At 46.8% G+C, this 66904-nt stretch overlaps 3 protein-coding genes across 3 annotated transcripts; 2 read left to right on the forward strand and 1 right to left on the reverse strand.

Annotated features, from left to right (window-relative positions):
• Nucleotides 1–3724: 3724 nt before the first annotated feature.
• On the forward strand, nt 3725–35095 carry Snrnp200 (small nuclear ribonucleoprotein U5 subunit 200). Its single transcript, XM_051144570.1, has 45 exons — nt 3725–3909; nt 4348–4511; nt 5464–5635; nt 7446–7638; nt 8132–8187; nt 10564–10662; nt 11604–11756; nt 11907–12006; nt 12211–12347; nt 12813–12896; nt 13057–13230; nt 13923–14060; nt 14404–14559; nt 15102–15272; nt 17451–17644; nt 17843–17966; nt 20311–20460; nt 20875–20985; nt 21712–21843; nt 22008–22196; nt 22494–22691; nt 23246–23398; nt 23508–23588; nt 23844–23927; nt 24378–24484; nt 24796–24914; nt 25173–25327; nt 25417–25606; nt 25798–25971; nt 27674–27834; nt 28401–28628; nt 28956–29147; nt 29235–29413; nt 29570–29721; nt 30432–30540; nt 31195–31303; nt 31840–32029; nt 32120–32284; nt 32432–32553; nt 32777–32920; nt 33014–33190; nt 33479–33639; nt 33722–33803; nt 34667–34759; nt 34863–35095. The coding sequence occupies exons 1-45, from the start codon at nt 3865–3867 to the stop codon at nt 35004–35006; spliced, it is 6411 nt and encodes a 2136-aa protein (XP_051000527.1). The 5' UTR covers nt 3725–3864; the 3' UTR covers nt 35007–35095.
• A 3538-nt stretch (nt 35096–38633) lies between these two features.
• Nucleotides 38634–44005, reverse strand: Ciao1 (cytosolic iron-sulfur assembly component 1). The gene is made up of 7 exons (XM_051144571.1): nt 43706–44005; nt 43243–43391; nt 42095–42206; nt 41902–41990; nt 41345–41546; nt 40067–40154; nt 38634–38885 (listed from the first exon to the last, which is right to left on the reverse strand). Exons 1-7 carry the CDS (start codon nt 43842–43844, stop codon nt 38642–38644), a joined length of 1023 nt encoding a protein of 340 aa, XP_051000528.1. The 5' UTR covers nt 43845–44005; the 3' UTR covers nt 38634–38641.
• Nucleotides 44006–44144: 139 nt separating this feature from the next.
• On the forward strand, nt 44145–56120 carry Tmem127 (transmembrane protein 127). Its single transcript, XM_051144572.1, has 4 exons — nt 44145–44308; nt 44701–45018; nt 52633–52797; nt 53418–56120. Exons 2-4 carry the CDS (start codon nt 44775–44777, stop codon nt 53723–53725), a joined length of 717 nt encoding a protein of 238 aa, XP_051000529.1. The 5' UTR covers nt 44145–44308; nt 44701–44774; the 3' UTR covers nt 53726–56120.
• The last annotated feature ends 10784 nt before the right edge of the window (nt 56121–66904 follow it).

Here is a 66904-nt window from a genome sequence, read left to right on the forward strand (position 1 = left end):
GATACCAATACATCATGGCAGGGTGCCACCTACACATGAGAGAGACCTGAGACACACAGGTTACTATCTGCTCTGGGGAATGCTAGGGGACATTGGTGATGGCCGGGGCACTGTCATAGTCTGCATATATGAACGAGTACCTTTGTATTTCTTATTGTAGAAAAGAATTGCATTTACACATTGAAGTAGCTCAGGATGGACACACTAGTAGCTCAGGATGGACACACTACTAGCCATGTTCTGAGTTAACCAGGAACCCAGGTGGCGTACCAGGAGGAATGCAAGTCACTGTGACCTTCGGAGCATGCGGTCCATGTCCATGCTGTGTGGAAAAATACAGTAACAGGGGAAGGGACAGGAGATAATAAGGAGAGAAATGGCAATATGATGAATCTCGGAGCCAGGGTGGACCACCTGGCTGGAGGGACAAGAATAAACACTGGGATGCCTTTGTTTTCACATGGTAAGGTTTGCTGGCTGGATTTAGGCAGATTTTGGGGGATGTTAATTCATTGCCTTCTCAGATGTCTGGGACACTGAATAAAGCCCTATTTCTCCTCCTTCTCCTCCTCCTCCTCTTCTTCCTTCTTTTTCCAAGACAGGGTTTCTCTTGTAGTCCTAGATGCCCTGGACTCACTTTGTAGACCAGGCTGGTCTCAAACTCACGGTGATCCACCTGTCTCTGTCAACCGAGTGCTGGGATTAAAGGTGTGTGCTATCACGCCCAGCCAAAAATGTAACTTTTAAAGACAAAAAAAATTTATAAGTGAAGAATTCAAACTTAGTTCTAGATTTCCCACAGTGACCTCCTAAGAGGCAGGCAGCTAGTGAGCAAGAGCGACCCCTGATTATTTCATCTGTTTACAGATGACACGACATCACAGAGTGTCTTCGGGCTGCATGGAGAGGACCCCTTCCAACCACCTGTGCTGCCAAGCTCAAGAGCTACCTCTCGGATTTATTCAAGCTCGTGTACACTACTAAGGCCACATAGAGATGGACTCCAATGGAGCTGGGTGACACTCTTCTTCAACCACAGCGATGACTGAGCACTATACTAATGGACCTCAAACCACTCCCCCAATATTCATATGTCTCTCTTCCTATAGCTCACAGGCCCTTTTGTATTTATATATTTTAAAAATTGTCTAAGTTAGCTGGGATTTTCCTTGATGTGTTTTCTAAAATGATAAAATAATGTAGGGCTGGTAGGCCGGCTCAGTGGCTGAAGGGGCTTGCTGCACAACCTGATGACCTGTGTTCAATTTACCAGAGGCCACATAAAAGTGAAGACAGCTGACTTCACAGAGTTGTCCTCTCATCATCGCACATACACGGTGCCATCACACATGTCATACTCTGCCTTGCACACACCAAACACGTAGACACCCATTAATAAATTTAAATAATACTAATCTTAATTTTAACAAAACTATCTCTCATTAAACTATGCTTTTGTTATAATTATTTGCTTATCTAGATAGCCTTTCCTTAAAGTAACTCTTCTTGCTTAAGAATAATAAAAATAGGGCTGGAGAGATGGCTCTGCTATTCAGAACACTTGCTACACTTGCTGCTCCTGCAGAACACCCAGGTGCAATTCCCAGCATCCACTTGGCAGTTGACGACTATCTATAACTGTAGGTACAGGGATTCTGGTGCCTTTTCTGACCTCCACATCCATGGATACCAGGCACTCATGTGGTGATGCCCATACATACATGGCAGGCAAAACACCCATACAACATAAAATATAAGTAAATATTTTATAAATATCATTCAAAAATGTTAATACTTTCATAAGAAACCCTTGTTTTTTCTTTTTCTTTTTCTTTTCTTTCTTTCTTTCTTTCTTTTTTTTTTTTTTAGGTTTTTTAAGACAAGGTTTCTCTGTGTAACAGTCCTGGCTTTCCTGGACTTGCTTTTGTAGACTAGGCTGGCCTCGAACTCACAGAGATCCACCTGCCTCTGCTTCCCAAGTGCTGGGATTAAAGGCATGTGCCACCACTGCCTGGCTCAGCACATGTGTTGGTTACAAGGCAGTGCATAGCTACAGCCATAGCGTCTGTGAGGTAGAGGTAGGGGGATCAGGAGTGCAAGAGAAGTGTCTGCATAGCAAGTGTGAGGCCTGCCTGGAATCTAAGAGATCTTTTCTCAAAAAACCAGACAGGGCCTGGAGAGATGGCCTAATTGTTATGAATACTGGCTGCTCTTTCTGAGGACCTGGCTTCCAATCCCACCACTCCCATGGGGACTCACACAACCTGTCTGCCGCTCCGGTCTCAGGGTGTCTAACATCCGCTGGCCTTCTTGGGGTCTGCAGGTACATGATACACAAAATACATTCAGACGCAGACATACATGGAGCCAAAACACCCATATACATAGAATAAAATAAGAAAGATAAACCAAAAAAAAAAAAAAAAAAAAAAAGCCAGCAAAATGGCTCGATGGATTACGACAGACTTAAAGTTCACTCATGCTTATTAAACATAAAGAAAAAGTAGAATTCTCTGTTTTGCTTTCCATTTAGTGTAAAGAATCATTAAAAGGGGCTGGGCATGGTGGCGCATGCCTTTAATCCCAGCACTTGGGAGGCAGAGGCAGGTGGATCACTGTGAGTTCGAGGCCAGCCTGGTCTACAAAGTGAGTCTAGGACAGCCAAAGCTATCACAGAGAAACCTTGTCTCGAAAAACAAAAAAACAAAACAACAACAACAACAACAAAAAATCATTAAAAGACTAAATACCACCTTTATATAAATGTACCACTACTGCTTAATAAATCTCAATAGTATATCCATACATATGACGTATTTTTTCTATTTTTATTTTATTTTAGGTTTTCGAGACAGGGTTTCTTTGTGTAACCTTGGCTATCCTGGACTCACTTCGTAGACCAGGCTGGCCTCGAACACAGCGATCCACCTGCCTGTGCTTCCTGAGCGCTGGGATTAAAGGCGCGCGCCACCATGCCCGGCTTCATATATTTGTTTAGTAAAACAGCCGTGCCACATTCCATATTCCACACATGATTGTGCACACCTGTAATACTGACACAGGCTGTGACAGGTCGTTGGGCTTAAATATTTCTTCCTTCACTGTCAAGTCAGCTGACACATGGGAATGCCGTGTGGAAACGGATTTGGGATGAGTTGAATAGGACAGGAAGCGTTTCCCCAATTTCTCAATAAGGAAGAGAAATCCAGTCAGTTACTGGACACATATGTTAACTTGCTTGCTTGAACCTTTTTTTGGGGGGGTGGGGTGGGTGGAGGGTGGGTTCGAGACAGGGTTTCTCTGTGTAATCTTGGCCATCCTGGACTCACTTTGTAGACCAGGCTGGCCTTGAACTCACAGCGATCCACCAGCCTTCTGCCTCCCGAGTGCTGGGATTAAAGGCGTGCGCCACCACGACCGGCTGCTTGAACCTTTTTTTATCCAGAAATGGAGCTCCTTAGTTTCCGTTTGCCTGCATGCCTGCCTTCCTCACAGGACGGCTGGTACGAGAAACCAGTAGAATTACAAAAAGGTACTTTTAACATCCTAGTCTAAGGGGTGTCGGCCTTGGCTCTGCAGTACATATAAGTGCCCGGAACCATATTCCGCACCAGCTTGTGTCTCGTCGGTCATTGGAACCTGTGACCCGGATGTACTACTGTCCGCAAACTCTGCCCAGAAGGCGTGCTGATTAACCGGAAGGGCTCACGTTTAGAGTGCGTCCCGGAAGCGGAAGGGAGTCCGTTTCTTTTCTTAGTCCCGTACGTTTATCCCGCGTTGTATCTGCTGGACCGGAGCGGTTTGCTGAGGCGGTTCGCTGGGTGAGGAGGAGTGGAACGTTGAGTTCCCGGAGCTTCGGCAGCCATGGCGGATGTGACTGCCCGTAGTCTGCAGTACGAGTACAAGGCGGTGCGTTGTGGTCTCAGAGGAGAGCTGCGGGCGAGGGAGGCCATGGAGAGCTACACGTACAGAGGGGAAATCAGGTCTGGGTGAAGGCTGGATTAAACCACAACGGACTATTCCCGATGGAGTTGGGGGAGAGTGAGAACTCGGCAGAGTTCCCCCCCCCCAATCCCCTCAGCGATAAACCCGCCCGTTCTACTTGTCACTCCCAATCTGCTCAACATTTTACCCAAATGTCGGTTATTATGGATGCTATTAGGATTGCTGGCCGTTCACTATCAGACAGTCCAGCGTTCGTGCTTACATAGTATTATATGGCACTATTTCCTCTTAAGGGGATTATTCTTTTATTCCAGTACTTTTCCATCTTCTGGTGTTACTGCGATAACAGGAATTGAAACTATTTAATATATCAAAAGTTTTGATAAATTATCATCTTTTCAGAACTCAAATCTTGTGCTTCAAGCTGACCGCTCTCTCATTGACCGGACCCGCCGGGATGAACCGACAGGAGAAGTTCTGTCCCTTGTTGGGAAGTTGGAGGGAACCCGGATGGGAGATAAAGCTCAACGGACCAAACCACAGATGCAGGAGGAAAGACGGGCCAAGTAGGTGCCCAGGGAATTCTATTTTCCTTTCTAACCTAAAGCATCTGAGCAGTAGTTTTGCTGAAGTTCGTGTAGAAGATCAGCCAAGCACTAGTTCAGTTGAAGTGGTGTGTGCACTGCATCGTGAAAACCTTTTCAAGAGTTAAAGCTTCTTTGGACTTAGGTGCAATGAAGGAGAACAAAAATCTGTTGATAACTTTATACTGACACATTTCTGATTCATAAATAGATGCCAATCTTCTTAAAGCTGTCTTTTAAAGACTTATTATTTATTTATTTGTGTTTTTTTCCCCCTTGTTTTTGAGACAAGGTTTCTCTGTTTAGCATTGGCTGTCCTGGGCTCACTTTGTACACCAGGCTGGTCTCTTAGAGATCCATCTGCCCCAGCCTCCCAAATGCTGAGGTTAAAGGCGTGTGCCACCACCTCCCGGGAAATTTTGTGTGTGTGTGTGTGTGTGTGTGTGTGTGTGTGTGTGTTTCCCTCTCTCTTTCTATGAAGTCTTAACAGTCTCCAGGCTCTGTTTACTTTGAGTGGTTATATTTGAGAAGAGTTTAAACATTGTTTCTTGGTCCTGCACTTTTCAGAGTCTGACTTTTCTAGTTATTTATTGGAAGTCACTAGAAAGTTTCACTGGAGTCTAGTGTCTCTGGCCAGTAAAAGGTGATGGATGCTGCTAAAGTTTAAAAAAGTCTAAATACTGCTATATAGTCTCATATGGATATAAAAAGGTGTAAATTTTAAGATAATGGGAATTGTATTTCATTGTAACAGCGTATCAGTGAGAAGATGACAGCTTTTCTTTCTATAACTATGCCCCATAAAGTAATGCTTCTTCAAAAAATTAAGGCCCAGTAGGAGTTACTTGTCCCTGCCTTCATATGTTAGCTGTATGGAAGGGTAAACTTGGGAACAGAGGTTCGCCCATTCAGCCTCATGTCGTGTGTCCATCAGGAGACGAAAACGTGATGAGGACCGGCATGACATCAACAAGATGAAAGGTTACACACTGCTGTCCGAGGGCATTGATGAAATGGTGGGCATCATCTACAAGCCTAAAACTAAGGAGACCCGCGAGACCTATGAGGTGCTGCTCAGCTTCATCCAGGCTGCTCTTGGAGACCAGGTGAGGCAACCAGTAGATGGCACCTTGTATTTGGAAAGAGAAAGGGAATAGCAGAAGGATTTTGGTTAACTATATTAATTATATATATTTATTCTCTGTGTGTGCACACGTGTGTGCCACAGCATGTATGTGGAAGTCAGGACGACTTTCAAGGTTGGCCCTCTCTTTATGTGGGACTCGGGGATCAAACTTCAATTGTTGGGCTTGGCAGAAATGGGGCTATCTTGCTAGTCCCATCAGAAGACTCCCACCTCTGAATTTCCCCAGCGGGATGGGGAGGGCAATAGTATTTTGCAGAAGTGGCTAATACTTCTGAGCACTTAGTGTATACAGAGCAGCACCTGAACTATGGATCGGTGCTGTTCATTTTCTATTTAATAGAAGATAGACCTGAGATTCCTAAGACAAAGAGCTACTACTTGTCAGTCAGAATGTGAATCCAGGTGGTCCATATCCAAATGCCTGTAACTATTCTGATTTATGAGTATAGGGGGAGTAGAGGATAGAGGAAGGCTGTTGAGTGCTTCTCTCACCTGGAGATGTGTTCCGAGCTGTTATGGAAGTTGTGTTCTGCTTTTGAAGACCACCCACACCTCCCCATGCCAGGACTGACTCTGGGATCTCAGGCATTCTAAGCACACGTGGCACTACTGAGTTAAACCCTCAGCAGCTCCCTCTAGTCTTTTGTTTGTTTTTGTTTTTTGAGACAGGGTTTCTCTGTGTAGCCTTGGTTGTCCTAGACTCACTTTGTAGACAAGGCTGGCCTCAAACTCATAGCAATCCAACCACCTCTGCCTCCTGAGTGTTGGCATTAAAGGCATGCACCACCATGCCTGGCTTCTTCTCTCTAGTCTTTTGAAGTCTTGTTTGTTTGTGTTAGACCAGATCTCATGTAGCTCAGGCTGACCTCAAACTCACAGTGTATTCAAAAATAATCTTGACAGGGGTAGGGGGTGGGTGGGTGGGGGCTGGGAGGGGACTCGGGGGAGGGCTGGAGAGATGGCTCAGAGGTTGGTTAAGAGCTCTGGCTGTCTTCCAAAGGTCCTGAGTTAATTTCTAGCAACCACATGGTGGCTCGAAAATCATCTATCATGAAATCTGGTGCTCTCTTTTTGCCGGCAGGTACATGTAGGCAGAATACTGTATAAATAATAAATAAATAAATCTTAAAAAAAAAAAAAAGGAAGAAAGAAAGGAAATAACCTTAAGGAGAAGCAGGCTATCTGGACGGACTGTGGTCATATGGTAGGGGAAGAGGTCCCTTTCTGTTAGAGGTCTAGGGGAGGGGAATAGGGCAAAAGAGGGAGGGTGGGAATGGGCGGATAAAAGTGAAGAAACAATTGGGATGCAATCTGAATAATTATAATAAGTTAAAATGAAAAAAAAATATAACCTTGAACTTTGGTTCTATTGCTGCTTCCCAAGTGCTGGGATTACAGGCATGTGCCACTGTGTCTTGTTAATGAATGTTGTCAAAGCCCAAGATACTGCAGCTATTCTTGCTTGCTTTTTATATGTACGACTGTTTTCCGTACATGTATGTATGTGCACCATGTGTCCCTGGTGCCCTTGGAGATCAGAAGAAGGCATCAGATCTCCTGAAGTGGAGTTACGGTTTTTGAAGCCATCATATGGGTGCTCAGAGTTGACTCCAGGTCCTGCGAGAGCAGCAAGTGCCCTAACCTTTTGAGCCACCTCTCCAGCGCCTGTAGTTTTGAAGATGCCTGCTTCTCTCCTTCCTGTTGTCACAAAGCTGGGCGTTGTCCTTCTCCATCTCCTTGTTGTAAGTGGTGTTCATATTTTTCTCCAGCCGCGTGATATCCTTTGTGGGGCGGCTGATGAGGTTCTGGCCGTCCTGAAGAATGAAAAGCTTCGTGACAAGGAGAGAAGACGGGAGATTGACCTGCTGCTGGGCCAGACGGATGACACCAGGTACCACGTGCTGGTGAACTTGGGCAAGAAGATCACAGACTACGGTGGAGACAAGGAGATCCAGAACATGGGTACGGGAGCCCTTTGTGGCCTTTCTTGATGAGCACACAGCGTCACTGTTAACATTTCAGAACAGCATTGTTTCCTGTCCTGTGTTGATTGGAGAGAATGGCTGATCTGCAGGCGGGTGGGCACAGGCTCAGCCCAACACGTCAGCCTGCTCTGCACAGCAAGTTCCAGCTGCCAGGCTCCATGGCAAAAGCCCATCTAAGAAAATAAAAGGTTAAGCCATTGCTTGTGAGCCTTAGCCTTTAATGGCTGAGCTCTCTCTAGGCCTGACTGCCATCTCTTCCTGAGACTTACTGTGTAGACTGTGGAGAGAGCAGGGAGGACTTAGGAGCTGAAGAAGCAGAGAGGGCAGAAGCCAGCTCGCAGGTTTGAGAGACTGTGGTGGTTTTCGTGCTAAGTGTGTGTATTCAGGCTTGAGACTGAGCAGGCCAGGCAGCTGAGGCCTTGTGTCCTCCACACTAACCACTGCCCCTTTTGTAATCCTTATCACCTCAGATGACAACATTGATGAGACCTATGGTGTGAATGTGCAGTTTGAGTCTGATGAGGAGGTGAGTGATTTTAAATGGATCCCATCACCCTTGTTTTGTGACATTACCAAGGTGCGAGTTCTTCTCAGGTACTGAGATCCCTAGCTTAGTACCTGTTATAGCGCACTGTGTTAGACTTAGAAATCTTGTGTTATTTTGCTAAAAAAATTAAAAAGTGACTGTGATTAACTTAGGTATGTTAAAACTTAATTTAAAGTAGTAGATGTAAATTAACAGTTTAAAATAGGCCAGATAGGCCAGGGAAAGTGGGGAGAAGGACTGAGAGATAGCACCCTGTAGGCACAACACAGCTATTGCAATCATGGACTCATAGCAGCTGCAGTTACTTACTCTGCGTCTGTACGGGATTGGCGCTCTCAACAGCCAGTCAGGGATGGGTGAGGGACCCCTTCTTCCTGCTGCCTAAGTATTGGCTACTTTTAAGTTCTGGAAAGAGGGTCATTGTCTTCAGTTGTGTAACTACTTCTGAGGCTCTGATAGATAGCCTCAAACCCACAGTTACACTGATAGCCCTGGTTAAATTCAGAGGATCACAAAATAAAATAAGTAGACATGAATGTGGAAAATAAATAGGTATGTGGGGAAGAGGGGGATAGATGGAGCTGGACAGGAGACAAGACAGTGGCAGTAAGGGTAATCACTATGCACTATATACATGCTTGAAATTATTGAGAACACAATTAATAAAGAGAAAACAAAAAAGATAACAGCACAACTACAATGAGGATGTGGCCTGCTGTGGCATTTTGATCAGATTATAGTAGTTTACGATATTTTTAGTACTGTGTGTCAACTGCCAGCTTCAAAAGAAAGCATATTTACCTCGTAGGAGTATGAACATAGTTTGTACTTGGCGTTGTAGCAGCTCCTGGGGTTAATGATTGCCACTTCTAGATAAAACTAATAGAAATTAACAAGACAATTGAAACAGAAAAGTTGAACCAGGAATGGTAGCACAATGCTTGCAGTCCCAGGAGGTTTAGGCCAGCTAGGCTACATAGTAAAATTCTTTAAATAGCTCTAAAACATAAAAAAAAAACCCAATGTAGTGACTTTAGAGTTTTCAGTGGGTGAGTTTGTGTTCTGAAAAAGAAAGTGCCATTGCTGAAATTTGTAACCAGACAGGAAGAAGGGTGATGCCAGGAGAGGGGCAGAGCACTGAGCCGAGAGCCACGGCATCAGAGTTCGTGCCTGTAGCTTGTGCAGGTCATTTTGGCTCAGTTTCTTCTTTAGTAAAACAAAATGATTGATGTAGATGGCTATTATGTCCCTGTCTACAGAATAGTTAACTGGTACAGTTTTTTGTTTTGTTTTTGTTTTTCGAGACAGGGTTTCATGTAGACTTGGCTATCCTAGAACTAGCTCTGTAGACCAGGCCAGACTCAAACTCAGAGATCCACCTGCCTCTGTCTCCTGAGTGCTGGGATTAAAGGCATGTGCCAACACAGCCCAGCTGTTAATTGCTAGGTTGGTTTTTGTTTGTTGTTGTTGTTTTTGTTTTGTTTTTCAAGACAGGCTTTTCTTGTGTATCCCCAGCTGTCCTGGTCTCGCTTTGTAGACCAGGTTGGCCTCGAACTCACAGAGATCTGCCTGCCTCTGCTTTCTGAGTGCTGGGATTACAGGTGTGCACCACTGCACCCTGCTTAGTTGGTAATTTTTTTTTTTTAAATTTGGTAATTTTTAAAAATTTCTTTTTCAAAGATTTATTTATTTCCTATGTATACAATGCTTTGCCTAAATGTACAGAAGAGGGCATCAGATCTCATAACAGATGGTTGTGAGCCACCATAGGTTGCTGGGAATTGAACTCAGGACCTTTGGAAGAGCAGTCAGTGTTTTTAATCTCTGAGCCATCTCTTTAGCCCCCTTAATTGGTAGTTTTAATTAGGAACACCCTCTCACAGATCCCTTGCTCATAGCAATATATTCAATAAATGGCAATTATTGAACATGATGCTGTTGCAGGCACACAGCCAGCAGTGTGAGTGTGTGCAGTGGTGAGCAAACTTAAGTATGGTGTCTGCGTTTCTGGCTCACATTCTACTTTTCTGTTTATGCCTCTTCATAGCTCTTCTGTTAGCCAGTAGTCTTAGTTTGGGATTATCTGTGTTTCAGAAAAAGTATGTGATCCATGTGTTTGTCACTGGCTGCTAAGCTGAGATGCAGAAAAGAGGACAGGCCCATCTAATAAGCCCATTCTAAATGGTCATTCCATTAATGTGCCTGGAATATGGCGATCCTGCCTTGAATGCACAGTTAGCTTCACTCCAGAGCCATTGCCTAACTACTGCGCTCACTTAGAGGGGTAGGAGGACAGGGTCTGTATGACACAGGGGCAGCGCCACATCTGTTTTGAGGTTGGGGATGTCTCCATAGGAAGGTGATGAAGATGTGTACGGGGAAGTCCGAGAAGAAGCCTCCGATGATGACATGGAAGGGGATGAGGCTGTTGTGCGCTGTACCCTCTCAGCTAATGTAAGTACGCTCTGTCCTGCTGTAGGCCAGCTTATTTCTGGGCGTAGCACTTCTTCTCACTGAAACCTCACTGAGTCATGGTTGCTTTTGTGGGGCACGCATGGGGCCTGAAGGGGGGCTACTGGAGTTAAACCCAGCTTAGGGTGTTATAGGCAAGTGCTCCACCACTGAACTATTCTCACCTTTCTCATGTTTTTGTGTTGTTTGGAATTTTGTTGTCTTATAGCCCAAACTGGCATCAAACTTGATATGTCTTCCTCATCCTTGCTCTCAGGCGCAGGGATTATAGGCATGTGTCACAGCACCTGCCTTCCAGATTCCCCTTTGATGGGTATTTAGATTGTTTATCAAATTTGATATATAGATAACACTGCAATGACAACAATATTAGAGTATTTTATTTCTTGTCCTAGGGTTGAACTTACTGTCTTGTGCATGGTAAATGCTCTAACACTTATTTATAGGTCAGGCTTTAAAGAAACAAAAGCCTTTTACTTTCAGAAAGTTGCCCAGGCTGGACTTAGACTAACCCCTGTAGTCCATGCAGGTCTTGGTCTTGCAGCTCTGTCACCTCTGCCTCTCAAGTAGTGGGGTAACAGTACAGGCTTGTACTGCCAGCCCTGGCTTGGTTGGTTGTTTCTGAGATAGAACTTGCTGAGCAGCTCAGACTGACCTCCTGATCTCCTGCTTCAGCCTCCTCAGTACTGGGATTATAGATGTTCCACCAAGCCTGGTGCGAGCCTTATTAAACGTTTAGCATTTTGGTCTTCTTAGGACTTTAGTCAGTTTAGTGTTTTATTCCCCAAGACGTGTGTTAATGAAATCTTAGGTTGGTGTCCTCCTGAATTCAGTGTAATAAGAGTTGCTTCCTTCTGGAAAGGCCTTAAGGTAGCCTACGGGATGAAGAGCCTAGTAAGCCAAGTGCCTGATTTTCTTCTTAGCTTGTAGCCTCAGGTGAACTGATGAGCTCTAAGAAGAAGGATTTGCACCCTCGGGACATTGATGCATTCTGGCTGCAGCGACAGCTCAGTCGCTTCTATGATGATGCCATTGTGTCGCAGAAGAAGGCGGACGAGGTGTTGGAGATTTTGAAGGTATAGCCAAGATGGTATTTCTATTCCATGTGACTTGTCAGGCAGGGTGAGTGTTTGGAAGGCAGCTATGCTAACTGTGGTACCACCAGTGCAGAAATGGTGTTTGAGGTAGCAGATGACTGTGTTCTCACTGGTCTTATTTCCCTCCAGACAGCAAGTGATGACCGAGAATGTGAGAACCAACTGGTTCTGCTCCTTGGTTTCAACACTTTTGACTTCATTAAAGTGTTGCGGCAGCACAGGATGATGAGTGAGTAGACCATGCACTTTCCTTGCTCTGTGTGTGTGTACATGTGTTTGTGTGCATGTGTTTGTGTGTGTCTTTCTCTCTCACTATATTCACTTGTAGCCAGATTGTGTTGCTTCTTTGTCTTCAGCATCTAATCACCTTCTTTTTGCTCAGGAATAAAAGTTGATTTTATTTCACTTTCTCTGTTTCTGTTGTGTTTGTCAGTTTTATACTGTACCTTGTTGGCCAGTGCTCAGAGTGAAGCTGAAAAGGAAAGGATCATGGGAAAGATGGAAGCTGATCCAGAGCTTTCCAAATTCCTCTATCAGCTCCATGAGACTGAGAAGGAAGATCTGATCAGAGTAAGGACTGATTTAAATTTTCTTTCTCACTCCTCTTTCAGTGTCTGAGGTAGTATGACATGCCTCTGAGTTTTCTGGAGTTTTCAGGGTGCAAATTAGAACTGGCATACTCTTTGCTATGGTTGAGGCACTGTCTTCATCTAGTACAATCCAGGAAAAGAGCATGTTTGCCTAATACAGAACACCGTTCTCCCATGCCTTAGATACAGCCTTGCTGGTTCATTGTAGATTGTCTACTTCTGACATCCCTGTTCAGAAACGTTGCACTTCATTGTATTTGTTCTTTTTTTTTTTTTTTTTTTTTTTTAATGGTCTTTGCAGGTCTCAAAATAAACGGATGTTTTTGGGTTTGGGGACACTTGAGTTAGCACCTACGAGTTCAACCCAACCCAGAAGGGACTGGGAGGGACAAGCACCCAGGAGAGTGATGTAGATCATTGTGCCTTTTCTCTCTCCCTGCTGCAGGAAGAAAGGTCCCGGAGAGAGCGAGTCCGCCAGTCCCGAATGGACACAGATCTGGAAACGATGGATTTGGACCAGGGTGGAGAGGTGAGTGCCGGCTGTTGCCAGGTGTGGTGGGCAGGAAACCCCTGCTCAGCCTCATACTGCTCTCCCTCTTCCATGGGGTGGAGAGGTGAGTGCCATGCTGTTCCCAGCTGTGGTGGGCAGGAAACCCCTGCTCAGCCTCATACTGCTCTCCCTCTTCCAGGCTCTGGCTCCACGGCAGGTTCTGGATTTGGAGGACCTTGTTTTCACCCAAGGGAGCCACTTCATGGCCAACAAACGCTGCCAGCTCCCTGATGGGTCTTTCCGACGCCAGCGCAAGGGCTATGAAGAGGTGCACGTGCCTGCCTTGAAGCCCAAGCCTTTTGGCTCAGAAGAAGTGAGTGGATCGCCTTTTTTGAGTCTCTGCTCTTCTCCTCTTTCCAAATTTGGCTTTTAGCTATTGACTAAAATGTCACCTGGTCTCAAGGGATAGTTCATTCTAGAGGTGGAAACTGTCGCAGAGTTTTCCCAATCTGTGATCAGGAGGCAGTAGTGACCTCTCTGGACAGGTTTATTTATTTATTTTATTTTTTATTTTTATTTTTTGTTTTTCGAGACAGGGTTTCTCTGTGTAGCCTTGGCTGTGCTGGACTCACTTTGTAGACCAGGCTGGCCTCGAATTCACAGAGATCTGCTTGCCTCTGCCTCTCGAGTGCTGGGATTAAAGGAGTGCGCCACCACCGCCTGGCTCTCTGGACAGGTTTATAATAGAAAATTATGAGCTGGGTGTGTGGCACAGGCCGATAATCCCAGCACTTGGGAGGCAGAGGCAGGTGGTTCTCTGAGTTTGAGGCTAGCCTGGTCTACAAAGTAAGTCCAGGACAGCCAGGACTACACAGAAAAACCCTGTTTCCAAAAAACCAAAAAAAAAAAAAAAAGAAATAAAAGAAAAGAAAAAAAAATTATGAGTGACGATTACCAGCCAATGAAAGCATGGTGAATGATAAAATGCTGTCATAGTAGTCTTGTGAGAATGGGCAGCCTGCTGAAGAATGCAGTAGCATAAAGTTTGGAACATTCTTCCTCCAGCAACTGCTCCCGGTGGAGAAGCTGCCAAAGTATGCCCAGGCGGGATTTGAAGGCTTTAAAACACTTAATCGGATCCAAAGTAAACTCTACCGTGCTGCCCTGGAGACAGATGAGAATCTGCTGCTGTGTGCTCCGACTGTAAGTACTGGCCTGCCTGCTCTTCTCTCCTGGAATGTTTTGGTGGCAAGTTGAATCTTAATCTTTTCACCAGGCCATATTCTTTATGGTTTTTTTTTTTTTTGGAGGCTGGGCCTCTCCATGTAGCCCTGTCTGTCCCAGAACTCACGGTGTAGACCAGGCTGCCCTTAAACTCACATAGATCTACCCACCTCTGCCTCTGAAGTATGACTTGTGGCATACCACATATGGCTATTCTCTATTCTGTGATGGAAGGTCCACTGGGGCAGGTTCCATGGGGCCCAGGCTAGTCAGGGCAGTAGCCATATGCAGATGAACAGGCGTTGTCTGTTCCTATCTCTAGGGTGCTGGGAAGACCAATGTGGCCCTGATGTGTATGCTCCGAGAGATAGGGAAACACATCAACATGGATGGCACTATCAATGTGGATGACTTCAAGATCATCTACATAGCTCCTATGCGGTCCTTGGTGCAGGAGATGGTGGGCAGTTTTGGCAAGGTGAGTCATAACTTCTGAGGATGCTGGCTGCAGCTCACCATGTAGTGGGGAGAGGCCTATGTATCACTGCTTCTTTTGTTAGGGAATCTCTGTATGTTTCTTGCCATTTCCAAGGTAGAACTTGACCCAAGTAATTTCTGAAACAAAAATGTCGTGGCCTCTCTTACCCGGACTTCATTTTTCTTAGTTCATGTCCATAGTGGTTTTAGAGTCATTGCATCTTACAGTATTCCTGGCCCATGACTATGCTTGATGGCTTGTGGGTTGTTACTCCAGCTCCACTTCCCAGTGGGATCACTTTCCTGTGTCTTGTAGGGCTCCTACAGATCTTTTGCCTTGTTTGCCTGAGTGAAATTGAAGTAATTTTGTTTGTCTTTCCTGATTCACCAGATACTTACCTTCTCCTAGTCTCCAGCACAGGAACTCGCTGCTAGTTCCTTCAGGCTCCCTCTGCCAGACTTTGCACACGTAGACAGGCTCCCTGCCCCTGGGCTGCACCTCCAGCCGCATCTCTCATTATTGTTGATCCTTTCTTTCCCCAGCGCCTGGCCACATATGGCATTACTGTGGCTGAGCTGACTGGGGATCACCAGCTGTGCAAGGAAGAAATCAGTGCCACACAGATCATCGTCTGCACCCCTGAGAAGTGGGACATTATCACACGCAAGGGTGGGGAGCGGACCTATACCCAGCTGGTGCGGCTCATTGTCTTGGTGAGTGGGGAGAGTAGTGGGAAGGAGAGACCAACTGTGATCAGGGAGTTTGCTGCACTAGTGGACACTGTGAACCTGGGAGAGCGTGCCCTAGATAAGAGGCAAACTAAAGTCTCATGCTGTAGCCAGCTTTGTTCCGAGCATCAGGACATTTATACTCTAGGGTTAAGAAGAAGCACATGAGTAAGGTGCTGACTCACAAGGACAAACCGCCCGTGGCAAAACATTTTTCCATAGAGGCAGCTGAATAACAATCACTGGCATAAATTTGTTTCTAACCATTACATCTGGCAGGAGCACAAAAACATTCCAAGAACAGTTTCATGGGATTTTTTGTTTGTTTGTTGTTTTTCGAGACAGGGTTTCTCTGTGTAGCCCTGGCTGTCCTGGAACTTTGTAGACCAGGCTGGCCTCGAACTCACAGAGATCTGCCTGCCTCTGCCTCCCAAGTGCTGGGATTAAAGGTGTGTGCCACCACGCCCAGCTCCAGTTTCATGTTTTTGGAGAAACTGAGGTCATAAGGCTCTTGTCTTGTTTTCTTGGAGTTTTCTTAACAGCATTCAGAATTCTCACATGAATATGTTCTTGGACTGTGTTCTGACAAAGGAGGAGTTGTTGTGTTTACCAGTTCTGTTCCTTAAGGCCTTTCTATATGCACTTCCCCTCATAAGAGCCATTGTGAGCTTTACTGTTGCCATTAAACCTGAACCTGGGCCTGGAGAGATGGCTCAGATGGCCCTGGCCCTTCCAAAGGTCCTGAGTTCAATCCCCAGCAACCACATGAGATCTGGTGCCCTCTTCTGGCATGCAGGTGTACATGTAGGCAGAACATAGTATACATAATACATAAGTAAATCTTTAAAAAAAAAAAAAAGCCCTAAACCTGCATGTAACAGAAGCTTCTCAGTCAGTGCATGAAGTTTGCCATGTGCCTCATAGCGCTTTATATCTTTTTGTTTGGTTGGTTTTGGTTTGGTTTGGTTTTTGGAGACAAAATTTTTGTGTTAACACCTCTGACTGTCCTGGAACTCGCTCTGTAGACCAGGCTGGCCTGAATTCACAAAAATTTACATGTCTCTGCCTCTGGGTGCTGGGATTAAAGGCATGCATCACCACCACCCAGCAAATCTGAAATATTTTTAATCAAATGGAAACACACAAATAATTCTGTTCTCCAAAGAACATTGAAATGTTTCTTTATAAATAATACAGTGTCACAAAGGAAAGTAAGGGATATTCATTTACATGGAAGAATTCATAGGATGAACTCTGAGCCTGAGTGTTGGGTATTTTTTTTAAAGTGCATTTGTTTATTTTCTGTGACATTGTACAGTGTGTTGGGTGGGGGCAGGGGGACAACTTGTGAAAGTCAGTTCTCCCTCCACCTTGCATGTGGTAGGAATGAAGCTCAAGCCACCAGGGCCAGCAGCAAAGCGCCTTTACCTATTGAGCCATCCCACTGGCCTCTGAGCATTGATTCGTTAAGGTGTCTAAGAAAGCAAGAAAGTAGTTCATGTTTTGTGTTCAATAGGAGTTTGCAAACTATGGCTATGAGTTTTATTGAACACAGTCATACAGATTGGTTTATGTGCTGTTATAGCTTCTCTTGTCCTGCTGTGGCTTAGCAGAGTTAAGTATTTGTAACAAGGGTACAAGGTTCACAAGCTACAGTATTGCTTGTGGGGTACTGTATGGCCAGCCCTTTAAGAAAGGTGTGCTAACCCCTTCTCTAGAGCCTTGCTACTCCATGCCCCTCCGACAGCACCCACACAGCTCTTCCCTGGCAGTGCTGGGTCCCTGGCCTGCCCACACCCTTTAATTCCATTTCATCTGAGAAGCACTGCTGTTGGCAATGTAAACTTACTATAAGTGAAGCCTGATAGTTTGATCCTGATGAGGAGACCTGCCCAAAAGTGAGGGCTTGTTTGATATAAGCTGGTCAGAACCATCAAAAATTCGTATGGAGACTTATGGTAAAGTGGAGGACTCACAAGTGTCACAGCTGATGCATTCAATGTTTATTCCTACTAAAACCTGCCTTTGCTCTCCAGGCCCTTTTGGCTTGAGGCTCCCTTTCTTGCCTTCATTAGGCATCTTAGACTGTATACTTTTACAGCAGGCTAGTCTTAAGGGAGGGGGCTATATCTCTGGTAAAGTTTGCGTCTTTCTGTTCCTTAGGATGAGATCCATCTTCTACATGATGACAGAGGTCCTGTTTTAGAAGCTTTGGTGGCCAGGGCCATCCGAAACATTGAGATGACCCAAGAAGATGTCCGGCTCATTGGTCTCAGTGCTACACTACCAAACTATGAAGATGTGGCTACCTTTCTTCGTGTTGACCCTGCCAAGGGCCTCTTCTACTTTGACAACAGGTATAAGAAGAGACTAGAGACTTGTGACCAAGGCAGCTTTCCTGTCCCCTTCCCTTTTCTAAGAAGCACATTAAATGAGTTTTAGGGTTTCTATGTGTATTTTTAAAAGCGTTATTGTTTCTAGGTCAGTGGAAAGATAGTGTTTCCCTACTGTATTCTCTGCCAGAAATCTCATTTGTATAACTGTTGAACTTCTAGCTTCCGCCCAGTGCCTTTGGAACAGACCTATGTGGGCATCACAGAGAAGAAGGCTATCAAACGTTTCCAGATCATGAATGAAATAGTCTATGAGAAAATCATGGAACATGCTGGAAAAAATCAGGTCTGTTGATGGTCCTTGAACCTTTTCCATTTTTGACATAAGCCAAATTGGCAAGATAACAGCGTGAATCACCAATAATTAAAATGGATGAATTATTACTATGGAACTAGCTTTAAAAGGTGCTGAGGAGGAGGCTGGAGAGATGGCTCAGAGGTTAAGAGCACTGACTGCTCTTCCAGAGGTCCTGAGTTCAATTCCCAGCAATCACATGGTGGCTCACAACCATCTGTAACGTGATCTAATGCCCTCTCTTAGCATGCAGGCAGAGCACTGTATACATTAAAAAAAAAGATGGTGAGGAGCTAGGAGAGTCAGCACAGGCCTCTAATACCACAGACTACAGCCTAGGAGGCTGAGGTAGGAGGATCAGGCCAGCTTGGACTATACAGTGACACTGCACTACGTCCCATCCCCCTCAAAAAAAGACTGGGGACTGGGGATGGAACTCAGTGGTATAGCAGATGCATAGCATGTGTGAGCCCTGGGTTCAGTCCATCACTGCATAAATAGAAGATGCAATGCTGTGAGCAAGTCTGCACTCAAATTGGCCAACATATGGGCTGGAGAGATAGATGGCTCAGTGGTTAAGAGCACTGGCTATTTTTGCAAAGGATCCAAGTTCCATTCTTTTTTAAAAATTTTTTGTTTTGTTTTTCCAGACAGGGTTTCTCTGTGTGTAGCCTGGCTGTCCTGGACTCATTTTGTAGACCAGGCTGGTCTCAAAGTCACAGAGATCTGCTTGCCTATGCCTCCCGAGTGTTAGGATTAAAGGCTTGCGCCACCACTGCCCAGCTCCAAGTTCCATTCTTAGCACCCACAGGGAAACTCAGAACATTTTGTTAACTCCATTTCCAGGTGATCTGACCTCTCCTGGCCTCTGGATATCAGGCACATACATGGTTAACAGATATGTGTATACAAAACATTCATGCACATAAACAAAAATGAAGAGTAAATAAATAAACTGGTAACAGATCATCTCCTGAAAACTATTACTGAAGCCTAGATGAAACATAATTTGAATAGTCCTGTAATAATTTTATGATTAATACTTCCTTTCCCCAAATTGATGGAACTAGAAAATCAGTGTGTCTATAAGGTAGCAAGACTAAAGCTGAAAATTAAAACCTAGTGAAAGCAGGCCAGGAGATGGCTCTGCAGGTTGTGGTGCTTGCCCCCAAGACTGGTGACTTGGATTTGATGCCCAGAACCTACTTATTGGAAGGAGAGAACCAGTCACTACTCTGACCTCTATAGGTGTGCTGTGGCATGCAATACACACACACACACACACACACACACACACACACACACACACACACACACACACAAATAAATTATTCCCAGCAATCGGGAGGCAAGCGGATCTTTGTGAGTTCGAAGCTAGCATGGTCTACAAGGAGAGTCCAGGACAGTGAAGGCTGTTACATAGAGAAACCCTGTCTCCAAAATACTCCCTCTAAAAAATAAAAAAAATTATTAAAACAAATTGGGGGGCATATTGGTACATGCCTCAAATCCCAGCTCTTTGAGCTCTAGCCTAGCCAGGGATGCATACATAGTGAAATCCTGTCTCAATGATAGCTTTTTTCTTTTTCTTTTCTTTTTTTAAAGTTTTTGAAACAGGGTTTTTCTGTGTAGCCCTGACTGTTCTGGAACTTGTAGAGATCCTGTCCTTGAACTCATAGAGCTCCACCTGCCTCTGCCTCCTGAGTGCTGGGACTATAAGCATGGACCTCTACCTCCCGTCAAATATTTTTCCTTATTTACTTACATATTTTCATTTTATTTGGAAATTACTTTGATAAAAAATTTTAATTGCAGATCCAGGAAAATCCATGAGTTTGAGGCCAGCCTGGTCTACAAAGTTGAGTCCAGGACAGCTCTGTGTAGACAGAGAAACCCTGTCTCAAATAAATAAATAAATAAATAAAATTATTTTTTAGTTGAACAGAAGTTAGCATGTTAAATAAGGCAGGAGGTAAGAGGTTATGCAGTTCTTTTTCTTATAAAAAGCTCTGGAGTTTCTATGACAAGGGATGACTTCAGGACACTAAATCTTAGGAGGACTGTATTTCTTTTCTTTTTTTTCTGAGACAGGGTTTCTCTGTGTAGCCTTGGCTGTCGTAGACCAGGCTAGACTCAAACTCACAGCGATCGTCTGCCTCTGCCTCCCAAGTGCTGGGATTCAAGGCGTGGGCCACCACACCCAGCTTCCATGTGGGTACTGTTAGCCCTAAACCATGGCTTCTGGTCTAGTGCCTCGGCCTCTGCTTCTTGCAGCTGGTGCTATGAGAGGAGCTGCTGAAGGTGCATCTTTTAGCTGTAACCTGATTCTCCTTAGGTGCTGGTGTTTGTCCATTCTCGAAAAGAAACTGGGAAGACAGCTAGGGCAATCCGTGACATGTGCCTGGAGAAGGACACCTTGGGTCTGTTTCTTCGAGAAGGTTCTGCCTCTACCGAAGTCCTTCGTACAGAAGCAGAACAGTGCAAGGTAAGAAAGGGCCCTTGTCTCTGGCTCCTGTGTGGTGACTGCTTCCATATTGCTGGATAGATTCCTTTGGGACCATATGCACTGAGTGCTACTGTTTCAGAAAGATTAAAAGTAATTGTCTGGGGCCCTGGGAGATGATTCGGCAGACACAGGTGCCTGTCACCAAGCCTGATGGCCTGAGTTCAATCTCTAGGACCCACTCAGTGGAAGAAAAGAACTAACTCCACAGGGTGTTCTCTGACCTCTACACACGTCCTGTGCATAGGCATACATACAAACATAAGTACATAAGTTTTGTAAAAGGGACTGTGTGGTTCTGGGGGTTCCTGTGGGAAGGTTTCCTTTGGTCCTGGAGGAGTCCCACGGAGAGGCTGGCCTCACTCTCTTTTTGTTTTTGTTCTTTTCTGTTCACAGAACTTGGAGCTGAAGGATCTTTTGCCCTATGGCTTTGCTATTCATCATGCAGGCATGACCAGAGTTGACCGAACACTTGTAGAAGATCTTTTTGCTGACAAGCATATTCAGGTAAAGAAGAGCAAGCCTAGTTGGAGCAGCTGATGTCAGTAGCTCTGCCCCGAGTGCAGTCCTTAGCCATTTTCTTTTTAAGATTCATTTATTTTTATATGTATGTGTGTGGTTTGCATGTGTTTATGTGGACCACATTCATGCAGGTGCTCTCAGAGGCCAGAAGAGGGGACTAGATCCCCTGGCACTGGAGTTACATATTGTTGTGAGCAGGGTGTGGGTTCTGGGACTTGAAGCCCAGTCCTCTGTGAGAGTAGTACATGCTGGAGCAGCACCAACCACTGAGCCGCCCTCCATCCCTAGACTTTTTGATATCTGGCTGAGCTAGCCCAGGCTGGAAGCTTGGGATGGTTATCCTGTCTTGCCCAACCCTCCATACACTGCATGAGGGAAGATGGATGCTTCATAGACCTCTACACTGTAATTCACAGGGTCGAGACCACATTCTTTTCCTCTCTAGGATGGCAGATTTCAAATGTTTTCTAATTATAAGTTGATTAATACAAGTTTAAGCTTCTGACATATAAGTGTCTCTGGAACCTTGCTATGTTAATTTCCAAATATATAAGGGACTGAGGAGACTTTCCTTTTTGTTCTGTTGTCACATTGAGTACTGAGACACACATCCACTCCTGCCTCCAGTTAGTTCAGAAGCCAGGCAAGCCAGGGATGCCGCCCTGCTGTGGTGGTATATGTTGTCCTCATTACCCTCCTTTACCACTGCAGGTTTTAGTTTCCACAGCAACTCTGGCTTGGGGTGTAAATCTCCCTGCACATACCGTCATCATCAAAGGTACCCAAGTGTACAGCCCGGAGAAGGGGCGCTGGACAGAGCTGGGAGCACTGGATATTCTGCAGGTAAGAGCCTCTGAGATGATTCCCAGTGGGCTGGGCATCCTGCGCCTGGAGTGCAAAGATGTTGCAAAGGTGGCAGATCAAGGCCAAATTCTAAAGTGTATAGACTCTTTGAGTCAAACCCAAAAGCTGTGCTATAACTTCTTCTTTCATTGCTTCTGACGTAGATGCTGGGCCGTGCTGGACGACCTCAGTATGACACCAAGGGTGAAGGCATACTCATCACATCGCATGGGGAACTTCAGTACTACCTCTCCCTCCTCAATCAGCAACTTCCTATTGAGAGCCAGATGGTATCAAAGCTCCCTGACATGCTCAATGCGGAAATTGTGCTGGGGAATGTCCAGAACGCAAAGGTAGGGAAGGCTTTGTCCTTGGAGCTTTGCATTTTTCTCAGTGCCTTGAGAGACTTGGAGTGGTATGCCTTTTGTGAAGGTGTTGAAGGCCAGCAGTCTCGAGCTCTGGATCACATCTTATGCAGGGCAAGCTTCTTTGTGGCAGATAGTTCCTTTTATGTGTAAGGTACTTGAAAAGGTTTTTAAATTGAAATACTGAAGACCCCAGAGAACACTGCTGTGTGTGTCCTTGTGCTTGAGAACTAGCGTCCAAGCGATCTGCGGCTTCTCTTTGGGCATCAGCAGCTTGTCTTGCAGGATGCAGTGAACTGGCTGGGCTATGCCTACTTATACATCCGAATGCTCCGGTCCCCAACCCTCTATGGCATCTCTCACGATGACCTCAAGGGAGATCCCTTGCTGGACCAGCGGCGACTAGATCTTGTTCACACTGCTGCCTTGATGCTGGACAAGAACAACCTGGTTAAGTACGACAAGAAGACAGGCAACTTCCAGGTGATTATCATGTGATTTTTGAGAAAGTTTTAGCAAAAGTTTAGGCCTTGATTTATGTATTGCCTGTCTAACCTGTTGTCTAGATTGGGGATTAAACTGTGCCCTTTGAGCTATGAACTTGCTTTCTTTCTTTCTTTCTTTTCATTTTTGGTTTTTTTGAGACAGGGTTTCTCCGTGTAATCTTGGCTGTCCTGGACTCGATTTGTAGACTGTGCTCACCTCGAACTCAAAGCGATCCACCTGCCTCTGCCTCCCAAGTTCTGGGATTAAAGGCGTGAACCATGCCAAGGCTACACAGAGAAACCTTGTCTCAAAGTTTTTAGTTTTCAGAGTTTGAGTTGAGTTAGGTCATTTGGCCTTTTGGTTTATGTGAGCATCAGTTCTTCATAGTTCAGTTTGCTGAGCCATCTTTCTTTTTGTCCTGTATTGCTTGTATTGGTCAGGCAGTTGTACCACAAGGAGTTCATCCACTCGTTCTCTCAGGACAGTCACTCGATGTTAGAAGTTTGGGCTGATCACTGGTCAGCCTTGTCCTGAGTCTTCCTTCTTTCTAGGTGACAGAGCTTGGCCGGATAGCTAGTCACTACTATATCACCAATGATACTGTGCAGACCTACAACCAGCTGCTGAAGCCTACTCTGAGTGAGATTGAGCTTTTCCGCGTGTTCTCCCTCTCCTCGGAGTTCAAGAACATCACTGTAAGAGAGGTGAGCGTAGGAGTGTGCCCGGACGGCAGTTGGGACCCCACTGCTAGGTTACTTCCTTACTTGACCCTTGCCCTGTGGATTTTTCATGACCTGTCTTTCCTTGAGACAGGAGGAGAAACTGGAGCTGCAGAAGTTGCTGGAGAGGGTGCCCATCCCTGTAAAGGAGAGCATCGAAGAACCCAGTGCTAAGGTAAGCATGTCTTCACTTTCAGAGGAAATTTGAACTTGATTTCATACATGGTAACATGCACAGTTCATTCTATTCCCCAGTTTTTTTGCTGTACTTCCTTCTCACATATGCTTTATATGGCATACTAATTAGTTAATGCGTAAATGAGGAACTATGGAAGATCCTTTCTGGAACATGTGCCTAGAGCAGAAGTACAAATAATTTCTTGAACTAGTCAGTAATTGGCCTTTGCTAGCTGTCCTTGCTTCCTTGCAGATCAATGTGCTTCTCCAAGCCTTCATCTCACAGCTGAAACTGGAAGGCTTCGCGCTGATGGCTGACATGGTGTACGTGACACAGGTGAGGAGTTGTGCCGAGTGATGAGCAGAGTCCACGTAGTTTCTGTGCCCTCTGTGCTGCGTTCCTTGAAGAAAAGAGGCCTGACACTGCTAATGCAGTGGGCCAGCTGCTTGCTTCCACTTGGTTCACCACTTTGCTGTGCTGACCTTGAACATGTGGGAGGGGCCTGTCCTTATGGAGTGCTAGATGATGAAGGGGGTTTTTCTCTGTAGGACCTTGTAGCGAAAGATCCCCTGGACATGTCACTTTCTCCAAGAGAGATGATTTCCTTCTGTAGTTGCAGTGTTCAAAAAAATATTTTATTAATTACACTGTCTTAACCTGAAAGGGTAGGAGACAGAGAAACTTTTGTTTCTGAGTTGGTATGAGTGATTACATCAGATCGTGAGATCATCAGACTGGCAGACAGGCCGTGGGGATTTCTCAGTGGCAATACTTGTCTTTCTGCAGTCAGCTGGCCGCTTGATGCGTGCGATCTTTGAAATTGTCCTGAACCGAGGTTGGGCACAGCTTACAGATAAGACCCTGAATCTCTGCAAGATGATTGACAAACGCATGTAAGTGCTCAGTGAGCTAGAGGCTGGTCACTAAATTTGGTCCTCAGTGCATCTGATGTTCAGTCTGGGTGGCTGAGATGTGCCTTAAACCTGGGTTAAGGTTGGGAGGTGGAAGGGCCTTCTGGAATATAGGGCTGGGGGAACAACAGCTGGTCTTGGCTCTCTGGTCTTTCTGCTGGCAGTTTCAGACATCTTCCTCTAAAGATAGGATCTGTGGTGTGGTTATTCCAAACTGTTGGAAGCTATGATGAAGGGAGTTTGTTCCCAGCCCTACAGAAAGGATGAACCAGCTCTGTGTCCTTTCTGAATAGGTGGCAGTCCATGTGTCCTCTTCGCCAGTTCCGTAAACTTCCTGAGGAAGTAGTGAAGAAGATTGAGAAGAAAAACTTCCCCTTTGAGCGTCTGTATGACTTGAATCATAATGAGATAGGTGTGTGCAGTTCCTATCCTATCCTACATCCCAGGCACATGTCTCCCCAGTTCCTAGGCCCTGGGCACGGCTACTTGTGCTTACATCCTACTGTTGTACAAGCTCACTCTCAGACTCAGGACTTTGAACTGTTAGTACTCCACTGAGGCTAAAGTGGGGAACCTGTCCACTGCTCCTTTCCCACAGTTGCCCTTGAGCCCCGATTGCAGACTTGCTAGGCTGGCTGGGCAACAGCCCCAATGCTCTTATTCCTCATAGGTGAGCTTATACGAATGCCGAAGATGGGGAAGACCATCCACAAGTATGTCCATCTTTTCCCCAAGTTGGAGTTGTCAGTGCACCTGCAGCCTATTACACGTTCTACCCTGAAAGTAGAGCTGACTATCACACCAGATTTCCAGTGGGATGAAAAGGCAAGGCTTTGTTGGTCAGATGCGTGGAGCTGGAGTTGCTGAGTCCTCTCACTGGCTTATTCTTATTTTAACCGTGCTTGGGTTGGCAGGTCCATGGCTCATCAGAGGCATTTTGGATTCTAGTAGAGGATGTGGATAGTGAGGTGATTCTGCACCACGAATATTTTCTACTGAAGGCCAAGTATGCCCAGGATGAGCACCTCATCACATTCTTTGTACCAGTCTTCGAACCACTGCCCCCTCAGTACTTCATCCGAGTGGTGTCTGATCGCTGGCTCTGTGAGTGTCTCCTCTCCGTGCCCCCTAGGAACATAGCTTCTAAGGATGGTAGAGGGCTTCTTGCTTTGTCATAGCTTTGCCTCTGTTCAAAGAGTGATACAGACACAACGTAAAGTCTCTAGTAATCGTGGATGGGGCTTTGGAGGTCTGCCAGAGGGTTGCTTCCTAGCCTTCCATTTCTTTCCTGACAGCTTGTGAGACCCAGCTGCCTGTCTCCTTCCGGCACCTGATCCTACCAGAGAAGTATCCACCTCCGACTGAATTGTTGGACCTGCAGCCATTGCCTGTATCTGCTCTAAGAAACAGTGCTTTTGAGAGCCTTTACCAAGATAAATTTCCTTTCTTCAATCCCATCCAGACTCAAGGTAGGTGTTTGAGTCTCAGATGCTTGGTTCCCATGTGTGCCTTCTCTGCATAACAGCCCTGGCTGTACTGGAACTCACTCTGTAGACCAGGCTGGACTCAATAGACAGCTGCCTGCCTCTGCCTCCAAGTGCTGTGATTAAAGGTGTGCACCACCACTGCCCCACTTCTCTGCATGCTATTTATGTTGTTGTTTGATTGGTTGTTTGGGTTTTGTTTTGTTTGGTTTTTTGAGACAGGTTTTCTCTGTGTAACCCTGTAGCCCTAGCTATCCTGGAACTTGCTCTGGAGACCAGGCTGGCCTCTTAACTCACAGAGATTTATCTGCCTCCCTCCCAAGTGCTGGCATTAAAGGAGTGCATCAGCCTGCGGGGGCCTGCCGGAATGGTTTTCTTCTAAGAAATCCTTACTCAGTGTTAGATTTGCTTTGCTGCTCTGCATATCTCCCTGAGGAGGGTCAGAAGAGGAAGGTCTTCCTGATGTGTTGTCATTCCTCCTGCTGCAGGTGCTGATGCCTGCTCCTATGCCTCAGTGTTGAGCCAGAGTGTGAATTGATGGATACCTCACTCCATCATTATAGTGACTGTTCCCAGGGCGGGCACTGTGTTCTAAGTACTTGGCTGAGCACAGGACCAGTGTTTTCTCTCCTCTTCCACCAGTCCTTAGAAAGGGTTACTACTTGGTGCCACAGTTAATTTTGCATTGCATGATGAGGGAACTGAGGTATAGGAAGGAGCCCTAATTCAACCAATAGGTGAGCTTGGGTTTTTAGCCAAGTCTTTTTTTCTTTTTCTTTTTTTTTTTTTTTAAATTTATGTATAGCCGGGTGGTGATGGTGCATGCTTTTAATCTCAGCACTTGGGAGGCAGAGGCAGGTGGATTTCTCTGAGTTTGAGGCCAGCCTGGTCTACAGAGCCAAATTCTAGGACAGCCAGAGCTACACAGAGAAACCCTGTCTGAAAAAAACAAAAGACAAAACAAAAAATATGTATTTGTTTTGTACACAATGTTCTGCCTGAATGTGTGCCTGCCCACCAGAGGACACCATATGTCATAGATGGTTGTGAGCTACCATGTGGTTGCTGGGAATTGAACTCAGGACCTTTGGAAGAGCAGACAGTGCTCTTAACCTTTGAACTATCTCTCCAGCCTATTAGCCAAGTATTGATGCCAAGGCTTACCTTCTGTTTTTGTTTTTGTTTTTGTTTTTTCAAGACAGGATTTCTCTGTGTAGCCTTGCCTGTCCTAGACTGGCTTTGTAGACCAGGCAGGCCTCGAACTCACAGCGATCTGCCTGCCTCTGCCTTCTGAGTGCTGGGATTAAAGGCATGAGCAATCATGCCTGGCTAAGGCTCACCTTCTGTATTTTACTATTTCTAGAAAATATAGGAGACTTGCTGATGGAGCAGAGAAAGTGTCTTGTCTTTTTTTGTTCTGTGTCGTGGTCCTTGAGAGGAAAAGATGCTCAACTTCTTTGTTCTTTCTTTCTATAAATCTCCAAGATACATGAGCTTGGTCTTGGACTTTTTCTTTCCTGCTTTGCAGGAGAAAGTATTGTGAGACACAGCCAGCCGGGCCAGTGTTCCAGGCCTCCTTTGTACTGTATAGCTGGTTGGCTTTGTGTCTCGTGGTGTTCATAATCTTGATGAATGGTCTGTTTCACTCTTCCACCCCTGTGTTTACTACACACCTTTTGGTTTCCAGTGTTTAATACAGTGTACAACAGTGATGATAACGTGTTTGTGGGGGCCCCCACGGGCAGTGGAAAGACCATCTGTGCAGAGTTTGCTATCCTGCGGATGCTACTGCAGAATTCTGAGGGACGTTGTGTCTACATTACCCCCATGGAGGCTCTGGCAGAACAGGTGTGTACTGTGCTGTGGGGCTGTGAACATCCTGGAAGCCATTCCACCTGTGCCTCTAGATGAAGGTTTTCTCATCTACATTTTCATTTCTTTCATTATTATTTATATATTTGTTTGTGTTTTTCAAGACAAGGTTTCTGTGTAGGCCTGGCTGGGTCAGTGTTGTTCTGTAGACCAGGTTGGCCTCAACCTCAAGAGATCCACCTGTCTCCTGAGTGTTGGGATTAAAGGCGTGTGCCACCACTGCCCGCTCATGTTATCATTTCTTAAAGAAACGCTTCCCTGTCGTTTAAAAGCTGGTGTGGACCAAATAGTATCATGAATAGGGTATGGTGGTACGTGATTGTCATCCCCGCTGCGTAGGAGGCTGAGACAAGAGCTTTGCTTGAACCCACAAGAAGTTTGAGGTTAAAAAAAAAAGTTTGAAGTCAGCCTGGACCCCCATCTCAAAACAAAAAAAGTGGTGTAAGGTCTCACAGCAGTTCTCTGTAGCGTCTCAGTTCTCCTAGCAAGTGAGAGATGCACTATGGGCTACTGTTCTTATGTCTCCTTCCCCTGCCTTTCAGGTGTACATGGACTGGTATGAGAAATTTCAGGACAGGCTCAACAAAAAGGTGGTGCTGCTGACAGGGGAGACCAGCACAGACCTGAAGCTTTTGGGCAAAGGCAACATCATCATCAGCACCCCTGAGAAGTGGGACATCCTCTCCAGGAGGTGGAAGCAGCGCAAGAACGTCCAGAACATAAACCTCTTCGTGGTGGATGAAGTCCACCTTATTGGGGGCGAGAATGGGGTATGCTTGGCTTTGCAGCACAGAGGAGGGCTGGGACCCACCGGTTATACTGGGCCTGAAGCCGGGGATGAGGGTCTCCACAAAGATTTCTGCCCATTGTCTTAATTCCAAAAGGGTGGCCTGAGGTTTGTCTGCTTGCTTTTTTTTTTTTTTTTTTTAATAGAACTCTTAGAAAATAATGTTGCTTAGTAAAGGTCGTCCCTTTGGGGCATGGGAACCACAGACAGGAGAGCCTATGATTGGGGCTGGTAGAAGCGGTTCACAGAGGGAAGCTCAGGCAGAGAATGGGGAGCCTGCGCCTGGCATGACTCCTCCTTTTTTTTCCAGCCTGTCTTGGAAGTGATCTGCTCCCGGATGCGCTACATCTCCTCCCAGATTGAGCGGCCCATTCGCATTGTGGCGCTGAGCTCCTCACTCTCCAATGCCAAGGATGTGGCTCACTGGCTCGGCTGCAGTGCCACCTCCACCTTCAACTTCCACCCTAATGTGCGCCCTGTTCCTTTGGAACTGCATATCCAGGTAGGACCGTCTTTATTCCTCCATGACCTCAGGGGTCCCTGGCTATCCAGGTCTGGTGACCTCGGTGTCTGTCCCCTTTGTCTCCAGGGCTTCAACATCAGTCACACACAGACTCGCCTGCTGTCGATGGCCAAGCCTGTGTACCATGCTATCACCAAGCACTCACCCAAGAAGCCTGTCATCGTTTTTGTCCCATCTCGCAAGCAGACCCGCCTTACTGCAATAGACATCCTCACTACCTGTGCAGCAGATATCCAGCGGCAGAGGTGGGTGTGGTCTGGTTTCTGGGATGGGTGGGTGCTTGCAGGTCATGTGCAGTGAAGTTGCCCCTGCCGTGGATGTCCTGGCTGGGAGCAGGGACTAAGGCTGGGGCCCAACACAGACTGCAGTGCCTGACTCATGCTTGCTCTTGTTCTGCCCAGGTTCTTGCACTGTACTGAGAAGGATCTGATCCCTTACCTGGAGAAGTTGAGTGACAGCACGCTCAAGGAAACACTGTTAAATGGGGTGGGCTACCTACACGAAGGGCTGAGCCCCATGGAGAGGCGCCTGGTAGAGCAGCTCTTCAGCTCAGGTAAGAAAACCTCAGAACACACAATGCCATGGCAGTTGTGTGTATTAAACCTGAGCATGCAGATCCATTGCCTTAAGGAATAGTACTCACCTCACAATGCCAACAGACAGTTGTGTGTCATCACAGAGTCCTCTAAAACACTTAGGATGTAATTGGGGCAGATGTTCCCCACCTGCTAGATTAGAAAACAATCAGTCACATAAGCTGGTACTGTTTCAGAACCTGGTTTTCTGGAGTTGGGAGCCATTGGCCAGTAGATTAGGTTCTGCTGTGATTCTCCTCTGGTTGGTGGCCTCTTGCCTGTTGTCCTTTGTTGACCTGCAGCATTTTATGCATTGTCTACTATTCTGGCACTACGTAACAGAGCCTTGATATAGTTGCTCCTGCCAGAGTCACTGTCAGTCTTTGACTCAGAACCAGCCTGGTTTAGATAGGCGGTTTTGCTGCCATGGGCTGAACTCCACAGTTGAGTCAGTGTTAGCTTTCACCATCAGAGGACCAATCCACCAGGCAGTGTGGGTCTTGCTTTCCCTGGGCTTTGAGCTCTCTCAAATTGCTGTTTCTTCTAGGGTAGTCTCAGAGCAAAAGGTCTCACAACCGCTCATTAGGCTTAGCCTTGTTTCCTAGACAGCCTCACTGTGAGCTCTGAAATGTAGCACAAGCTGCCAGTGGGGCCCTTGCCTTAGCTCTCCTCTCCCTTCCCTGCTTAGGGGCTATCCAGGTGGTGGTGGCTTCTCGAAGTCTCTGCTGGGGCATGAGTGTTGCTGCTCATCTCGTGATCATCATGGACACTCAGTACTACAATGGCAAGATCCACGCGTGAGTAGCTTGCTGCGGCCCCTTCCAGAACCAGTGTGAATCTGCAAATGCAAGAGTCCCGTGGACTGTGTTAGTTTTGGGTCCCGGGACTTAGGCTGCTGTACTTCTCTCCAGCAGTCTGGAGAGGTCAGAGCTTACAACCAGTAGGATGGAGGCTGTTGTTGACCTGCTTCCCATGCTAGGAAACGTGGATTGGTTGAGGTCTCACCTTTGTCATGACAAAAAGTGCAAAGTTCAGTGTTTCTCAGAGCCTGAATAATTTTATTTTTTCCCCAAAAATGCAGGTTATTTTGAAATTGGTTTTGTGAGTGTAAAATGTCTGACTGAGTCTGGTTCTTCCTTTGGTTTTTAGATTAGTTTTTAATTTGTGAAATACACAGCCCATATGTTTGACTTTAAGTTTGGCCTTTAGTAGGATGATGTTTTGCTTGTGGCCTCAGATAGGGTTCATGTTTGTTGAGTAACACATTCATGACTCTCTCACTCAGAAACTAAAATAATGTGTGGATAAGCAAGTGCAGTGAATTGCTAAGCATGCAGGTCTGTGAGCAGTTTGCTATAGTTCAGCCTTACCTCCTGGCCTTTGCATCCTCTGCCCCTGTGACTGAAGGCGAGGAGGCTTCCTGACCTACTCCTCATCTCTCTCCTGCCCAGCTATGTAGATTACCCCATCTACGATGTGCTTCAGATGGTGGGCCATGCCAACCGCCCCCTGCAGGATGATGAGGGCCGCTGCGTCATCATGTGCCAGGGCTCTAAAAAGGTCAGTTACGGGAAATTTTGATCCTTTGAACAGACTCGTGAATTTTTTTTTTTTTTTTTTTAACCCAGACAAGGTTTCTCTGTGTAGCCTTTGGCTGTCCTTTGTAGAACAGGCTGACCTCTAACTCACAGAGATCCGCCTGCCTCTGCCTTCCCAAGTGCTGAGATTACAGGCGTGTGCTACCACACTTGGCGAATCTTTTTTCTTTCTAATGTCTTTAATAAACTTCACTCCTTTCCACTGGAACCACGCAGAAGTTTGCTCCTCGTTTTTGCATTTGCTGTTGATTCATGTTATTGCCCGTGTCTTCTACCCACCTGTTCTCTGTCTTCACGCACTGCTTACTGCTCTGTCTATATGGCTTGGCATGTCTCATTCCTGCTTTGTATCATATGATACTGTTTTCTAAGTGTTTCTTCTCTTTGACCATTATATGTATATCACACAGAGGCCATTTCCTGTTGATTGCCCTTGACCCTTTATTACCATGTTGTCGTTGATTCTTTATTAATGTCTCCTCTTCCCCTAATCCACAGGATTTTTTCAAAAAATTTTTATATGAGCCATTGCCAGTAGAGTCTCACCTGGACCACTGTATGCATGACCACTTCAATGCTGAGATTGTCACCAAGACCATTGAGAACAAGCAGGATGCTGTGGACTACCTCACCTGGACCTTTCTGTATCGCCGAATGACACAGAACCCCAATTACTACAACCTGCAGGGTCAGTGAACTCAAGAGTACACACTGCCTTTGGAGGTTCTCACGGCCCTTCCTAGGCAGGACCCTGAGACTCCCCTCTCCATCCCCCCAGGCATATCCCATCGCCATTTGTCTGACCATTTGTCAGAGCTGGTAGAGCAGACCCTCAGTGACCTGGAACAGTCCAAGTGCATCAGCATTGAGGACGAGATGGACGTGGCCCCTCTGAACCTGGGCATGATTGCTGCCTACTATTACATAAACTACACCACCATCGGTGAGGCCTGGTGCATTGCTTCTAGGGGCTGTTGGGATGACATGTGATCACCAGTATTTGTCCAAGGAAAACAGCCCAGGCAGGGATTCTTGTTACTCTGTTCTCCCCTGCCACTGGCTCTTCTCACATTCTCCTATTTTCTTTCAGAGCTCTTCAGCATGTCTCTGAATGCCAAAACCAAGGTCCGAGGACTTATTGAGATTATTTCTAATGCGGCAGAGTATGAGAACATTCCAATCAGACATCATGAAGACAACCTGCTACGCCAGGTGAGGGCACTTGCTTTAGAAGACCATTCAGGAGTGAAAATTTGGCCTGTTTGCACATGGCTTCCTGTCACCTCTCTCACTCTTATTTTACATCCTTCCACACTTACCTACGGTTCTCTGTCCTTCCATCTACAGTCTGGCTGGGCCACATGGTGTGTTTGGCCCAAACAGTTCTCAGGTAGTACCCTCAGTTTATCATGGCTCTTTTTCTTTCACATTCTAGTTGGCTCAGAAGGTCCCCCACAAGCTGAATAACCCCAAGTTCAATGATCCACATGTGAAGACCAACCTGCTACTGCAGGCTCACCTGTCCCGCATGCAGCTGAGTGCTGAATTACAGTCAGACACAGAGGAGATCCTCAGTAAGGTAGTGTGCGTGGGTTTGGAGGTCCACTGGCTGTGGGGCCCTCCTAAGGCTGGGTTCCCAGCTTCCTTGCTCTTATACTCCCTCTTCATGCAGGCAATCCGGCTCATTCAGGCCTGTGTGGATGTACTCTCTAGCAATGGGTGGCTCAGTCCTGCTCTGGCAGCCATGGAATTGGCTCAGATGGTCACCCAAGCCATGTGGTCTAAGGACTCTTACCTGAAGCAGCTGCCACATTTCACCTCAGAGCATATCAAACGCTGCACAGATAAGGTAAGCTAAGACCAGAGTGTTGGCTGATGAGCCTGAGAACAGAAGTCCTAATCTGTAGGTGGATTGTGGGTGGCAAGTATTAGCAGGGGAAGCTGGTTGGTTGCTTTGAAGGATTCCATCTGAACTGGGATGCTGAAAGGGGCCAAAAATGGTCTGCATTCTTTCTAAAGCTGCTTTTAGATGACTTGACTTGGCGGTGTGGGATAAGATGAACAGTTCTTTGGAGCTAGTGTTACTTGCTTGTGGCTTGTGTTCTCTTCTCCCCTGACCTTTGCACACTCGCTGTAGGGAGTGGAGAGTGTTTTTGACATCATGGAGATGGAAGATGAAGAGCGGAATGCGTTGCTTCAGTTGACTGACAGCCAGATTGCGGATGTGGCCCGCTTCTGTAACCGCTACCCGAATATTGAGCTGTCCTACGAAGTGGTAGATAAAGACAGCATTCGCAGGTGAGCCAGCAAGTGCCAGGAGCCCTGCCCTGGGGTCTCTGACCACAACCACAGTGCTCATATATTATTTTGTTTTTGCCAGTGGTGGGCCAGTTGTGGTGCTGGTGCAACTGGAGCGAGAGGAGGAAGTCACAGGCCCTGTTATTGCACCTCTCTTCCCACAGGTATGTCCTAGCCGCTAGCTTTACCTGCTCATGGCTAGGTCTTGGGTCAGGGTACATTTCTCACCAGAGGAAAGTAGTCTAGGAGGAGTGAACTCACAAGGCTGAGTACTAGTCTTGGGACTCTGAATTATTTTCCTATTTGTTTTTAAACAATTTAGATAGCTGGTCATTGTTAACATCAGACAGTGTTAATATCTAACTTTTAAGATATATTTATCTATAAATGGCTCCAGGACACTTGAACTTTTCTAGTTGGTCTTTCCGCAATTACATTTCACTCTGGTTCTAGTAGCATGTTTATTTTTAAATCAAAAGAAAAGTAATCTTTATGTGGGAGAATTGAAGGTTGGGCGCAGATGCTGTGTAAGCTTCAGGTCTTTCTATAGACAAGTTACTCAGGTTTCTAGGAAAGTGCCAGTGGGGCACATGGGCTCTCCTGGGCCACAAAGAGGGCTCCTCCAGAGAGACAAGATGCTGGAAGAGGCCCACAGGCTTGCTTTGTATTCTCTCCGTTGCAGGTCCATCTCCACGTTAGGATTTTTCAGTTAACTTGCCTTACAACTAAGTTTCTTAAGAACTTGGAAGTTCCTATGCTCCAAGGCTAAATCTCTAATAATGTATCTTAGGTTCAGGGACAAGCATTAAATAAAAAAAGGTGCCTTGGGCTAGAACTGAAAAATTGGTCCATCTGCGTACTTGAAGACAAAGCCCTTTGGGGACATCTTTAGAGTGCTTTATAACCCTGAAGTCTATCAAGTTGTGTTTCAGGAGCTTTGAGGTCTGTCCCTAATTCATTACCACTCACAGTTGCTTGTGGCCATCAAATTTTACATGCTCAAGTTGTTGGGTTTTGGTTCCTGTAGAAACGTGAAGAGGGCTGGTGGGTTGTGATTGGAGACGCCAAGTCAAACAGCCTCATCTCCATCAAGAGGCTGACCCTGCAGCAGAAAGCCAAGGTGAGTGTGTGCAAGACCCCACATCTATCCCTAAAGCTGGACAGCAGGATTGCTTCCTCCCAGGCGCCCACTAACCTGAGTGACTTCTGTCTGTTCTCTCTAGGTGAAGCTAGACTTTGTGGCCCCAGCCACAGGTGGCCACAACTACACCCTGTACTTCATGAGTGACGCTTACATGGGATGTGACCAGGAGTATAAATTCAGTGTGGATGTGAAAGAAGCTGAGACAGACAGTGATTCAGATTGAGCCTAAGGCATTTTCTCATGTGTACAGGCACAGAATTGAAAACAGTAATGCAGACAGTTGAGGGGGAACTGGTTTTGGAGACCAGGTCTGTCAGCCTGAGGTCTGGCCATTTTGTCTGGCTGCTGCTGTCCCCAGTCCATGTCCGGTTACTTCCCCACTTTGGACCTACCTTGCTTTTTAAGTTCTGGGTCCAGTATTTTCAAGTGTCATGTCAAGTATGAACTGTGTATATAGTTAGAGGCATGCTTTTTGTAGTTCCTTGAGTTAGACATTCTAATAAATAATTTGGAGAAACCGTATGTCCTTAACAGTGATACTAAATTTTCTTCAACCAAATGTCTTGGCCAGAAAAATCCTTTGAGCACTGAACCTTCTTATCGAGTACAGAGGACAAACTTGCCCTCTACTTGGTTTTTGTCTGAAGGACAAACTCCTCTCATGCTAATAATCTCAGCCTCAGCTGGGTGTGTTGGCACATGCCTTTAATCCCAGCACTCCGGAGGCAGAGGCAGGTGGATTGCCGTGAGTTTGAGGCCAGCCTGGTCTACAAATCAAGTCCAGGACAGCCAAGATAACATAGAGAAACTCGTCTCGAAAAACAAACCAAAATAATAATAATAATAATAATCTCAGCCTCCTTTATAGATGTTGCTGAGTGGTGGCAGTTAGTGGCATGGCAGCAGGGACTGACTCTGTCTTTGCCAGAGACCAATAGGTAGGGCCTCTCATGATCTGTGTTCTGAAATTCTGTAGCCTTCCTCACAGCAGTAGGGTGGTCGAGATGCACCCAGGGAGGTATGACTCTTTAATGTCCCTTTAAATGTCCTATCACAATCTCAGACATACTACTTCAGATGTTTGCTTTCTGTTCTTTAGGAACAGCAGTTTCAAATGATGGTCTCAAGACACCTTTCCCTTCAGAAAACTAAGAGCAGAGCCCCAGAAGCTTTTATTTCCAAGGTTATATTCACTGATACTTGTTATATTAAAAATTAAGGCAGGTCATCTCAAAACAACTTCATTAACATATTCTATGAAAAATAAATTCTGGGAGAAGAGTAGCATGGTACAGTGTTGCAATCACTTTCCATCTGGCTTAACAGAAACCAGTTAGGAACTTTAGCCACTTCTGTGCTAAGTCTGTTGTGTGGTTGAGCTGAAGCATGTCAGCTTCAGAGTTGGGAAAGAAGAGTTTTCCAGTAACCGTGGCTCTCCTTTGATACTGTGTGGCAAGTGTGTGTGGAAGTTTCCTGAAGGCAGTGTGGCTCTACAGCTGCAGTCATGCATCTTGTACTACTAGACCCACTGCCCCATCTTAGAGTCACTCTCTGAATGGCTTTGTGACATCAGTACACTGGTCATTTAGAGAATGACCCACAACATTCCACATATCTCAAGATAGCCATACATTTGCTAATTTCATCACCACTCAAGTTTGTTGCAACACAAGTTTTCAGAAATTCTAATTTTGTCTTTTAAACATTTACCATTAGCAGCAAACACTATCAGTGAAAGGTTTAGTATGTTCATTTTTTAGAAACACAGCTAAAAGCCAGGTGTGGTGCATGCCTGTAATCCTAGCACTCACAGAGGTAGAGGCAGGTTCATCTCTGTGAATAGAGGCCAGCCTGGTCTACAGAGCAAGTCCAGGACAGCCCAGGCTACACAGAGAAACCCTATTTATAAAGCTAAGTAGCCAAGCCTAGGTGCTCTAATATTCTAGTTCTGGGGGGAAATGGCATGCCATGAATAGCTAACTTGGCTTCCAACAACTATCCAGTTGTTTTCCAAGACTACCTTACTTCATTGCAGAGAGACTGAATGGAATTTTCTCATGTCAGTACCAGAAGTGTTCTTAGGGGTCAGTGTTTAATATCATTAGTCATCTTTCTTGTCTGAGTGAAGCTGGCTCCATTCCCACTATAGGCACAAGATAGTGAAGACAGATGGCTATATAACGGTGCCATTCCTCGAGCGTGTTGACCCTGAAAGGGTCCTAAGACTCTCAGGGGTCTGCAGATCAGTGTAGCCGCCACCTCTCTGGATACTGTCTCCACTATCTTTCAAGAAATTTAAGGTCACAATTGTAGTGTAAAAAATTAAGTGGGTGCTCCAGCTTTGGAGACAGCCCTCATATTCCCAAAATGATAAACATTTCTCAGTTTTCTTAGTCAGCACTCTTTTAGATGGCTTATTAGGCACCTTAATTACTCTCTGGGCTGAAAACCACCACACATTTGGCAGCATGTACACATGCTATTTATTATCTGTGTGTGTTGAAACAGTCTCTGTCTTCTTAGCTGTGCTAGAGCTCACTTTGTAGATCAGTCTGCCTCCTGAGTGCTGGTTAATAAGGTATGCCACACCACACAAGCCCACTGTTGACATTTAGAGGGCCACAAGCTATTGTGTTAATGTTTTCTGTCCCTTACTGAAAACCAATTCTCTCTTTAGGGGGGTTTGTTTCTTTTCATATCCGCAGTTGCCACCACAGTATGATGTCTCCAAGACATTTGTTTTTGTTTTTTTTTTTTTTTTTTTTTTGGTTTTTTTTTGAGACAGGGTTTCTCTGTGTAGCCTTGGCTGTCCTGGACTTGCTTTGTAGACCAGGCTGGCCTTGAACTCACAGCGATCCGCCTGCCTCTGCCTCCTGAGTTCTGGGATTAAAGGCATGCGCCACCATGCCCGGCTTGTCTCCAAGATATTTAAGGGGTGAAATCCTCTTCAGTTTTGAGTGTCTTTGTTTTTTGAGTAAGGGTCCCTTATCCCAGGCTATCTTCAAACTTGCTATGTAACCAATGATAACCTGCTTCCATCACCCTGTCTTTGCTGATTGAGTGCTAGGAAGACACTATAGCTGGCTTGCATGTCTTACATGCAAGGACTTCTGTAAAAATTGCAAAGGTGGGGACTGGAGAGATGGCTCAATGGTTAAGAGCACAGACTGCTCTTCCAGAAGCCCTGAGTTCAATTCTGGCCGACCGCATGGTGACTCACAACCATCTATAATGTGATCTGATGCCCTCTTCTGGCCTGCAGGTGTACATGCAGGCATAGCACTGTATACGTAATAAATTTTTTTTTTAATTGCAAAAGTAGAACCCATTCCAACAGTGGCATTATAAGAAATGATAAATGATCTTATTTATAAAACAGGAAATGGAGCACAGATGGATTATTTCTATAAAGCTGTTTCAGAAAGCTCTTAAACACACTCATTCTCTTATATACATAGTGATTATAAATACTGTATTTAGCCACCAAATTTAACACCATGCTCCAAATCAAGCAAACTTTGTAGTACGACATACTGCTGTTCCATGTCTCTGTCCCACGGCTCCCTCACATCAAGCAAGGGAAACAGTGAATGGTCCTGTGTCTTCTACACAGGTCAAGGATGCTTCAGGTCTTGGTGACTAGGAAAGTCTTAGCACATTTTCTGTGGGAATCAAAACTCCCAAGTCCAGCCGGACGTGGTGGTGCACGCCTTTAATCCCAGCACTCGGGAGGCAGAGGCAGGCGGATTGCTGTGAGTTCGAGGCCAGCCTGGTCTACAAAGTGAGTCTAGGCTGTCCAAGGCTACACAGAGAAACCCTGTCTTGAAAAACCAAAAACAAAAAACTCCCAGCTATAGCTCAGAGGCCTGCAGGCTGGTGATGATACTCCCAGAAGGCCACCTCTCCATCATCACTGCAAGAGGCCAGGAGCCCTGGCTCCTTGGGATTCCAAGCTACACAGTTGACATCCTGGGTATGGGCCTGACGCAGATGGGCTGTCAGAGAGAAGGTGGGCTGCTGTGGATCTGAGCCTGGATCCTCCTCAAACACTCGGATGGCATCATCTCCACAAGCTGTAGCCAGGGCCCCTGTCAGCTGACACCTGAGAGGAATATACATGTCAGTAAATAAGCAGATGACTCCAACCTGGCAAATTCGGGAGAGGTGTTCCACAGTCTCAGGCCTCAGCTACGTGTCTCTCAGAAAAGCTTCCTCACTAAGATCCATCACATCAACAAAGGCCCTCCTAGTCCTTGGGTGTTCCCACCTGGTTGTCCAAAGACAGATGAAACCAAATCACTTTTCCTGCTTGGCATAAGCAGTTGCCCTGTCACAGCATCCTTAGCCTCCTTTTAACACTGACATTAACAAGTTTTACCATAACTTAGTCCTCTTTTTAAAGTCAAGACCTTTAAGCACTGAATATTTCCCCCCGTTTGCCCATCACTGTATAAAACTTTTGAGGCATAGCCAGGTGTGGTGGCCCATGCCATTAATCCCAGCACTTGGGAGGCAGAGGCAGATGGATCTCTGAGGTTAAGTACAGCCTGGTCTAAAAAGTGAGTCCAGGAAAAACAAAAGAAAGTGAATCCAAGACAACCAAAGCTACATAGAGAAACCCTGTCTCGAAAAACCGAAACACAAAACCAACAACAAAAAATCCTTTTGAACCTGGAATGTGTAACTGCCTATTTCACTTAGTAAATTATAAAACCAAAAAAAAAAAAAAGTAAATTATAAAACCAACAAAAATTCCAATTGTCTAGCAATGAATGTTTGAGACATTTATGTATTTAGGTTTTCAAGAAAGGGTTTCTCTGTGTAGCCCTGACTGTCCTGGAGCTCTGCCTCTGAGAAGTTTACTATTTCAAAACAGGGTTTCTCTTGTAGTCCTAGCCTCACTTTGTAAACCAGGCTGGCCTTGAACTCACAGAGATCTGCCTGCCTCTGTCTCCCAAATTCTGGGATTATAGGCATGCACGACCACGCCCGGCATAAGTGTATTATTTTTAGTTTTTTCTTTGCTATTATAAATGTATAGGTGTTTTTGCCTACATGTACATCTGTGTACAATATGTGTATAGTGCCCACCGAGGCTGAAAAAGCTGTCAGACTCTCTGGAGCTGGAGTTACAGATGACTGTTAGCTTCCATGTGGATCAACTTCTTACTCTTATAACCAGCCAGTTATAGGCCAGGCCTAAACTGAAGAAATGCAGAGCAGCCAGGTTATGCCATCTCTAGAATCGCTGCTGTGGGGATGGGGACGGGGTTGAGGTCTTACCAAGCAACGTCGTAAATGGTCCTGGTGTGGAAGCCTGACAAAGTGCAGACACATTTCCAGCTGGGGTCAGAGCCACTGCATGCCACCCCTGTGTGATAGATTTTTCTTAAGCCCATGGCATTCTATGTCCTGGACACCTCTACTATTGTAAAGGAAAACCTTGGCCCAACTGTGTTGCCACCCTCCTTATCTGGCTTACACACTGTAGCCACCCAAGAATTCTGAGAAGGAAGCGTCTCTGTTCCACTGCAGGCTGTATCTAACCAGTAAAGCTGTCTTTTAAGGCCACCCACTAGCCAACCCAACCAACTGTATGGCTCCCTCAAGGGATTCCCTTCTTCACACTCTGTTTATAGACATTCCCACCACCAGCCAGCTCACGCTGCTCGGTTTTCTTTCTGTTTTGGTTTGAATCAGCGTCCCACTATAGAGCTCTGGCTGTCCTGAACTCACCATGGAGATCAGGCTGGCCTTAGAGATTCTGCTGCCTTAGGTCTCCAATTAAAGTCATGCATTACTATGTCCAGCCTTTCTTTTTTCCTAATTTTTTTAAAAGAAGATTTATTTATTAAGTATTCATGTACACCTACAGGATCACATCACATTATAGATGGTGTGAGCCACCGCGTGGGTGCTGGGAATTGAACTCAGGATCTCTGGAAGAGCAGTCAGTGCTCTTGACCTCTGAGCCATCTCTCCAGCCCCCCTGATTTTTTTTTTTTTTAAAGATTTTATGTATATGAGTACTCTACCTGCATGTAGACCTGCACACCAGAAGAGGGTACCAGATCTCATTATAGATGGTTATGAGCCACTACCATGTGGTTGCTGGGAATTGAACTCAGGACTTCTGGAAGAGGAACTAGTGCTCTTAACCACTAGGCCATCTCTCCAGCCCCCTTTTCCTGATTTTTAGAGACAGGGTTTCTCTGTGTAGCCCTGGCTGGCCTCGAACCCAGAGATCTGCCTGTCTCTGCCTCCCGAGTCCTGTGATTAAAGGCATGCACCACTAACACTTGGAAGTCTTTCTGTGAGGGGAGGGAGTTTGCTGCTGGACTCCCAACTGGAAATTCTTGTGTTACGTTCTCTAGTTAACACCGTTACATGCCATCTTCAAATCTGATTGGAAGGTCTTGTCTCACAAAGCTATCCATATCTTTCGTGCTTCTCTGGAAACCTGTGACAAACTGAATGAATTTGTGATTCATGGCAGACTGTATCTTGGCAAATTACAAAGCTCTTAAGGAAAGGAGTCTCCTTTAACTCCTAGCCCCCTACCTTGTTCATTGCCTGGTAGATACTGGCGCCAGATGCGCACAGTACGGTCATCACTACAAGATGCCAGACGCTGGCCACTGGGATCAAAGGCCAAGCTCCATACAGTGGACTCATGACCTTCCAGGGTAGCACAGCAGACCCAGTCATCCCCTTCTTCCTGGTACAGCCTCACTGTGTCATCATAGCTGGCAGAAGCCAAAAGCTGAAAGAGAAAGGAGACGCAGCATTTGTCTGTACTATCTAGGAGGTAAGCACGGTTCCAGTATCAAACGCTGTCAGGGCAGCACAGTCCCAGGGATCCCTATAAATGGGAAGGTGATGGTAAGGAGTGCAGGCAGGACGGGCATAAGCCTCCACATCAGAGTTCTTTTCTACCTTGTCTGACTTTTCATTGGTTGCTTTTGGTTTTTGGAGACAGGGTTTCTCTATGTGGCCTCTGCTGTATTGGACTCCTGTAGACCAGGCTGTCCTGGAACTCATAGAGATCTGCCTTTCTCTCCCAAGCCCTGAGATTACAGGTGTGCGACAGCGCACCCGGCTCCTTGTCTGACTCTTACCTCTTGGGTCGGGTGCCAAACCACATGCTTAACATCCTGTGTATGAGAGTTGAGGACACTGACACATTCATACTCATCCTCTTCGTCAACTGTGGGAGGAAAGAATAAAGTACCAAAGAGGTGACCCTGTTGGGGAGAAAGCTTCTAATCAGTGAACGGTGTTTCCATTGTACCCAGAGGCACCCGGACTCACCTTCCCAGACCCACACACTCTTATCTCTGCTGCAGGTAGCCAAGAGGTTGCCAGATGGGGCCCAAGCCACTGATTTGACCTCATTTTCATGGCCCTCAAGAGTGGTTACACACTGGAAAGGGAAAAAGAGCATGAATTAATGGCACCTGAGTCCTAGGTTTAAAAAAAAGCCAGGGGTGGTAGTGCATGCCTGTAATCTTAGCACTCTGAGAGGCAGAGGTAGGCAGATCTCTGTGAGTTCCAGGATGGCCAAGGCTACACAGAGAAACCCTGTCTTGAAAACCAAAAAATGAGTACTCAGTCCTAGTGAAATATTTAAGATAACAATTTTGTTGTTTGAAACAGGGTCTCATTCTATAGCCCAGGATTACCTTGGTGGACTTGTGGCAATCCTCCTGCTTCAGTGTCCCAAATGCTGGGATTTCTTTCTTTTTTAAAAAAAGATTTATTTGGAGGGCTGGAGAGATGGCTCAGAGGTTAAGAGCACCATTTGCTATTGCAAAGGTCCTGAGTTCAATTCCCAGCAACCACATGGTGGCTCACAACCATCTATAATGAGATCTGGTGCTCTCTTCTGGCCTGCCGGTATATGTGCAGGCAGAACATTGTATACATAATAAAAAATAAATCTTAAAAAAGAAAAGATTTATTTATTTAATTATTATGTATACAGTGCTCTGCCTGCACGTACACCTGCAGGCCAGAAGAGAGCATTAGATCACATTATAGATGGTTGTGAGCAACTATGTGGTTGCTGGGAATTGAACTCAGTACCTATGGAAAAGCAGGCAGTGCTCTTAACTTCTGAGCCATCTCTCCAGCCCTCAGCTACCATTTCTTTTTTTTTTTTTCTTTTTGGATTTTCAAGACAGGGTTTCTCTGTGTAGCCTTGGCCATTCTGGACTCACTTTGTAGACCAGGCTGGCCTCGAACTCACAGCGATCCGCCTGCCTCTGCCTCCCGAGTGCTGGGATTAAAGGCGTGCGCCACCACGCCCGGCTCATCAGCTACCATTTCTATAGTGTAAAAATTATTATACACTAATTATGAGGCTCATAATTATGTACCTCATAAGCCCAACTGGTCCAGGCTGACCAAACCCTGGGGTGCAAAGAGGTAACAAATCTGCTCCCATTCAGCCTGGTTACCTCAAAATCATCCTGGTTCTTCTTCCAAATGCAAGTGGTAGCATCAAAGCTGGCAGAGGCCAGGTAATTTCCACAGGGTGACCAGGCCACTTTCCTAACGGTGCGCTGATGGCCTTCAGAAAGGACAGACTTGCAAATCCAGCTGTCACCTACAGGCAGAGAACAGGCTCTGGAGCACCATCAATACCATTCAATAACTGGTACTAAAAGTGGGACCCTGTTGCGGGGACAAACTCAATCACTATCACAGGGATGCAGTCAACTACTTCCCCTGGGAGGGATCCTAACACAGTCAAACTGCTCCTCAGAGTACTTTGCTCATTTTTCTGCCTCAGCAAATATCCCAGTTACCGCAACAATCCCAGCCTGTCTGTTGACGCTTTCACCCTCCTTCCCCCGACAAACCCTTTTCAGAGTAGCGTCCTCCTCGGCCCCAGGATCATAAAGCCAAGCCAGGCCTTACCCTCGGAGCCCCAGATGCGGATTTTACGGTCGCCGCCGCACGAGGCCAACAGGGTCCCCGTGGGGTTCCAGGCCAGGAACCAGCAGCGGGAGTCCGGGTGCGCCGAGACACGGCTCTGCAGCACCAGCGAATCCTTCATGGCGGCGGCCTCAGGGTGAGGAAGGAAGACGCCGAGAGAAGCAACGCGCGGTACGCGGTGGCCACTAAAGGACCCCGCGACCACCAGATGCAGCTTCGGCCGAAGGGGTAGCTTTGGGAACTGAAGCGCCCTCTGTTGAGGCCGCACGGCCTTCTGGGACTTGTAGTCACTTCTCTCATTCTCCGCAATGTGAAGCCTCGCGGGACAGTCCGGAACTACCAGTCCCCCGATGCCCTGCGCTAGAACAGGAGGCGCGCGCACACAATGACGCGCACGGAGGGCAGGGCGATGAGCCGGAGGAGGAGGAGGCCAGGGTAGGGTGGGGTTGGAGGAAGCCGGAAGTACATCGGCCCGGGTCGGTCTGGGCGTTGCGGGTTTGGGGCCTGGGATCGCTTGGCCCAGGCAGCTTAGACGCCTGTGACCGGGCGGAGCGGCGTCATCCCAGCCCTGAGGCCTGCTGACCGGTGAGAAGTAGGGACTAGAGTAGGGAGGGTCACTGTGGCTTAGGTCGCAACCTCAAAGTGCGGATTCCGGATCCCGGCGGCCCAGCCGCATCCTCAGCCCCTCAGCACCTCTCTGTCCAATAACCGGGGTCCAAGTCTCCTCCGGCCCCCACGCCAGTAGCAGACCCCTGGTACTCCGCCCGTTCATCCTGGCATGTCCTCAGCCTACCTAGTAGCCTGCCCTCTCCGAGCCCTAGTCCAGCACCCCTCATCCAGAGCCCTTGATCCCCGCCCCCCGAATTCCCGCAGTCCTTTGGTCTGTGCTCAGCCCTGGGTCCCACCCCGCAGTTCCTGGTGCGGGCCCTGACAGCTCCGGTCCAGCCGCCCATTGCGTTGCTCTCCACCCGGGACAGATAGGCTCTGCGCGCCCCGCTGAGGTCGGCGGCCACCAGCAGTGACTGCAGAGCTACAGCGGGCGGCCCCGGGCATGTACGCCCCTGGAGGCGCAGGGATGCCGGGAGGGCGCCGGCGGAGAAGCCCGGGAAGCAGCGCTCTGCCCAAGCAGCCGGAGCGGAGCCTGGCCTCGGCCCTGCCTGGCGCCCTGTCCATCACGGCGCTGTGCACTGCCCTCGCGGAGCCCGCTTGGTTGCACATCCATGGAGGCACCTGTTCCCGCCAGGAGCTAGGGGTCTCGGACGTGCTGGGCTACGTGCACCCGGATCTGCTGAAAGGTGAGGGCCGATGGGCTCCTGCTCTCCCGGTTTGAGGGGTGGTGCAGAACGGATAAGCGTCTGGCTGAAGCATAGATAACCAGAGGCATTCATTTGTTAAAAGAAACAGCTCTCATTCTTGCTTGGTGTCCATCCCCACCAGGTGGCTCTGTTTGGGGGTCTAGCCCCTCATTAATTCTGATGTTATTCAGCCAAGCACCTATTCCTCACCGTCATGCTAATCCAAACCGCTGCTATTTTAGGTTTACTACCAGAGGAAAGACACTTTACAGGTGGAAGAAATAAAGATGTTAGGTATCAAACAGACCTGTGAGATACAGAAAAGTTGTCTGGGGCAGCCTGACTGACGGAGAAAACAAAGCTGTAATGTGATTAATTGTAAAAGATATCTTGGTGTTCTCTGATAATTGGACTTATAGTAGCAGGAACGTGTGGCATCCCAGGCCGTCGGATATTTGTTTCATTGCCACACTCAACAGCTGGAATTTGGTTTTCCATGCCCTTACAAGTATGCCTGACTGAGAGGTTGATTTATTCATCAATGGATTTCCCAGACCAGCAGGCGGAAGAAAGCATCTGTTCTGTTTACTGGGTGAAATAGGAGTCCAGAGCTTAGAGGAGGGCCTGACTCAGGGGCCTCGTAGCTTCTCCATTTCTAGGATTGAGGATACAGTCTGTGTGGTGTGAAAGCAGGACTGAACTTCCTGATCTTTAACCTAAAAATGGTCAGTTGGCCCCAGGTGGTTACATCTAGCTGCTCTCAGGTCCTTTAAACTATTATCAGAAGTTCTCACATTTCTTCTTTGCCTCTCTTTGGTTCTGGTACATTCCTCTTAGATATGAGCAAGGTGTCTCGTGAAGGGCTCAGGCCCTGGGGTGTGGTGAAAATGTCAGTGTCTCCCTCTGTATTGAAATAAGAACACTGTTGTAGGTCTAAGTTGGACAGCCTTAGTGTTGTCACTAAGTCACCTAGTGTTGTCTTTCTTGGTTGAGTTCTCTTAACAGTTTGCTTCTCTTTGCACATTGGCACATTCAGAGCTTTAGGATGATTTCCAGAGAACAGTGTGAAGGCTTCCAATTTGAGATATTTTTCACCCTCTTCCTGAGTTTGGCTCTCTAAGACCAAGACTATACACTGGATGGTGGCCTCCTGATAGGCAGCTTTTTGTTAGCATATACCAGAAGCTGTGGAGTTGAGATCCGAATGCTTTTCTATTTCTCTGCATTCGCCTTCATTCGGGCCTTTTTCATTTGATGCTGTGGTGTTTCTGCTTCAGGAGTTGCTTTTCCTTTGCACGTCATCCATGGGGTAGGAGGGTCATAACATTCAAATGATGGAGAGGAGGCAAGCTGTCTTACATCTTTGTTTCAGAGATCCAGGAAGACAAGTGAGCGAGCTCCCCAGGCTTGCCCTCCTGACACTGCCTCCCATCAACTGATGCCAGAATAAAATGGTGCTTAGTTTATATCCTGTTTCACATGAGCTGTTGTAAAGAAGGACCTTGTGATACCCTTGGTGTACATCCCTACCAAAGGCATGTTAAAATAAAATTCAGTTCCTAGTGCAAGTTGTCTTAACTTTTACCTTGTGTTTGCCTCACATTTAGAGCTCTTAGCTTTTGTGTGGTTTGCCTGCTCTGCCCATCTCCTTGGCCATTATAAGCCAGGATCACTTGGCTCCTGTCTATAAATAGGAACATTGGCAGTTGGGCCTCGTGAGCCGTTACAGAAAGCAAGAATCTGTTCCCTTGGCACGTCTCTTCTGTGTTTTGTGGTGCCTGGTGGACCTCAGGCCTGTAGTATCCTGTGGGGGTGCTGGTTTTTAGTCCAGTCCCAGGAAGGAACACAGCTGGGCTGGGCAAATAAGGATGCTTGCAGAGGGAAACACCCCCGCCAGGTCTCTGCAGTAACATAGTAAGGGGGCCAGAAGGCTGCGAAGCAAGCCTGTGCACCACGCATGGTGCTGAGCACACTTCACATTTGCCTCCATTTGATCCTTATTCACAAAGGTCCCAGTTTAGGGAATCTACTCAGAGACACAGCGGACCCAAGTTGTGACTTAGAAGTCCACACTCTTATTACTGTCACACCTTAGTGCCCTCTAAGTTTGTTTTGTTTTGTTTTCCTTTCTGTTAGAGCTATCTTCAATTTACTATTTACTGTTCTAATTGGGTTTTGTTTGTTGTTATAGTTTTGGGTTTTATTTGGGTTTTTTTGCTTTTATTAGGGGTGAGGGAATGCACACACACCACAAGGGGCACACAAAGAAAGCGGCTTGGGAAGCCGAAGCCTCTCGGGTTGGGTTTTTATCACAGGCCTAGCCAGAGCTGTGCTGTTTAGCCCCTACACTGCCTCTCAGGTTTCAGGCTGGACTTGGTGAACCTGAGGCAGAGCCACCCCACCCTTGCAGTGTGACCAGATCCATGAAGCCTTTAGCAAATGCCAGCTCAACAGATTCTGTTCTGAATCCTCTCACTAAGCCCAGAAAAGGTTAGACATGCCCAGGCTTTTGGTATCTAGAACAGAGGCTATGAAAGCCCTTTACCTCTCTAGAGTAGCCAGCAAAAGGCAGCCCCAACTACCAGCTTCCGGAAGCAGTTCTGGAGAATGAGGAAGTTGGGGATTAGATGTCAAATGTCTCAGGATTGACAACAGCCACTGGAGGACCAAGGATCTTCCAGGGAGGGCTTGTGCACCTGATGGGTGGTGACAGATACAGCTGCTACCGCCAGGCCCTTGGAGAAAGTTCCCCGGGTAGCTTCACTGGCACCTTTGAAATTTGTAAGGTGACCCATCTGGGCACTACGGCACCCTGTTGTGGTCCATGTCAAGTTTGGCTGAAAGCCAAGAGTTTCGGTGAAGGCATGTAAAGCTGGGGAGAAGGTGCTCAGAGGGGCTGGGGCAGTAGGGATTCCTCCAGCCCACAGGAACGCCTGTGAAGGGGGAGGCAGGGAGGAACAGCAGGGAGCTGGTCTGAAACCACTTTAGCTTTGAAGCCTTCAGCACACATGGGCCAGGAGGGCGTCAGCCACTGACAGGTAGACACGGAAGAGCTGGAGCGTTCAAAACATCCAGCCCTGTGACTCACCAATGACCTTGGTCAAAGTCAGCTCCTTAGGATCTTATTACCTAGCAGCTGCCTTCTTCCCTGATGACTAGAAGGGACAGTCAAGCAGTGTTTACCAAAATAAACAGGCCACAACACAACTGGAGGGAAGGCTAGGATATGCTGTGTGTCTGGAATGTAGTGTACCAAATCACTGGCTCAAGTGTAAAGTCAAGCTCCTGCCCCACATGGCCTTTCTCACCTACCTACCTAGCCTTTGGGGACTTTTGTGTCTCTGGAAGGCCTCTTGGGGAAAGGAGTGCTATTTGCCCTCGCTACTATACTGGTATTTTAAGAAAGAGAGCTAGAGACTTTAAGATCTCTGGCCCTAGGAAATGCTCTTGATCAGGGCTAACTACCTGTCTTCTGGTCTTACCTCATGAGAAAACACACATGCCCCGCCCCACCCCTCTGTGTGAATGATAGCATCACCCAAAGGGAAGTTCACATTTGGCTTTTCCCTTAAGCTAGTGTTTTTCAAGTTGTGGGTCATGATCCCTTTGGGGGTCAAATGACTCATAAGGGTCACCTAAGACCACTAGAAAATAGGAAAATTATAGTTATGAAGTAGCAACAAAAATAATTTTACAGTTAGGGGTCACCACAACATGAGGAACTGTAGAAAAGAGCGCAGCATTAGGAAGGTTGAGAGCCACTTAAGCCCTATAGCTTTGGAGTAGAGAAGGGGAGCTGAAACAAAGCACGCTTGACTTTGGTGTCAGAAGCTGATCCTCTGTGACACAGTCTGGCTGAACAGATGACTACTTTCCCTTTTTCACCACCCTGTCTGTGGTGGGTGAGGCGAGTGTTGCTGCTTTCATTTGAGCCATTACGAAGCCATCTAGTGAGTTGCTGAAGATTGACTGTGGTGTGTGATAAGCCTCATATTTGGCCAGGTGTGGAGTTTTTCTGTCCTGACCCCTGATCGGAATTGTATTCAGCTGCCCTTGGGCGTGCAGAGGTTCAAACACCATAAGAACTTGTTTTGCCCTAGGTCCCTGAATGAGCACTGCTTATCACTCAGTGGTCTACCCTTTCTTGCCTTTTTGTTGTTGCTGCTGCTGATAGAGTTTGAGTCCTTAAGCTGCTTTTTCATGAGCTCAGCAGCTGCTGTCTTGGACAGTGCTCATACTAGTTCATCTGACCCTTTTCAATACTCCTCCTTAGAGATGGATTATGTCCATCAAGGAAAAAACAAAAGCTGCCAGTGGGTGCTTTGTGGTTTCCAAGCAGCACAGTGCAGTGTCTGGGAGTCACTCACTGTGTGACCTGAAAGAAGTCACTTAATCTTCTGAAGCCTCTGACTCCTCATCTCAGCCATGTGATGACTTCCAGGCTGGCAGTCAGGTTTAGCAAAGATAATGCTTGACCACCTGTGTACACAGGCTCCTGTACCTTCCCCCATGTTTGCCTCTAGGGTAGGGCAGATGAGGGAGGGGGGTGTTTTACCATGTGCATATCTTATTTATTAAAATAAAAGTGTTATAAAATTGTAAAGCACATAGGTGTAGATATATTAGGTACATATTTTCTTTTTTTAAGATTTATTTATTGTATATACAATGTTGTTTCTGTATGTACAACTACATGGCAGTAGAGGGCACCAGATCTCATTACAGATGGTTGTGAGCCACCATGTGGTTGCTGGGAATTGAATCTAGGGTCTCTCTGGAAGAGCAGCCAGTGCTCTTAACCTCTGAGCCATCTCTCTAGGCCTAGGTACATATTTTCAAGGATAAAAGAATATCCTGGGTTCAGCCGTCATCAAAACCCAGTATCTTTGAAGCGTCTTGTATCTTCACACAGAGTGCTTGGCAGCACTGAGAATGCAGGTGAACTACTGCAGAGTGGCCTATGATGGCCCAGTGTGTCTCTGGCAGGCCTTCTTGGTGGCACTGGAACACTTGAGTCCTGCCCCAACACTCCCATATGCCGTGCTAACCCCAAAAAGAACTGGTTCAGTTTTCAGTAATGTTCAAATCAGAGCCAGGAGTCAGCCCTTGCTTCCCCTAGTTTTTCTTCCTGAGCCCCTTCAGAATGCTGTCTGAAGCAGGCAGTGCTGGATGCACTGAGGCCTAATGCTGGCTTCTGGCAGAACTCATGCATGAGCAAGCTCCGTGGCAATAGGTAATCACCCAAGCTGGACACTTGGTCCCAAACAGATGCTCAACAGTTAAGATCATGACAGACAGCTCTGAAGGCAGCCAGATGGAGGCATCTGGGTCTTGTCGGGGCCCAGCTAGCATCTACCTGTAGAATTCTGAGTCCGAGGCTGGTACACATGTCAGTCACAAAATGCTTGGCATCTCCCACTGCCCAAGATCCATGAAGGCCAGCATCTGCTGGAATGAATCTTTTTTGTTGGCCGTGGGTCTACCACTTAGCTTCTGGGTTTTTCCTACCTTCCTCTGGTGTCTGGTACTAGTGTTTTTTGGGACTGGAGATTTGGACTACTTGTATGGGGAATTTCTATGGTCCCAGACCTTCTAGGAGCCTGGTACATGATTGCAGCAACACTTTGGTGATTGGCATGTATGCTAGAAATTGAAGATTATTACCTTCAGATTCTGAATTTGACATCAGTGCTCAAGAAAGGAGCCTGTAGCCTGTGAATTTGAACAGCTCAAACAAAAGCACTTGGCAATACCTGAGTAAGAGGAGGGAGAGGAAATGGAGACTTAATTATTTATTTAGCTAGTAGGGTCTTGATACATACCCCTAGCTGGCCTGGGACTCATTATGTAGACCAGGCTAGCCTCTAACACAGATCTGCCTCCAAGTGCTGGGATTAAAGGTGTGGGCCTGTACACCCTGCCTTTGGTTCCTATTTGGATCAGTCTTTATTCTGTTCTATGCTTTGGAAGTCATCACAGCATAGCTATCAAAGGAGATTGACAATATTGTTTAATTGAAAATTTTAAAGGGTATTGAAATACAAATTGCTTTGTTTGGGTGCATGATTGTCACCCTGGGGACTCCTGAATGTTGCCTCTCCTGTTTTAGCACTTCCTTTTCCTTGGTTTACTCCCCTATTTTGGTAGCACATACAAGCTGTAGTTTCTGAACCTCCTAGGGCCTTGTGGTATACTTCTTAGCTTTTCCATCGCTGGTTTGTGTTTCAGCTATCAGTGACTTCACTCTAGTCTTCTTGAGTGGGGGTCGGTTCTGGGGTGGTGATTGAGGCAGGGAGTCATGAAGCCAGGCTGGCCGTAGATTTGCTAAGTAGCAGAAACTGGCCTTGAACTCTTGAACATCCTGGCAATACCTCCCAAGTGCTGGGACTACAAGAGTTAATCACTGGCCAGCTCAGCGGCATTGTGAGTCTTCACCATTGTCCATTCCCAGAACCTTTCCATGACTCCTCCATTTCTTCAGCTCCTGGCAGCCACCATCTCATTCTTGGTGTCAGTGTCCTGACTTCTTGGCATCACGTGAACATAATCATATAATACTTGGCCTTCTGTCTTTGACTTAACTTACTTCACTTAGCTCAGTGTCTCCAAGTTCAATGTCTGCTTTGGAATGAAAAAGAAAGGAATGAGTGAATAAGTGGAAAATAAGCATTTATTGACCTCTGGCCTTGGTTTCTCTGGCTGTTTCAGTTCAGAAATCAATGGTCTTTCTCTGTTGGCCCAAAGTAACCTCTAGCAAAATAGCTTATTGTGCCAGCTTAATTAATTGTCAGGATCTGAAAAAAATGGCTTGAAGCTAGGTCTAGTGGCACACATCTGTAATTCCAGTCCTCGGAGGGCCGAGACAGGAGGATCACAAGTTTGAAGCCAGCCTGGGCTACACAGCAAGATTGTCTCACAAGTGAAAGGAAGGGAGAGAGGGAGGGGTAGGCACTGGGCATGGCACTGAGTTTGTAAAGTGACGAGCATATAGAAAGCCCTAGGTTTGTGCCATAAAATTATGTGTGGTGGTATATGCCTATAATTCTAGCCCTCCGGAGGTAGAGGCAAAAAGGTCACAAGTTCAAGGTCATCTCTTCTCAGCAAGTTTGAAGTCGGCCTGAGGTACATGAGATCCTGTCTCAAAAAGAAATAAAGGGGCTGGAGAGATGGCTCGGAGGTTAAGAGCACTAGCTGCTCTTCCAAAGGTCCTGAGTTTAATTCCCAGCAACCACATGGAGGCTTATGACCATCTATAATGAGATCTGGTGCCCTTTTCTGGCCTGCAGGCGTACATGCAGGAAGAACACTGTATACATAATAAATAAATAAATCCTAAAAAGAAAAAAATTAATAAAAACAGAAGACCATGGCAAGTGCAATGAAACACAGTCACCCTAGGCTAGTCTTGTTGGAAAAAGGACTTGAGGTGTGCAGGTGACTCCTGTTGTGGCATGGAAGTCCCTTGCCTCTCCAGAGCAGCTAGTGGCAGGAGCTCATACAGTGCCCTCCAGGGCTTCTGTCTCCCAGAGACTGGGAGAGTGGACCAAGAACCACTCAAGTGCACTGCTTGCCTCGGTGTTTCTTGAGCACAAAGCTTCCATTCTCTGTGCACAGATTTCTGCATGAACCCCCAGACGGTGCTGCTCCTGAGGGTCATCGCTGCCTTCTGCTTCCTGGGCATCCTGTGCAGTCTCTCTGCATTCCTTTTGGATGTCTTTGGGCCCAAGCATCCAGCTCTGAAGATTACTCGTCGTTATGCCTTCGCTCACATCCTTACTGGTAAGCCCAGGGCATACTCCGGTGGGAGAGGACCTGCCCTGGGCATGGTGGTATGCGGGACTGTTTCTCCATGGAAGGCTTGTGTGATAAGCTGCAGCCTTTCAGGGCATGGGGTCCTTTAGTGTTGGCATCCGTCATTTGTGAATAATTTGCCCAGCATTAGAGGGAATGTTAGAACTCAGTAAGAATCTCATGGCTCAGGCCGGATGTGGTGGCGCATGCCTAATAATCCCAACACTATGCTTACACCAGGCCCTGAATCTCCATGAACTTTGCCATTTTTAGAGAGCCATGTGATTCTCATTTTTTATTTTTGTTTTGTTTTTCAAGACAGGGTTTCTCAAACTCACAGCAATCCACCTGCCTCTGCCTCCCTGAGTGCTGGGATTACAGGCATGTGCCTCGGTGCCCGGCTTAAAGACTAATTCTTAAGATAGATCCTGTTTATTAGAACGGGTCAGATAATTGTCCAAAGTCCCAATCCAAGAGTCTCATAACGAAGAAAGTTCTTAGGGCCTTGGGCCAGGCAAGTCCTCTGAGACCTGGGTGAGAGGCTGTGATTGGCTCCTTAAGCATTCTAAATGCTGACCCTCCCCTTCTGTGCTGTTCCTCTCTTCCAGTTCTACAGTGTGCTACTGTCATTGGCTTTTCCTACTGGGCTTCTGAGCTCATCCTGGCCCAGCAGCAACAGCATAAGAAGTACCACGGCTCCCAAGTCTACGTCACCTTCGCTGTTAGCTTCTACCTGGTTGCAGGAGCTGGTGGAGCCTCAATCCTGGCTACTGCAGCCAACCTCCTGCGCCACTACCCGACGGAGGAAGAAGAACAAGCACTGGAGCTACTATCTGAGATGGAGGAGAATGACCCCTACCCAGCAGAGTATGAGGTCATCAACCAGTTCCAGCCCCCCCCTGCCTACACACCCTAATGCCAGCCGGGGCTCTCTTCCTCAGCAGCCCTCCCCCCAGTGCCACAGCTCCTCTCACACCCAGAGGAGCCACTTCCCCCAGCAGGTCTCACCGGTAGGACCCTGACCATCTTCACCAAACCTTCCCGAGAAGACATTCTGGCTTTAGGGTTGTCCATGTGTCCCTGCTCTGTAGAGCTGGGACTCCAATTTTATATAATGCAGTCTTTCCCCTCCCAGCGCCCTCTGCTCCTTTCCTATTCATTAGCTCCTTCCAAACCAGGGATGGTCAGATACGTTTCCTCTCCGTGGGCCATGTCTTTGGGACTGGGACCTTCCTTGGGTTGCTGCTGGTAGTGGACAGTCCCTGAGAGAGGTGCCAACAGGGCACAAGGGGAAGGGGACTGTGCCATGGAAGTTCACTTTGCAAGGCCCAGCGTGTGTACCACTTACGTATCTCTGGGCTAACCCCCCATTCCTTTTAGAGTGCCCCAGGCCCAGCCGTCCACTTTGTGGATTCTCTGCACTTTAGTCTGGGGGCCACTCCTCATGTGTGTTCTGGTTTTCCTGAGATAAGGAATTGCTGTTGGGGGGCAGAGGTGCTCTCCTGCCCTGCCCTGGCTTCTTGTGGTTGGAACCAGGCAGGGAAGCGGAACCAAGCAAGAGACTGATCCTATCGAGGACCCCAGTGAATTGACTGAGTGGCCCAGCCCCTTCACCTTTTAATGTGAGTGGCTTTAAAAGGAAAAACAAAACCAAGCAATAGCAGCCATACCCTCCTTCTAAAGCAGGGATACGGTGTTGTTGTTCAGAAATGTAGCCCGTCCTTATGGCTCCACAGTGTTTTGGACCATAGCTCCCTCTGAGCCTACTGTCACCCCTCCCAGTCTCTCCAACAGAATGCAGGCTTTCTGTCCTGGCTCCTTCTTCCAGGCAGCTGTGGCTCCCTGGAGCCTTTCTGTGGAGCTAGGGCCACATGGCCCCCGGGGGGCTGAGAACTATGGCCTGGCTGGCTGGCCAGCATGGTGCTCCTCAGAACTGTGGCACTGAGATGTAACCTGGCCTCAGTACAGGGACAGGGGCTAAACAGGGCAGGACCCTCCACTCTCCATAGGTACTCTACCGAGAGGCCCACCAGGTTGGTGTCAGAACCCTGTCAGATGTGCAGGCCTGGCTGTAGCCTTCAGAGTCAGTGTGGCCCTAGACTGTGGCTTGGGGCTACAGCTTGCTGCATGCCCCTCACCCCTTCTGGAATGTATGCTGGTCTTGCGGTGTGCTACTGGGCTGTTACGCTAGCTTTTCTGTTTGCCTTGGGTCCAGTTTTGTTTTGTTTTAATTTTTGGCTTTTTTGCCTGGAGACCTGGGGCATAAGGTAGGTGGGACTTGAGAAGCCTGCAGCATGGATCCAGATAGGCAAGCTGCTCTTGATCAGTCATGAGCGTCTTTGGAGTGACAGTCTAGTGCTAGCTGAAAGGGGGGTGAATCCCAGTCCCCTCCCACCTGTAAGACAGCAGACAGTCATTGCACTGTGACCACAAGAAGACTGCCACCTCCCCATTCTCTGGCCAAAAAGAGTGGTGACTATATGGACAGCTGCCTATGCAGATGAAGACCAGGTGTGCCCATAAGAAACCATCTGCTTGGAGTTACCTGCTGTAATGCCAAAGTGTGCCCTGGTATGACTCTCCCATTCTTATAGACCCTTCTGAGGCAAGAAAGGCTGCCAGGTGATGCCTGAGTGCAAAATCAAGGAGCTAAGTTAAGTCTGCCTTTCTGTGAAGTCCTGAGCTCATCCTTGGCAGGTTTCTGAGGTGTGTCGCCAGCTCTCTCTAACGTGGCACCTGAGGGAGCAGACCAGAAAACAGGCACCAAATATGCATGCCAAAGTGAAGGAGGACTTGACCCTGTGGACAGCTCCTTGTGGCTTGGAACCCACTTTTTACTAGTTTCCCACTCCTCTGGCCTTTTTCTCTCCCCTGCCATTCTGACACTGATACTTTGTCATATAAACTTCCCTGGTTGTGTTTTTCTTTTCTAGGAAAAAAATTAAAAGGCAAAACAAAAACCAGAAACTACAAATGAGAACTCAAATGCCAGTGGCTGCCTGTTATTTTTGTTACAATTTTCCAGATGTGTGCTCTCTTCCTTTCAGAGAAGCAGGAGACATTCACTGATGACGCGTGTAACAGAGCAAAGTTAGGAGGGACTTGGCATGCGCCTGTACATGCATGACATTTTGATTTCTGGGAGCCTCCCACTCCTGACACCTTTCAGAGGAAATTCCCAAAGCTAAAAACAGTAGGTGGCTCTGCCCAAGATCTCAACTATAAACCTTGAGCTGCCTTTTTCCACGTGTCCTGGCTAGCTGTGGAAGAGCTGTTTCAGACCTCTGTTGGTGCTTACTGGGAGACGCCTGAGAATATAAATGGTTCTGGGGGCAAGACCTGCAGAGTAGCTCTTCCAGGCAGTTGATGGGTAAGACCGTGATGGCTGCCCATACTCTCAGTTTATTCATTCTCAACCCATGCACTGGGCCCCAGTGTGTATTTGGTGAAAACATTAGCGCTCTCTTTCGGAAGTTGCCCATTCCTAGCAAGATGCATGTCTGTCTTGGAAACTGGTGATCGTCCCATTTCGTGTCCATTCAGACATTTCTCTGAATAGTCCAACTGATTGTGCACAAAACACTGAGCCCCATGGAAGAAATAGGATGTGAGAGGACCCTGTTTCCCAGGATTGTATTTCCTTAGCTCCAGAGACAGACTCACCCACCGAGAAACAGTGAAATGAGCAGTCTCCTGGACACCTCCGGAAAGTCCTATGCTGGAAATGGGAGGCTGGATCTAACCAGAGAAATTATCAACAGCTTCCTGCGGGCAGGGGGTGCGGGGACGGAGCAGGTGGAGCTGGGTTGGTGTGAAAAAGAATTTGGGGAGGGGCCATTCCCTTTAAGGGAGTGGCAGTGATGGCCAGGATGTGGTACAAAATGTAATGGTAAAGGCCGTTCCTCAAAACAGTGGGAAGCCATGGGAGAGCGCTGAAAGCAAAGGGATCCAGTTTTATAGATGAGGTGGAGTGGAGGGATTGTGATGTTCAGTAAAGCACCTGAGTGGGCATTGGGGGACAGGTAGACACTGGCCCTCAGGCCGGGGAGGAGAGTTGCTGAGTAGGAGCCCAGGAACTCCATCCCTGTCACATGTTCTAGAAGATGGGACTGGCTGTGTAGCTCAAGAGGGACAGCAAAGAGAGGCCTTGGAAACACAAAGCGGCTGTTGCAACTGGCAGTTCTCTCTAGGTAACCCCAGAATCTTCCACTGGTTTCTCAGAGGTGCCTGTGCCATGCCCTGGGCCAGAACAGCATGAAATACAAAGTTCTGTGGGGAGACACAAAAGAACTAATAAACTTTATAGCCTTTGTTTTCAAGTAGTCTGGTTCTTCCTGTACCTTTCTTGTGGGAGCCATTGTGATGGATTCAGGCAGGACACAAGAGACATGACTCCCTTTTGGATGAGTCTGCCTGAAGGGAGGCAGCAACTCTTAGGGAAGGGTTTGAGAACTGAGATGTCAGTTCCTCACTTAGGAGCTGTGGGAAATGCTTGGCCTCAGGACTGGTGGAAAGGACTATTTCCTCAGAAGAGTCATGGTGGACTGTCCTGTCCATCCTACTGAGGGGGAAAACCCAGGGCCTGGTGAGGGGGCTCTTCCAGATGTTGAAGGGGAGGAAGAGGCCTTCTGTGCTGTGTGTCTGAGGAGTTTGGGAATACAAGCCCTTTAAAGAAGCAGTCTCCAGTCCACTCTGTACATGCACATGGTCCTCGTTTGAGCCGTCTCGTCCTGACTGTCGTTTGAAAATGGCAACCGGCTCCCCGAGAGAACAATCTGGTGAGGTGGACCATGTACCCCATATGTTCACTGTTCTGCCTTCTTGGAGGTGGCATCTCTAACTGCACTGTTTTTGTTAGGGTTTTCTTTTGTAAAGGCCTCAGGGTGGTGGGCGGGCTTTTGTGTGGACACTGAGGAGAACCCCTTATTCCTCCCACTCTGCCTCCTTACAGTGTAACAGAAGAGCAAAGGAAATCTGTTGTTTTGTCAGCAGGCCGAAATTGTAAATTCACTAGGCCAGAAGGTCATACTTTCTGTTGTTTATTTTTGATACAGGGCTTCTCGGTGTAACAACCCTGACCATCCTGGAACTCACTCTGTAGACCACAAAGATCTTTTATTTAGAAATCCACCTGCCTTGGCCTCCGGAGTGCTGGGGTTTAAAGGTGTGCCACTGCTTGGCTTTTTCTTTGGTTGGGGTGGTGGGATGGTGGTGGAGCAGTTATACATTTTTCTGTTTAGTTGTTTATTCTTACTATTTCTATTATGTACATTGGTGTTTTGTCTGCATGTATGTCTGTAGGAGGGTGTCAGATCCTCTGGAACTGGAGTTACAGACAGTTGTGAGTTGCCAATTGGGTGGTGGGAATTGAAGCAGGGTCCTCTGGAAGAGCAGCCAGTGCTCTCAACCACTGAACCATCTCTCCAGCCGCTGCCCCCCACCGTGACCCGCCCCCCCCCTTTTTAAAAGTTTTTTGAGACAGGACTTCTCTGTGTAGCCTTGGCTGTCCTGGAACTCACTTTGTAGACCAGGCTGGCCTTCTCTGTGTAACCCTGGCTGTCTGGACTAGCTTTGGGGAGGACCAGGCTGGCCTCGAACTCACAGTGACCCGCTTGCCTCTGCCTCCCAAGTGCTGGCATTAAAGGCATGCGCCACCACGCCTGGCCTGAAGGCTTTTCTTGACCAGTTGCCAGGAGAGAGAGAAACTGGTGAGATTGAAACTTGACAGTGAAAGCTCTACCTGGTGTAGTGACTCAACCCTGTAACCCCAGCACTCAGAAAGGAGGCTGAGGCAGGAAGATTGCCATAAATTTGAGAGGAGCCTCAGCTACACGGGAATTTCCAAGCCAACCTAGGCTGTAGGGGGAGGCTATCTCAAAAGATGAAAGATACGTAAGTTAGAAAGGAAGGCTTCATGAAGGAGAAGGGACTTCAGGTTTCCAAGAATGATTAAGTTGATAGTGATAATAGGCTGGGAGGCAGTTGGAAACTGCCATGTGGGTGCTGGCAACTGAACCCTGGTCTTCTGAAAGAACAGCAAGTGCTGTTAATACTGAACCATCCCTCAAACTGAACCCTGGTCCTCTGAAAGAACAGCAAGTGCTACAAGTGCTATTAACACTGAGCCATCCCTCTACTCCCTTTTTTTTTCTTAATTAGGAGGTAGAGAAGGAGGTGATTAGTCATTACTCCTTATATCCTATTTACAATGTACTTTAAAATATATGTGTGAGAGTATGTGTTCGTATGCAAGTATATGCCATATGAGTGCAGGTGTCCTTAGAGTCCAGAATTAGACCCCCTGGGGCTGGAATTACTGGAAGTTCTGAGTGTTCAGATATGGGTGCTGGGAACTGAACCTGGGTCCTCTACAAGAACATCAAGGGGTCTTAACCTCTGAGCCATTTCTGCGGCACTCAACAATGTACTTTGGCAAGCTCATTTGAGCCTCACAACCCACATACACAGGTAGGGCTACATACATCTTCAGCTGTGTTTCAGACCTTGGTTGCACTGGTTTAGAAAGGGATGTAAAGTAAAGAATGGAAAATTCACCATAGAATGACTGTCTTTTCATCATGCAAACAACAAACCAAGATTGACACTGCTGCATCTGGAAAGCACTGTACTGAAGTTTGGAGCTTGTGGCTCCTTCCACATGCCCCTTAGCTCCTCTTAGCTGGCCCAGATCTCAGAGAATGGAGTGGATTATCAGTCAGTTAGGTTATAAACTAATTGCAGTTATTGTTCAGATGCGGTTTAGTGCTGGAGCAAACCAGTGCACCCCCTGATCAGTAGTGATCTGCTGAGTATCTTTGCCTTCACAACTTCCAGTCAAGACCATAACTGTTTCCTCATGATCCTCCTGCCTTGAGAAATGGCTCAGAGGTTAAGAGCAATGGCTGCTCTCTCTCAAAAACAAAACAAAAAAACCCAGGTTCAGACAAACAAACAGACAAACCATAACCCCAGGTTCAATTTCCAACACCCACATGGCAGCTCACAACTGCCTGTAACTCTAGTTCTAGGGGATCTGATACCCTCACACAAGAATACATGTAGGCAAAACACACAAAACAAAACTGTTTGCTCCTTGTAACTGGCAGGACTAGAAAGGCTCATTCTTATCAACTCCCATACCTGTCACAGTTGGTCTCCCGAGACCTTGTTCATCTCTGTCCCACACTGGTCTACGGCACTGGTAACAGGATGATTAGAACTAGCAACTGTTCAACCTACCTCAATAAGAAAAATATAGCCAGGAGCTATGGTGCACACCTCTGGTCCCAGCACTCTGAAGGCAGAGGCAAGCAGATCGCTGTGAGTTCGAGGCCAGCCTGGTCTACAAAGTAAGTCCAAGACAGTCAAGGCTACACAGAGAAACCCTGTCTCGAAAAACAAAACAAAACAAAAATAATAAAAAGGGGGGGCAGGGGGTTTGCCTCCCAAATTGAGACCCACTGGTCTAGGGGGTAGTGAATGATCCCTTTCTTTTACATTAGTATTGTGTGGGGGGGGGGTGGGGAGGGAGGGGAGCACCATGGCACATATGGTTAGAGGACAATTTTCAGGAGTCAGTTTTCTCCTTCCACCTTGTGGGTCTTAGGCATTAAACTCATGTCATTGTAAAAGTAACTTTTATTCTCCTGGCTCAATTGTTGTCTCAGAGGCTTACTGCCTTCTTCTGCTAACCTAGACCAAGTCCTGGAAGCTTCTAGCCTCCATACAATCTAACGTAGGCCTAGAATGTTTTCAGCTTCTGACACTTACTGCTTAATAAGCTCACCCTTACTTGTTCTTTCTGAGCTCTGGGCTGACTGGTTCAACTCAGCTGTTCTGGCTCAAACTCCTCTCCCAGCTGATTTATTCAATCTGGCTTCTTTCTCGGCCTGGAATGGCTCTGCTTGGCCTCAAACTAATTCAGCAGTCTGCTCTAATCATTTTTGGTTTTCTTTTCTTTTTTTTTTTTTTCAAGACAGGGTCTCTCTGTGTAGCCTTGGCTGTCCTAGACTCACTTTGTAGACCAGGCTGGCCTCGAACTCACAGCAATCCGCCTGCTTCTGCCTCCCGAATGCTGGGATTAAAGGAGTGCGCCACCACCGCCCGGCCATTTTTGTTTTTCAAAACGGTTTCTCTACATAGCCCTGGCTATCCTAGAACTCCATCTGTAGACTAGGCTGGCCTTGAACTCACAGAGATCCTCCTGCCTCTGCCTCCCGAGTGCTGGGATTAAAGATTTATTGCCACCACGCCCAGCTAGTCTGCCCTAATTTTTTCATTTCCTGGCTCATTCCGTCCTCACCTGAGTGCTCTCTGTAACCCATCTCTCTATTATTGTCCTGGCAAAAATTCCTCCTCTGCCAGGCAGTGGTGGCTCAGGCCTTTAATCCCGGCACTCAGGAGGCAGAGGCAGGCAGATTGCTGCGAGTTCAAGGCCAGCATGGTCTACAAAGTGAGTCCAGAACAGCCAAAGCTACACAGAGAAACCCTGTCTTGAAAAACCAAAAAAACAAAACACACAAAAAAAACCCTCCTCTGTCTGTAAAACTACCTCTTATGTAGCTTCCCTTTCCTCTCTTGTGCGAATTTAGCATTCCTATTCTGTCAGATCTTCTCTGACTCATCACTTTTTCTCAATTAGACAGTACTTTAAAACTACAAACTAACTTTACTTTTGTTTGGGATTAAAGGCACATGTTGGTGTATTTTTAAAATCTATTTTAATTTTGGGTTCTTCAACCCTTCTCCACCCAATACCAAGTAGGAGAGAAAGGTTAGTGGGAAGAGGGGGCACAGTTTTCCATTGCTACTTCCTGCTGTTTAGGGTTGTGGGGTTCCTTGGGGCAAGACCAGTCCTCGATTCAGAGTATTTCCAACTTCTTGTCAAACTGCATCAACAGCAATCAGGAGCAGCAGGGAGGAAGCACCAGCAACCTTTTTTTCTCAGAGTCTTCAATCTCTCTCTGGGTCTGGTATTTATCCCCACTCACAATGACCACAACAAGGTAGTTCATAGCTGACAAAAGATCACGTGTCCTCTCAGGAGGCAGTCATCAGCTGTGGACAAACTGGAGCAGCACCCATATCCCACACCTGGGATTCAAACGAAAACATGTTTACATATAAACCCAAACTTCCACAACAGGCATGTACCACTGGGCCTGAACCTAAGCTTTTCTTTACCTGATACTTGCTGTATACCAGGCTGGCCTTGAACTCAGATCTGTTTGCCTGTCTCCTGGATTAAAGGCATGTTTGTATTCCAGCTGGAACACACAGACCTGGGTCTTTGGATGTGATCTCTTGCCAGAGCAGCCATGTTTTGACTGACACTCCTCTACATGTCATCAGGCTTGGCAGGAGGCACCCTTCATCACCAAGCCATCTGCTTTGTTTTGCTTAGATTTGGAGGCAGCACACATTTCATTGGATTTTTCCCTGACCCATTTTCTGAATGTTCCAACAAGTTTTGGTTTTGAGTGAGTCACTGAACAGAAGGCAACGTTCTCAAAGGTTCTACCTGCCCAGCAAGCCCAATTGGTCCACCACTATGTTATGTATAAGAGTGTTTTGTCTGCATGTATGTGCACCATGTGCTTGCCTGCTCCTTGAGGAAGCCAGGGGAAGGTGTCAGATCCCCTGGAATAGGAGTGAGAGCTGTTAGTTATCAAGTGGGTCCTGAGAACAGAACCTGGAAGAACAGCCAGTGCTTTTATCTGCTGAGCCCATCGGGTTTTAATTTTTTGAATTTGTGTGTGTGAGAATATGCCACAGAAACCATAAGATGGCATCAGCTCTCCTGGAGCTGCAGTTACAGGTTGGGAGCCACCCAATATGGGGAGAGCTGAAGTATGAAAGAGTGGCAAGCACTCTTAGCCATTTGGCTCTTTCCAGCCGCATTGATTTTTATTTCTAGAACCAGGGATACATTACCCAGTATCGGTGAAGCCCTTGATGCTATGCTCTGCAGGTAAATATACTCAGGATTTGCTAGTTGCAGTTGCTATATTCTTACGACATTAACTGAAAAAATCTGACTCCTCATAAGACCCCATTTTCCTGGAAAATGTGGAAACTGGTGGTGTGGGAGGTTTTTCAGAGGAGAAGACAACTTTGTCTTTCCAAAGGACGATTCCTCCACTTGGCTCTATGAGGCAGATAGCAACCCAAAACCATGGACAGGCTGGGGCTTGCGCAGCCTCAGTGGCTCCTGTCAGGTAACAGAAGCAGTTTCAATATTCTCATTGTTCAAGACACCAGCACTATTTTCTCTTGCTTACAACTTTCTCCTTAATTTGCTTTCAAGAAGAAATAAACACATTAATTTCTATGCTAAACTCAGCCTGGACAAGGCAGGAGAGGCCTAAATTTCAGTCACCAGAAAGCATCCTTTCCCCTCAACCTTTTGAGAAAAATTAATTTTGGTACAAATATCTAAGATGGCGCACACTAGTGAACTATACATAAAATTCTAAATCCTACGCAAGGAAGTTTCTTGCTGACAGGCAGGGAGAAACTGCTGCCTCTGCTCAGTCCATCTCCTAGGCAACTTAGAGTAAAACTTTGCTGTAGACCTGTCAAATTCGCTGCTTCTGATTTGGGCCCAGGGGTCCCGCTCAAACTAAGGCACCAGCCAAGGACAATACAGGCAGTAAACTTTAAACCCCTACCCAGATCTAGCCAATGGTCAGAACAGTCTCCACACTTGAGTGGAGAGTGGGATATGACTTTCTCACGTACTCTGGTGCCTCACATTTGACCATGTCCCCTGGAGGGGGAGACCTGGTAGCACTCAGAGGAAGGACAGCAGGTTACTGAGAAGAGACTTGATACCCTATGAGCATATACAGGGGGAGGTAATCCCCCTCAGGAACAGTCATAGGGGAGGGGAATAAGGGGAAAAGGGGAGGGAGGGAAGAATGGGAGGACACAAGGGATGGGATAACCATTGAGATGTAACAAGACTAAATTAATAATAATAATAATAAAAAAAAATTCGCTGCTTCTGGGCTGTGCTCTCCAACAGTTTTGTTTTATATCTTTTGTTACGGGGTCTCACACCACAGCCCAGGATGGCGTAAGATTGGAAGTAGTCAGTCCTCCTGAGTGCTAGTGTTGATGACAGGCAGGAGCCATCACACCAGCCCTCCCTGCCACTGTACAACTTGTTCTGAAGCTGGGTGTGGTGGCGCGCACCTTTAATCCCAGCACTCGGGGGAGGCAGAGGCAGGCCAATCACTGTGAGTTCAAGGCCAGCCTGATCAACAAAGTGAGTCCAGAGCAGCCAAGGCTACACAGAGAAACCCTGTCTTGAAAAACCAAAATAAATAAGTAAATACATAAATAATGTCCAGATTCTTGATTTTTTGTTTTTAAATGTGTGGCTAGAACAATAACAACAAAACCCAAAACTTGTTCTGTGTGAAAAGGCATGAGTTGGCACTGCAGGAATGTGCCCACCTACAGATGGAATGGCAAGTCTCTCCAGTAAAAATATGCATAAATGGGCCCTCCTTTCCCACCTCCAGATTTCCCCATTTGAAGAAACTGTTTTGGGAGCTGTGCACAAGTTCTCCTTCTTACAAACGTTTAGGGTGGCAAAGAAAAAGATTGCCGCTCCAATTGAAATGTCTGGACAAGGCAAACTACGAAGTCCATGACTCTGTCTTCTCCCCATTGGCTGAGGGCTGACTTCAGTCTTGTGCATAAGGCTAGTGGAAAAGAATTGGCACACAGGAAATGGAGGAAGAGGAAAAGGAGTCACTGTTTCAGGCCATCAAATCTGTAGAAGAGAGCAGTGGGTTCTGTGTAAACAAAGGCTTTATAGGGTGGAGATGATTAAAATATTTGTATAAAAGTCTTGGGTGGGGGAGATAAAAATACTTTAATTCCTTGTCCCAAATACAAAGGTTTTTAAATTTTTTTAATTTATTTTTAGTTTTTCAAGACAAGGTTTCTCTGCGTAGCCTTGACTGTCCTGGACTCACTTTAGAGACAGGCTGGCCTCAAACTCACAGCAATCCACCTGCCTCTGCTTCCGGAGTGTGGGGATTAAAGGCCCGCGAGCCAGTTTGTTTATTTTTATTTTATGTGCATTGGTGTTTTGCCTGCAAGTATGTCTTCGTGAGGGTATCAGATTTTGGAGTTAACAGATAGTTGTGAGCTGCCATGTGGATGCTGGAAACTGAACTCAGGACCCTTGGAAGAGCAGTCGGTGCTCTTAACTGCTGAGCCATCTCTCCAGCTCCACAAAAGTTTTACTGTGTTTGATAGAAAAGACTCTATTTAGTCAGGCATGGTAGCACACACTTTTAACCCCAGCATTCAGGGAGGTGAAGGCAGGCAGATTGATTTAAGTTTGAGTCCAGGACAGCCAAGCCAACACAGAGAAACCCTGTCTCAAAAAACAAAAACAAAAACAAAACAAAAAAACCTGCAAGAAAAACAGGAGGAGGAGGAAGAGGAGAAGATGGCTCTTCGATTTTTTTTTTTTTTTTTTAAGTTTTTCCAGACAGAATTTCTCTGTGTAGCCTTGGTTGTCATAGACTAGCTTTGCCAACCAGCCTGGCCTTGAACTCACAGAGATCCACCTGCCTCTGCCTCCTGAATGCTGTGATTAAAAGCATGCACCATCAAGCCCGGTTCCAAATGTGTTCTGTTAATACTTTTTACAGATTTTTTTTGTTAATAAGATTCTTTTGTTTGGAGACAGGGTTTCTCTGTATAACAGAGCCCTGGCTGTCCTGGAACTTGCTTTGTAGACCAGACTGGCCTCATACTCAGGAGATCCACCTGCCTTTGCCTAGAGTACTGGTACTCAGCCAAGAGTCTGCAGTATAAGTTAAAAAAAAAATACAGAAGCAATTTCGTGTAACGCTTCTTGTGATAACCCCAAAGATGGGAGAAGACCACTGACCCAAATCATCATGGCCAAATTAATTAAAGCAAGCAGTTACTTAAAGCTTTTTTTTTTTTTTTCATTTTTCAAAAAAAGATTTATTTTGTATACAGTGCTCTGCCTGCATGTACACCTGCAAGCCAGAAGAGGGCACCAGATCACATTATAGATGGTTGTGAGCCACCATGTGGTTGCTGGGAATTGAACTCAGGACTTCTGAAAGAGCAGTCAGTGCTCTTAATCCCTGAGCCATCTCTCTCCAGCCCTAATCAAAGCCTTTTAATTCAGGTATAAGGGATTCCAGAGGCCAGGCCTTGATGTGAGGAAGACAAGTCTTTCATAGCGAGGAGAAGGGAATTTCCAAATGGCGGATTTGGTAGGCAAAATAGGCGGGGTTACAGGAGCAGAACAGAGCATAGCAAGTTCATCCTATAGCCGCCCCCAACACAAACACATGCTTGCAAGGTGGGCATAACAAGGTAATCATGTAACATTTTAGAAGAAAGGTAGGGTGCAAGATGGTTGTAAACTACTTTTTGAAACAAAGAAAATGACTGCCATTTTAGGAATAGATAGTACAGAATCCTTCGTAGTTACGTTTACATGTGGGGTATCAATCCTTGAAAAACAGAGCTTTAAATCATAAACAGGAATAGACTTAGTTTGTTTTTTCTAGAGTATGGTTTTTAAGGCTAAAATGGAAGCAGGCTGGTTCACTTGGGACGCAACTATCACTTTTATCTTAAGATTGGACACAGAATTTGTATTGACTCATTTATTTTTGAGACACACCGCTGTCCAGGCTGGCCTCGACCTCGATGCAACGCTCTCGGTCTCAGCCTCGGGAGTTCTGGGATTACAGGCACGAGCCAACCACGCCCCTGGTCAGAACAGTGGTTTAGCCAGAGGCTCCACTCCACGGCAAGGATAGGTTTTGGAACTGCTCAGGCAAGGCCTTGAGCATTTCCACATTGCAACAGGTCACCTGCCCTTGTGGCCTCCGCTCGAACCCAGAATCGCGTCCCTGCTGCTGATGTTCAGGAGGGCTCGGGAAATCCGGGCAAGGAGGCCAAGGAAGGTTCCAGTGGCAGGTGACCCCCCAGACCTGCGCTAGGTGCCCGTTCACTCAGGGAGCGCAACGCCCTCCACCCAGCACAGGCCCACCCCTCCCTGGTCTGTAGAGAACAGTGCACCAGG

This window comes from Acomys russatus, chromosome 4, assembly GCF_903995435.1.
Source record: "Acomys russatus chromosome 4, mAcoRus1.1, whole genome shotgun sequence".
Taxonomy (NCBI): domain Eukaryota; kingdom Metazoa; phylum Chordata; class Mammalia; order Rodentia; family Muridae; genus Acomys; species Acomys russatus.

Excerpts from the sequence above, each read along its gene's own strand:
- Snrnp200 (XM_051144570.1), top strand. The coding sequence starts at position 3,865 with ATGGCGGATGTGACTGCCCGTAGTCTGCAGTACGAGTACAAGGCG. Across the intron at positions 22,692-23,245 it reads AGAAGACAGGCAACTTCCAG|GTGACAGAGCTTGGCCGGAT; the intron begins GTGATTATCATG and ends CCTTCTTTCTAG. Across the intron at positions 25,972-27,673 it reads CAATCCCATCCAGACTCAAG|TGTTTAATACAGTGTACAAC; the intron begins GTAGGTGTTTGA and ends TTTGGTTTCCAG.
- Ciao1 (XM_051144571.1), bottom strand. The coding sequence starts at position 43,844 with ATGAAGGATTCGCTGGTGCTGCAGAGCCGTGTCTCGGCGCACCCGGAC. Across the intron at positions 43,392-43,705 it reads CCGCATCTGGGGCTCCGAGG|GTGACAGCTGGATTTGCAAG; the intron begins GTAAGGCCTGGC and ends CTCTGCCTGTAG. Across the intron at positions 41,991-42,094 it reads GAGTGTGTGGGTCTGGGAAG|TTGACGAAGAGGATGAGTAT; the intron begins GTGAGTCCGGGT and ends TTCCTCCCACAG.
- Tmem127 (XM_051144572.1), top strand. The coding sequence starts at position 44,775 with ATGTACGCCCCTGGAGGCGCAGGGATGCCGGGAGGGCGCCGGCGGAGA. Across the intron at positions 45,019-52,632 it reads GCACCCGGATCTGCTGAAAG|ATTTCTGCATGAACCCCCAG; the intron begins GTGAGGGCCGAT and ends CTCTGTGCACAG. Across the intron at positions 52,798-53,417 it reads CTTCGCTCACATCCTTACTG|TTCTACAGTGTGCTACTGTC; the intron begins GTAAGCCCAGGG and ends CCTCTCTTCCAG.